At 45.6% G+C, this 72,089-nt stretch overlaps 2 protein-coding genes across 3 annotated transcripts in view; one reads left to right on the forward strand and one right to left on the reverse strand.

The window, feature by feature from the left end:
- SPATA18 (spermatogenesis associated 18) overlaps positions 1-4,238 on the reverse strand; it is a 22,910-nt gene extending 18,672 nt beyond the window's left edge. Inside the window, exon 1 of the mRNA XM_040420546.1 lies at positions 4,080-4,238. Within this exon, the coding sequence (XP_040276480.1) occupies positions 4,080-4,166 (87 nt within the window). The 5' untranslated portion in view covers positions 4,167-4,238. The remainder of the gene's footprint in view (positions 1-4,079) is intronic.
- Positions 4,239-38,253: 34,015 nt separating this feature from the next.
- On the forward strand, positions 38,254-58,882 carry SGCB (sarcoglycan beta). 2 transcript variants are annotated; one of them, XM_040418877.1, is made up of 6 exons: positions 38,254-38,294; positions 46,214-46,420; positions 51,326-51,511; positions 52,645-52,836; positions 56,872-57,003; positions 57,138-58,882. In XM_040418877.1, exons 1-6 carry the CDS (start codon positions 38,277-38,279, stop codon positions 57,336-57,338), a joined length of 936 nt encoding a protein of 311 aa, XP_040274811.1. In that variant the 5' UTR covers positions 38,254-38,276; the 3' UTR covers positions 57,339-58,882. The 2 variants fall into 2 exon arrangements, with proteins under 2 accessions (XP_040274811.1, XP_040274810.1); XM_040418876.1 differs by having other exon boundaries at positions 38,274-38,306.
- The last annotated feature ends 13,207 nt before the right edge of the window (positions 58,883-72,089 follow it).

Below are 72,089 nucleotides of genomic sequence, written 5' to 3' on the forward strand. Positions count from 1 at the left end.
TGCTGAAGTGAGACAGCCCCTTTAAGTTCTTTCATTTTTCCTGCACAGATGCAATCAAACTAATCAAAAACTACATATGTGTGAAAAAAACACAAATAGTGAGCGCAATCGCAGACAAAACTGATTCAACTTGAATGAAAAACCATCAGTACTCCTCGTGTGAACTAAACCCCAGAGGACTAACATAATTCCAATAGTAATAATTATATTGAACCTTAAAACTGCAGGTTCTTTAGGCCTCCTGCACACGAAAGTATCCATTTTGCAGTCCACAAATCACGGATCTGCAAAACACAGATACCGACGACTGCATGACACCATTTTTTTTTTACTCACAGAAATGTCCTATCCTTGTCCGCAAAATAGACAAGAACAAGACATGTTCTAATTTTTTGAGGGGGCACAGAACGGCCCTAGGGATGCGGACCGCACAGGGAGTTCTGTCCGCATCTTTTGCAGCCCCATTTAGATGAATAGGTCTGCATCCGATCTTCAAAAAACCCAGATCAGATGTGGCCCAAAACTACAGCCCTTGTACTGTTTTCAAAATTTTCATTATGTTTAAAATGGACACATTGGTCGCAAAAATGCAGTAGGCAAAAAAGACACCTCAAAACTGCAAAGTACTTTTATTTATTGTATCTGCTGAAGTAAATAGCATAATGATGTATAAAACTAGGAGAAGGAAATACTACCATGTGCACTGGGTCTCAACAAGATGTAGATGTATGTGATGCCTGAACCGTGCAGCAGTGGCCCTTCATCTGGTGTATACACTAGTGTAGTCCAGTCTAAATGGACATAGTCATACACTGGTATAGTCTAGTATAGTGGGTACAGTCATATACTGGTATAGTGCAGTGTGGTGGGTACAGTCATATACTGGTATAGTGCAGTGTAGTGGGTACAGTCATACACTGGTATAGTGCAGTGTGGTGGGTACAGTCATATACTGGTATAGTGCAGTGTGGTGGGTACAGTCATATACTGGTAAAGTCCAGTGTAGTGGGTACAGTCATACACATGTATAGTCCAGTCTAATGGACAGTCATACACTGGTATAGTGCAGTCTAATGGACATGGTCATACACTGGTATAGTGCAGTGTGGTGGGTACAGTCATATACTGGTATAGTGCAGTGTGGTGGGTACAGTCATACACTGGTATAGTGCAGTGTGGTGGGTACAGTCATACACTGGTATAGTGCAGTGTGGTGGGTACAGTCATATACTGGTATAGTGTAGTGGGTACAGTCATACACTGGTATAGTGCAGTGTGGTGGGTACAGTCATATACTGGTATAGTGTAGTGTGGTGGGTACAGTCATACACTGGTATAGTGCAGTGTGGTGGGTACAGTCATACACTGGTATAGTGCAGTGTGGTGGGTACAGTCATATACTGGTATAGTGCAGTGTGGTGGGTACAGTCATACACTGGTATAGTGCAGTGTGGTGGGTACAGTCATATACTGGTATAGTGTAGTGGGTACAGTCATACACTGGTATAGTGCAGTGTGGTGGGTACAGTCATACACTGGTATAGTGCAGTGTGGTGGGTACAGTCATATACTGGTATAGTGCAGTGTGGTGGGTACAGTCATACACTGGTATAGTGCAGTGTGGTGGGTACAGTCATACACTGGTATAGTGCAGTGTGGTGGGTACAGTCATACACTGGTATAGTGCAGTGTGGTGGGTACAGTCATACACTGGTATAGTGCAGTGTGGTGGGTACAGTCATATACTGGTATAGTGCAGTGTGGTGGGTACAGTCATACACTGGTATAGTGCAGTGTGGTGGGTACAGTCATATACTGGTATAGTGCAGTGTAGTGGGTACAGTCATACACTGGTATAGTGCAGTGTGGTGGGTACAGTCATATACTGGTATAGTGCAGTGTAGTGGGTACAGTCATATAGTGGTATAGTGCAGTGTGGTGGGTACAGTCATATACTGGTAAAGTCCAGTGTAGTGGGTACAGTCATACACATGTATAGTCCAGTCTAATGGACAGTCATACACTGGTATAGTGCAGTCTAATGGACATTGTCATACACTGGTATAGTGCAGTGTGGTGGGTACAGTCATACACTGGTATAGTCCAGTGTGGTGGGTACAGTCATATACTGGTATAGTGCAGTGTGGTGGGTACAGTCATACACTGGTATAGTGCAGTGTGGTGGGTACAGTCATACACTGGTATAGTGCAGTGTGGTGGGTACAGTCATATACTGGTATAGTGTAGTGTGGTGGGTACAGTCATACACTGGTATAGTGCAGTGTGGTGGGTACAGTCATACACTGGTATAGTGCAGTGTGGTGGGTACAGTCATACACTGGTATAGTGCAGTGTGGTGGGTACAGTCATACACTGGTATAGTGCAGTGTGGTGGGTACAGTCATACACTGGTATAGTGCAGTATGGTGGGTACAGTCATACACTGGTATAGTGCAGTGTGGTGGGTACAGTCATACACTGGTATAGTGCAGTGTGGTGGGTACAGTCATACACTGGTATAGTGCAGTGTGGTGGGTACAGTCATACACTGGTATAGTGCAGTGTGGTGGGTACAGTCATACACTGGTATAGTGCAGTGTGGTGGGTACAGTCATACACTGGTATAGTGCAGTGTGGTGGGTACAGTCATACACTGGTATAGTGCAGTGTGGTGGGTACAGTCATACACTGGTATAGTGCAGTGTGGTGGGTACAGTCATATACTGGTATAGTGCAGTGTGGTGGGTACAGTCATACACTGGTATAGTCCAGTGTGGTGGGTACAGTCATACACTGGTATAGTGCAGTGTGGTGGGTACAGTCATATACTGGTAAAGTCCAGTGTGGTGGGTACAGTCATACACTGGTATAGTGCAGTGTGGTGGGTACTACAGTCATACACTGGTATAGTGCAGTGTGGTGGGTACAGTCATATACTGGTATAGTGCAGTGTAGTGGGTACAGTCATACACTGGTATAGTGCAGTGTGGTGGGTACAGTCATATACTGGTATAGTGCAGTGTGGTGGGTACAGTCATACACTGGTATAGTGCAGTGTGGTGGGTACAGTCATACACTGGTATAGTGCAGTGTGGTGGGTACAGTCATACACTGGTATAGTGCAGTGTGGTGGGTACAGTCATACACTGGTATAGTGCAGTGTGGTGGGTACAGTCATACACTGGTATAGTGCAGTGTGGTGGGTACAGTCATACACTGGTATAGTGCAGTGTGGTGGGTGCAGTCATATACTGGTATAGTGCAGTGTGGTGGGTACAGTCATACACTGGTATAGTGCAGTGTGGTGGGTACAGTCATACACTGGTATAGTCCAGTGTGGTGGGTACAGTCATATACTGGTAAAGTCCAGTGTGGTGGGTACAGTCATACACTGGTATAGTGCAGTGTGGTGGGTACTACAGTCATACACTGGTATAGTGCAGTGTGGTGGGTACAGTCATACACTGGTAAAGTCCAGTGTGGTGGGTACAGTCATATACTGGTATAGTGTAGTGTGGTGGGTACAGTCATACACTGGTATAGTGCAGTGTGGTGGGTACAGTCATACACTGGTATAGTGCAGTGTGGTGGGTACAGTCATATACTGGTATAGTGCAGTGTGGTGGGTACAGTCATATACTGGTATAGTGCAGTGTGGTGGGTACAGTCATACACTGGTATAGTGCAGTGTGGTGGGTACAGTCATACACTGGTATAGTGCAGTGTGGTGGGTACAGTCATATACTGGTATAGTGCAGTGTGGTGGGTACAGTCCTCTCCTGCATTGAGTAGTCACTTCTGCTTATAACATAAGAGCTGGCACTGGTTTCTGCCTTGAACGAGCTTCCTGTCTCCATGACAACGAGCGTCCTTGGTTACCGCTCTCTCTCCGGCCGGGCTTGTGTACACACAGATACAGTAATCATGTAATCCCATTACACAGGCTGTACCTGCTGAGAAGTGCCCAGCGGGACCCGTATAACACAGGGCACATAGAGGGCACGTACTTGCACACTGACAGGCACTCATGCCCCACTATCACAGCCCATGTCACATACAGGACCGTGCATGGTACTCACATGATAGTCCTTGTACCAGTCCTCCAGCTTGTCCTGCAGCAGCTTGCACGTCTCGCTGTTGCTGAGCCTCCTCAGAGTGTCTGCCATGGCTGCGCGCAGTGGACGGGTCCCCGGGATAAAATGTCGCTGGGCTGTGGCTTGCGCCTTTTATGCAGAGGGGCGCGTCCTGCAATCTGTGTGGCACTGTTGCTCTGCTCGGGTGTTAGGGACGCCGCTGTATCAACCCTGAGACTTTTTAGTTGTAGCAACGGCTTCTCCGCCACCTCCCCCTGCCCACCGCTGCCCCCTCCTCTGCAGCTGCTGCCCCCTCCTCCTCCTCTTATGAGGCAGCAGTAGTGGGGTCTCTGTGTAGATGTCATAGGTTAGTCAGTGGTAAGTGGCTGTGCACTGACCTCCTCCAGCCTGATACAAGAATCACATGCAGGGTTAATAGGTACAGGAACTGCATGAACCCCAGGGATCAGCAACCTCCAGCTGCTGTCAAACTACAACCCCTATCATGCACACTAAGGCCTCCTGCACACAAACATGTGCTGTCCGTTGCCGTAATGCGGACAGCATCTGCGGATCCGCAATACATGGGCACTGTTCCATGGCCATTCCGCATCACGGATACGGACCCATTCATTTCAATGGGTCCGGAGATACGGAACTGAACACTACAGAAGCACTATGGAGTGTTTCCTGGGGTTCCATTCTGTGCCTCCGCACCGCAAAAAGATAGAACATGCTCTATCTTTTTGCGGAACGGACGGATCGCCGACCCATTCAAGTGAATGGGTCCGCGATCCCTATGTGGCTGGGCCACGGTTGGTGCCCGTGCATTGCGGACCGCAATTTGCGGTCCACAGCACGGGCACGGGCTTCACACGGTCGTGTGAACAAGCCTTAACGCAGATGTTCTTGTAACTCCTATAGACGTGAAAAGAGGATTCTGGGAGTTGTAGTTTCTGAATAGCTGGAGTGCCAGAAACTCCCCCCCCCAATATGCCGGGCTCCTCACACGGAATATACTTACCGCACTCCCTGCGCCGCTCCAGGTCCTTGCAGCACCGCTTCTCCCCGTGCACGGATTAAAACATCCAATGACGGGAAGGAGCAGCCAATGGCAGGCGGGGACGAGACTCCCTAGCGTCACCTGCAATGCTAGGGGGCTCATCCCTGTCCCCGCCTGCCATTGGCTGCTCTCCCCCGACACCACAGGGAGGAGCAGCAGCGGCAATGCGGGGACCAGGAGCGGCGCAGGGAGAGGGGTAAGTATATTCCGTGTGAGGAGCTCGGCATATGGGGAGGCAGTTTATGCGCATTTTCATGCAGCAAATCCAAAGCATAAGGGTCCATTCACACGTCCGCATAAATGGATCTGCATAAAAGGTGCGGACCCATTCATTTCAATGGGGCCGCAAAAGATGTCCGCATCTGCACTTCCATTCTGTGTCCCCGCAAAAAAGACAGAGCATGTCCTATTCTTGTCCGCTGCCACGGACAAGAATAGGCATTTCTATCATAGTGCCGGCCATGTGCGGTACACAAAATGCAGAACGCACATGGCCGGTGTCCGTGTTTTGCGGATCCGCAATTTGCGGACTGCAAAACTCTTCCGGATGTGTGAATGGAACCTAAGGGTATGTTCACAAGGTGGATTTTGAAGAGGTTTTTCTCTTTGAATGCCACAGATCTGCTTGCAGTTTGGCCGCATTGAGTGGAACTAAACCCGCCGTGGCTTCCATTCGCATCTGTCTGGACATCACAAAGGTACATGCTCCTTCTTGGTGTGGTTGCGGTTTTAAACCATGCAAATGGCAGCACAGCCTCCCATTGAAAAGAATGGGAGATGGACACCAAAAGGCCCTGAATAGCGCCAAAATTCCGAAGGAAAATGACGCCATGTGAGTGGGCCCTACTACAGAACCTGCAAAGTTAATGAGACTTTCAAAATCTCATGTACACGGTGCAGAAATTTTCCACGCGGGAAGTGACCTGCGGTTTGGAAAAGGGTGAGATCTGGGGCAAATTTGCGCCAGAATCCGTGGCTAAATCTGCAAGTAATTTTGTTGTGAAAAAGCAGCGAAAACCAGACAAAAATCCTGCGGAAAATCACCATAACCTGCACTGTTGTGCGCATATAATCTAGGACATGTTCACACGGCGGATTTGCCACGAGGATTTGGGCACTCCATGTTGAAATCCACAAGAAAACCACGGGTATACCGCCTCACTGTTCCCGAGAGGATGCTCATATGGCCACAGATTTTTTTCTGAGCAGATTTCAAGAAGGGAATGTTCCTTTTTGGCTCAGTCTCTGTGTGGAAACCGCGGCAGGTGTCCGCACATGGATTAGCCTCATGAAATTCGTCAGATCCGCAACATTCAAGCTACAAATCTGGGGCAGAAATCTGAGGGTCATCCTCACATTCCTGTTGCAGATTCCAAAGAAAATACACTTCCGTTTTTTCCAATGTGAACCAGAAGAAGTAGTTTGTTTTTAAAAGGTTATTCCATCCAGTGCGATCATTTTAATCACCTTGACTACTTTGACTCGACATGCCATGTCAATCCCTGGCTGAGATGGGTCGCTGCTGCGGACAGTAAATGGCGGGGTGGGCATGCCACGCTGTTTCTGGCATGTCTAGCCTGGGAAGAGGGAGTGGAGAGGAGACCGGAGCAGCAGCGGCAGGGGATCAGTAAGGGGAGCAGTTTTACGGTACTCCTACCCCATATTTATTTAATATTACCAGAATACCCTTTTAATGCTCTGAAATCTTGCATTTATAATCCTTTAATTTTTACATGAACTGGATGTACGGGTGTAGAGGGTGGAGGAGACCCCCGGATATTGATTAGACTATTCTAGGCCATTGCAGGTCTGGATCAAAGGATCCGTTGCTGCTAAATGTCTTGCATTATGCCCTTTTAAGAGCACTTGGCCCATCTCATACATTGGGGGCATATTGCTAGGATATGTCACCAATTTCTGATAGTTGCAAGTCTCGCCTCTATCTACAGGGTGGGCCATTTATACACCTTAATAAAATGGGAATGGTTGGTGATATTAACTTCCTGTTTGTGGCACATTAGTATATGTGAGGGGGGAAACTTTTCAAGATGGGTGGTGACCATGGCGGCCATTTTGAAGTCGGCCATTTTGAATCCAACTTTTGTTTTTTCAATAGGAAGAGGGTCATTTGACACATCAAACTTATTGGGAATTTCACAAGAAAAACAATGGTGTGGTTGGTTTTAACATAATTTTATTATTTCATGAGTTATTTACAAGTTTCTGACCACTTACAAAATGTGTTCAATGTGCTGCCCATTGTGTTGGATTGTCAATGCAACCCTCTTCTCCCCCTCTTCACACACTGATAGCAACACCGCAGGAGAAATGCTAGCACAGGCTTCCAGTATCCGGAGTTTCAGTAATAATAATAATTCTCTGCCAAAGCGCACTTAGTAGTAATAGTGCCCCTACAGCGCCCCCAACAGCACTAATGCCCCGGAAGTAGTAATGCTTCCATAGCACCCATACAAGTAATCATGTTCCCCATAGTCCCCCAATAGTAATAAAGCTCACCATAGCGCTGCACCCAGTAGTAATAATTCTCCTTATGATGTGTGACAGTAGAAAATGCCCCTTAAAATTGTGTGCTAGTACAGCCAATGTCACTATAGTTTCCCCATAATGTGTGCCAGTGCCTCCTACTGTGTGCCAGTACAAAAAATACCCCCTTTTGGTGTCCCCAGTAGAGCCAATGTCTCTACAGGGAGTGCAGAATTATTAGGCAAGTTGTATTTTTGAGGATTAATTTTATTATTGAACAACAACCATGTTCTCAATGAACCCAAAAAACTCATTAATATCAAAGCTGAATATTTTTGGAAGTAGTTTTTAGTTTGTTTTTAGTTTTACCTATTTTAGGGGGATATCTGTGTGTGCAGGTGACTATTACTGTGCATAATTATTAGGCAACTTAACAAAAAACAAATATATACCCATTTCAATTATTTATTTTTACCAGTGAAACCAATATAACATCTCAACATTCACAAATATACATTTCTGACATTCAAAAACAAAACAAAAACAAATCAGTGACCAATATAGCCACCTTTCTTTGCAAGGACACTCAAAAGCCTGCCATCCATGGATTCTGTCAGTGTTTTGATCTGTTCACCATCAACATTGCGTGCAGCAGCAACCACAGCCTCCCAGACACTGTTCAGAGAGGTGTACTGTTTTCCCTCCTTGTAAATCTCACATTTGATGATGGACCACAGGTTCTCAATGGGGTTCAGATCAGGTGAACAAGGAGGCCATGTCATTAGATTTTCTTCTTTTATACCCTTTCTTGCCAGCCACGCTGTGGAGTACTTGGACGCGTGTGATGGAGCATTGTCCTGCATGAAAATCATGTTTTTCTTGAAGGATGCAGACTTCTTCCTGTACCACTGCTTGAAGAAGGTGTCTTCCAGAAACTGGCAGTAGGACTGGGAGTTGAGTTTGACTCCATCCTCAACCCGAAAAGGCCCCACAAGCTCATCTTTGATGATACCAGCCCAAACCAGTACTCCACCTCCACCTTGCTGGCGTCTGAGTCGGACTGGAGCTCTCTGCCCTTTACCAATCCAGCCACGGGCCCATCCATCTGGCCCATCAAGACTCACTCTCATTTCATCAGTCCATAAAACCTTAGAAAAATCAGTCTTGAGATATTTCTTGGCCCAGTCTTGACATTTCAGCTTGTGTGTCTTGTTCAGTGGTGGTCGTCTTTCAGCCTTTCTTACCTTGGCCATGTCTCTGAGTATTGCACACCTTGTGCTTTTGGGCACTCCAGTGATGTTGCAGCTCTGAAATATGGCCAAACTGGTGGCAAGTGGCATCTTGGCAGCTGCACGCTTGACTTTTCTCAGTTCATGGGCAGTTATTTTGCGCCTTGGTTTTTCCACACGCTTCTTGCGACCCTGTTGACTATTTTGAATGAAACGCTTGATTGTTCGATGATCACGCTTCAGAAGCTTTGCAATTTTAAGAGTGCTGCATCCCTCTGCAAGATATCTCACTATTTTTGACTTTTCTGAGCCTATCAAGTCCTTCTTATGACCCATTTTGCCAAAGGAAAGGAAGTTGCCTAATAATTATGCACACCTAATATAGGGTGTTGATGTCATTAGACCACACCCCTTCTCATTACAGAGATGCACATCACCTAATATGCTTAATTGGTAGTAGGCTTTCGAGCCTATACAGCTTGGAGTAAGACAACATGCATAAAGAGGATGATGTGGTCAAAATACTCATTTGCCTAATAATTCTGCACGCAGTGTATAGTGCTCCTTTACCCCCTTCCCCATAGTGCCCCCATAATGGGTGCCTGTATAAAATGCCCCTATATAGTGCCCCCAGAAGAAGCCTCCATAGAGCTCCTCTTTCCCCTTCCCCATAGTGCCCCCCATAATGCCAGTATATAATGCCCCTATGTAGTGCCCCCAGTAGATGCCCCCATAGTGACCCTCTCCCCCCTTCCCCATATTGGCCAACACCATGGTGTCAAATGAAAAATAATAAACTCACATTCTTACCTTCATGTGGCTGTCAGGATGCGCTCCAGGCCTCTTCTGGCCTGTGACCCGCGCAGTATGCAGCCCGGCTCAGGTGGCACGATGATGATGACGTCATCACACCACCTGCGCCGGCCACTGATAGGCTACAGGCATTAGGCCTGAAGCCGGTCAGAGGGAACAGCGGGAAAGGAAGACGTCACTCCTGTGCCCTGCCGCAGCAATCAACTGTATCGCTGTCTTGAGGATGCCGATACAGTTGAATATAGACAAATGAGTGCTTCCACAATAGAAGTGCTCATTTTTCTCGGCCATGCCACCACCCCTCCTTATCTCTAGGGCCGTGCCACCTGAGGCGATCTCCTCACCTCGACTAATTGGCTGTGTGGCCCTGCATGTGACTTAGGACAGTGGAATACTGACTTTTCCAGTTGTTCTTGCACCGCTTTTGAGACTCCATATGTCACGAGCCCAAGAAGAGCAGAGTAGAGGATGGGAGTGGTGGTGGCTCTGGCTGAAACAGTCAATATCAGTGGCAATCCTCACACCGATGCTCTCTAGGGAGAGGGCAATATAAGGAGGGAGCACCCTGTCTTCCCTTGGGGCACAACCTAATGTTGGGGCTCTTGCCTGATGGCAGTTGGGCGTCCTTTATGTTAGAGGTTTAGTGTGGGTGCAAGGCAGAAAGTGTTGGGTGCAATGGCCAGCATATGGTGCAGAAGTCAACCAGGCCAGATGTAGGAAATAAACGTCTCTACTTAAGTGCAGAATGTGAGCTGTAGTACATCCAATGGTATCAAAACAAAGTTCCAACAATTCACAGTGCAAATCCTCCAAAATAAATTTGAGCAAGGATGAGAAATGTAGTACTCTTTCCTCGCACCGTCTTCCCAAAGTCTCTCTCTCTCCCTCTGCAGAATCTATGGCTGGCAATATTACTCTTGCAATAGTGGGTGTAATTTCCAGCTGAGGAATACAGAGTTAAGACACGACTGACCAGGTCATGTCCATATGTGAAGGGTATCTAAGCAATGTCCATCTCACTGCAGTAAAGTCAGTAGCCTTGATCACACCTTACTGACTCCAGTGCTCGGCCATGCAGATTCTGGACCTTCTGGGTTCTTTCATTTATCTCTCTTTTTTGAGTACTGTAGAAATGGTGCGGCCTTTCTCTCAGTAGATAATCCTTAGAGAAGGCGATTCTCTGTAAGACCTTATTCACACATCTGTGACAACATCAGTGACAATATGGTCAGTGGTTCGTCAGTGAAGATGTCTGTGAAGGATCCGTGTTTGGTCCATGTTTTCGTTTTTTGCCCTTGTTGTGTCATCCGTATTCCACGTACACTCCTCAGCTGAAAATTTACTTCCAGAGCATTTCCCAGCAATGGTCCACGAAACACGGCCGAAAACGAAACACAGACGGCATCTGTGTTGTGTCCATGTTTTTTCACAGACCCATAGACTATAATGGGTGTGAGGGATCCGTGAACATGGAGAAAAATAGGGCATGCTCAGGGAATTAACCATGGCCCTACGGACTGTGGAAATGTACTGATGTGTGAATTAATGGATACATGTACTGTCCCTGAAGAACATGGACAGCACACATCCGTGATTCACTGAAGTGTGAATGAGGACTAACTTTGGTCCAGTCCCGTGAGGAGTAGCGCACGTCACAGCTTCCTCCTCTGAACTCTAGACCAGGGGTCTCCAAACCCCGGCCCACGGGCCACATCCGGCCCGCTTGTGCGTTCGATCCGGCCCGCCCGCAGCTGGCAGGTTGCAGGAACCAAATCCGCACAACCGCCCATGCTGTCACGCTTGTGTTGTGTGTTCGATTCCGCGCCCGCCCGCAGCTGACAGGTTGCAGGAACGAAAGCCGCACAACCGCCCATGCTGTCACGCTGTGCTTTTTGATTGGCTGCTGGGACCGCCGATGTCCCGGCAACCAGTGACGTCACAGGTGCGGCACCTCCCCTCTTCCCGCCCGCTGTTTGAAATAACAAATCCACGTGTGTAGCAGCGGGCGGGAGTCGGGACTCAGGAGTCCAAGAAGAAAAAAAAAAGAAGAGGAGCAGAAGCCGGCTACAGCGGAGGCAAGTGTTGCACAACGCTGATGGGGACACAATGGGGAACGCTGACATTGCTGTGCTGCGCTGATGGGGACACAAGCTGCTGAGGACACATACTGATGGGGATATTGCTGTGCTGCTGGGGACACTGCTGATGGGGACTTTGCTGTGCTGATGGTGACATTGCTGTTCTGATGGGGACACCGTTGATGAGGACACGGGTGTCCCCATCAATGGTGTCCCCATCAGCACAGCAATGTCCCCATCAGAGGTGTCCCCATCAGCGATGATGGGCACACTGCTGATGGGGACAATTCTGTTCTGATGGGGACATTGCTGGGGACACCGCTGTTTGGCACACTGCTGATGGGGACATGGGTGTCCACATCAATGGTGTCCCCATCAGGATAGCAATGTCCCCATCAGCGGTAACCCCATAATCGATGTCCCCATCAGCACAGCAATGTCCCCATCAGAGGTGTCCCCATCAGCGGTGATGGGGACACATGCTGCTGGGGACACCGCTGACAGGGACATTGCTGTGCTGATGGGGATGTTGCGGTGGACACTGCTGATGGGGACATTGCTGTTCTGATGGGACATTGCTGGGGACACCGCTGATGGGGACATGGGTATCCCCATCAGCGGTGACCCATCATCGGTTTCCACATCAGCACAGCGGCGTCCCCATCAGCAATGATGGGGACGCTGCTAATGTGGAAACTGCTGATGTGAACATTGCTGTGCTGATGGGGACATTGCTGAGGACACCGCTGATTGGCACACTGCTGATGGGGACAAAGGTGTCCCCATCAATGGTGTCCCCATCAGTACAGCAATGTCCCCATCAGCGTCCCCATTCTGATGGGGACATTGCTGTTCTGATGGGGACACCACTGATAGGGACACGGGTGTCCCCATCAACCGCGTCCCCAAAGGCAGTGTCCCCATCAGTGGTGTCCCCATCAGCTGCTAATGGGGACTCCGCTGATGGGGACATTGCTGTTCTGATGGGGACATCATTAATGGGGACATTGCTGTGCTTAAGGGTGACACGGCTGATGGGGACATTGCTGTGCTGATGCTGACATTGCTGTGCTGATGCTGACATTGCTGTGCTGATGGGGACATTGCTGTGCTGATGGGGACATTGCTGTGCTGATGGGGACATTGCTGTGCTGATGGGACATTGCTGGGGACACCGCTGATGGGGACATGGGTATCCCCATCAGCGGTGACCCATCATCGGTTTCCACATCAGCACAGCGGCGTCCCCATCAGCAATGATGGGGACGCTGCTAATGTGGAAACTGCTGATGTGAACATTGCTGTGCTGATGGGGACATTGCTGAGGACACCGCTGATTGGCACACTGCTGATGGGGACAAAGGTGTCCCCATCAATGGTGTCCCCATCAGTACAGCAATGTCCCCATCAGCGTCCCCATTCTGATGGGGACATTGCTGTTCTGATGGGGACACCACTGATAGGGACAAGGGTGTCCCCATCAACCGCGTCCCCAAAGGCAGTGTCCCCATCAGTGGTGTCCCCATCAGCTGCTAATGGGGACTCCGCTGATGGGGACATTGCTGTTCTGATGGGGACATCATTAATGGGGACATTGCTGTGCTTAAGGGTGACACGGCTGATGGGGACATTGCTGTGCTGATGCTGACATTGCTGTGCTGATGGGGACATTGCTGTGCTGATGGGGACATTGCTGTGCTGATGGGGACATTGCTGTGCTGATGGGGACATTGCTGTGCTGATGGGGACATTGCTGTGCTGATGCTGACATTGCTGTGCTGATGGGGACATTGCTGTGCTGATGGGGACATTGTTGTGCTGATGCTGACATTGCTGTGCTGATGGGGACATTGCTGTGCTGATGGGGACATTGCTGTGCTGATGGGGACATTGCTGTGCTGATGGGGACATTGCTGTGCTGATGGGGACATTGCTGTGCTGATGGGGACATTGCTGTGCTGATGGGGACATTGCTGTGCTGATGGGGACATTGCTGTGCTGATGGGGACATTGCTGTGCTGATGGGGACATTGCTGTGCTGATGCTGACATTGCTGTGCTGATGGGGACATTGCTGTGCTGATGCTGACATTGCTGTGCTGATGCTGACATTGCTGTGCTGATGGGGACATTGCTGTGCTGATGGGGACATTGCTGTGCTGATGGGGACATTGCTGTGCTGATGGGGACATTGCTGTGCTGATGCTGACATTGCTGTGCTGATGCTGACATTGCTGTGCTGATGGGGACATTGCTGTGCTGATGGGGACATTGTTGTGCTGATGCTGACATTGCTGTGCTGATGCTGACATTGCTGTGCTGATGGGGACATTGCTGTGCTGATGGGGACATTGCTGTGCTGATGGGGACATTGCTGTGCTGATGGGGACATTGCTGTGCTGATGGGGACATTGTTGTGCTGATGCTGACATTGCTGTGCTGATGCTGACATTGCTGTGCTGATGCTGACATTGCTGTGCTGATGGGGACATTGCTGTGCTGATGGGGACATTGCTGTGCTGATGGGGACATTGCTGTGCTGATGGGGACATTGCTGTGCTGATGGGGACATTGTTGTGCTGATGCTGACATTGCTGTGCTGATGGGGACATTGCTGTGCTGATGGGGACATTGCTGTGCTGATGGGGACATTGCTGTGCTGATGGGGACATTGCTGTGCTGATGGGGACATTGCTGTGCTGATGGGGACATTGCTGTGCTGATGGGGACATTGCTGTGCTGATGGGGACATTTTTGTGCTGATGGGGACACCGCTGATAGGGACACGGGTGTCTTTGCGTTGTTTTGCTAAAGTTTTTTCTCTTTTGTTCTCAGTCATATCATGCTGATTACAAAAACGATCCATGTAAAATATATACATTTAATTTAATACATAATTGATTTTTTTTTTCCGGCCCCCGAATACTTGTAAAATCTTCAATGTGGCCCTCCTGTTGAAAAGTTTGGAGACCCCTGCTCTAGACTAAGCTAGGGGTGGATCCAGGATCCCCACCTAACTTCCTGCAAGGCCTGAGTCAGGATCATTAACCCCGTACAAAGATATGCTGATATAAAATAACATTATGTGACATCAGATAGAATTAAATAACATTATGTAACATATACAGTTTCTTAAGACTCCATTTTGCTTTACAATGTATTATGATCTATGTATTTATGGTTATTTTGATATATATGTCTATTATTATCATTTATTGTAAATTCAGACCGTGCATCTCTGGGTCGCGATTTTTGCATTCAGGTATCCTGGGATAATCTTATGCCTCTGCATGCAATGCAGGTTATGACATGGATATTGTATACATCCGTGATAAATTTGATTGGCCTTGCTAGTAAATATTCTAGCTGCCTGTTTTAGAACACGCACTTGTGAATATCGATATATGTTAGCGAGGTCTGGGATATTGTTATCTGTTCTTGTGCATGTGAATACTGATTAGTGCCGCATGCATTGTGGGGTCAGAATATGAACACATGCCAGTCACGCTGAGTCTTATACTTTATGTTGTGATTTATGGATGCGTTACTTCTAATGTGGCATGTGTGGGTGCCATATAATGTGACACTTCCATCATTTGTGATGTATATAGGTGACAGGAAGATTCTAATAATTTATTGTATTGTGCATATGTGTGTTATACTTCGCTGTAGCGCAGCAACATTTTGTGGTAGTCATGTTGGTTATCAACTCCTGTAATGGAATAGGCAGGATGCTGTCATCCTATTGGCTGTTACCCTCTTGTGGGAGGGGGAAGGCTGATCTTGTACAGGTGAAACTCGAAAAATTAGAATATCGTGCAAAAGCAATGCAACTTAAAATTAGAATTTTGTGAAAAGATTTAATATTCTAGGCTCAAAGTGTCACACTCTAGTCAGCTAATTAATCCATATCCATAGGCCTCATGCACACGATCGTATGTATTTTGCGGTCCGCAAAAAAACTGATGACATCCGTGTGCATTCGGAACGGAACAGCTGGCCCCTAATAGAACAGTACTATCCTTGTCCGTAATGCGGACAATAATAGGACGTGTACTTTTTTTTTGCGGAATGGAAATACATACGGAAACGGAATGCACACGGAGTAACTTCCGTTTTTTTTGCAGACCCATTGAAATGAATGGTTCCATATACGGTTTGCAAAAAAACGGTACGGACACGGAAAGAAAATATGTTCGTGTGCATGAGCCCATACTGTAAAAGAAGCACTGCTGCTATATTGTAAGAGAAGCACCACTGCTATATTGTAAAAGAAGCAGCACTGCTATATTGTGAGAGAAGCACCATTGCTATATAGTGAGAAAAGCAGCACTGCTATATAGTGAGAGAAGCAGCACTGCTATACTGTAAGAGAAGCACCGCTGCTATATTGTAAGAGAACCACTGCTGCTATACTGTGAGAGAAGCACCGCTGCTATATAGGGAGAGAAGCACCACTGCTATAGGCCTCATGCACATGATCGTATGTATTTTGCGGTCCGCAAAAAAAACTGATCCGCAGAAAATACAGATGACATCCGTGTGCATTCCGTATTTTGCGGAACAGCTGGCCTCTAATAGAACAGTACTATCCTTGTCCGTAATGCGGACAATAATAGGACATGTCCTATTTTTTTGCGGAATGGAAATACATATGGAAACAGAATGCACACAAAGTAACTTCTGTTTATTTTGCGGACCCATTGAAATGAATGGTTCCATATACGGTCTGCAAAAAAACGGTACGGACACGGAAAGAAAATACGTTCGTGTGCATGAGCCCATACTGTAAAAGAAGCACCGCTGCTATATTGTAAGAGAAGCACCACTGCTATATTGTAAGAGAAGCACCACTGCTATATTGTAAGAGAAGCACCGCTGCTATATTGTAAGAGAAGCACTGCTGCTATACTGTGAGAGAAGCAACACTGCTATACTGTGAGAGAAGCACTTCTGCTATATTGTGAGAGAAGCACCATTGCTATACTGTGAGAGAAGCCAAAATAATAAGACACAATCCCTGTTAAGATATTATTCCCTCTAGTGCTGCAAATCCCAGGACAAAGTGAGTGAAAATGGTCCGCACAATATAATATTTTTACTATTATAGTAAGAGAAGCAGCACTGCTATATTGTGAGAGAAGCACCACTGCTATATTGTAAGAGAAGCAGCACTGCTATATTGTAAGAGAAGCACCGCTGCTATACTGTGAGAGAAGCAGCACTGCTATATTGTGATAGAAGCACCTCTGCTATATTGTAAGAGAAGCACCACTGCTATATTGTGAGAGAAGCACCACTGCTATACTGTGAGAGAAGCACCACTGCTATATGGTGAGAGAAGCACCACTGCTATATTGTGAGAGAAGCAGCACTGCTATATTGTAAGAGAAACACCACTGCTATATTGTGAGAGAAGCAGCACTGCTATATTGTGAGAGAAGCACCATTGCTATATTGTGAGAGAAGCACCACTGCTATATTGTGAGAGAAGCACCACTGCTATATTGTGAGAGAAGCAGCACTGCTATACTGTGAGAGAAGCACCTCTGCTATATTGTAAGAGAAGCACCACTGCTATATTGTGAGAGAAGCAGCACTGCTATACTGTGAGAGAAGCAGCACTGCTATATTGTGAGAGAAGCACCACTGCTATATTGTGAGAGAAGCACCACTGCTATATTGTGAGAGAAACACCTTTGCTATATTGTGAGAGAAGCAGCACTGCTATATTGTAAGAGAAACACCTTTGCTATATTGTGAGAGAAGCAGCACTGCTATATTGTGAGAGAAGCAGCACTGCTATACTGTGAGAGAAGCACCACTGCTATATAGTGAGAGAAGCAGCACTGCTATATTGTGAGAGAAGCACCGCTGCTATATTGTGAGAGAAGCACCACTGCTATATTGTGAGAGAAACACCTTTGCTATATTGTGAGAGAAGCAGCACTGCTATATTGTAAGAGAAACACCTTTGCTATATTGTGAGAGAAGCAGCACTGCTATATTGTGAGAGAAGCAGCACTGCTATACTGTGAGAGAAGCACCACTGCTATATAGTGAGAGAAGCAGCACTGCTATATTGTGAGAGAAGCACCGCTGCTATATTGTGAGAGAAGCACCACTGCTATACTGTGAGAGAAGCAGCACTGCTATATTGTGAGAGAAGCAGCACTGCTATATTGTGAGAGAAGCACCGCTGCTATATTGTGAGAGAAGCAGCACTGCTATATTGTGAGAGAAACACCTTTGCTATATTGTGAGAGAAGCAGCACTGCTATATTGTGAGAGAAGCAGCACTGCTATATTGTAAGAGAAACACCTTTGCTATATTGTGAGAGAAGCAGCACTGCTATATTGTGAGAGAAGCAGCACTGCTATACTGTGAGAGAAGCACCACTGCTATATAGTGAGAGAAGCAGCACTGCTATATTGTGAGAGAAGCACCGCTGCTATATTGTGAGAGAAGCACCACTGCTATACTGTGAGAGAAGCAGCACTGCTATATTGTGAGAGAAGCAGCACTGCTATATTGTGAGAGAAGCACCGCTGCTATATTGTGAGAGAAGCAGCACTGCTATATTGTGAGAGAAACACCTTTGCTATATTGTGAGAGAAGCAGCACTGCTATATTGTGAGAGAAGCAGCACTGCTATATTGTGAGAGAAGCACCATTGCTATATTGTGAGAGAAGCACCATTGCTATATTGTGAGAGAAGCACCGCTGCTATATTGTGAGAGAAGCAGCACTGCTATATTGTGAGAGAAACACCTTTGCTATATTGTGAGAGAAGCAGCACTGCTATATTGTGAGAGAAGCAGCACTGCTATATTGTGAGAGAAGCAGCACTGCTATATTGTGAGAGAAGCACCACTGCTATATTGTGAGAGAAGCACCATTGCTATATTGTGAGAGAAGCACCGCTGCTATATTGTGAGAGAAGCAGCACTGCTATATTGTGAGAGAAACACCTTTGCTATATTGTGAGAGAAGCAGCACTGCTATATTGTGAGAGAAGCAGCACTGCTATATTGTGAGAGAAGCAGCACTGCTATACTGTGAGAGAAGCACCACTGCTATATTGTAAGAGAAGCAGCACTGCTATATTGTGATAGAAGCACCTCTGCTATATTGTAAGAGAAGCACCACTGCTATATTGTGAGAGAAGCACCACTGCTATACTGTGAGAGAAGCACCACTGCTATACTGTGAGAGAAGCACCACTGCTATATGGTGAGAGAAGCACCACTGCTATATTGTGAGAGAAGCAGCACTGCTATATTGTAAGAGAAACACCACTGCTATATTGTGAGAGAAGCAGCACTGCTATATTGTGAGAGAAGCACCATTGCTATATTGTGAGAGAAGCACCACTGCTATATTGTGAGAAAAGCACCTCTGCTATATTGTAAGAGAAGCACCACTGCTATATTGTGAGAGAAGCAGCACTGCTATACTGTGAGAGAAGCAGCACTGCTATATTGTGAGAGAAGCACCACTGCTATATTGTGAGAGAAGCACCACTGCTATATTGTGAGAGAAACACCTTTGCTATATTGTGAGAGAAGCAGCACTGCTATATTGTGAGAGAAACACCTTTGCTATATTGTGAGAGAAGCAGCACTGCTATATTGTAAGAGAAACACCTTTGCTATATTGTGAGAGAAGCAGCACTGCTATATTGTGAGAGAAGCAGCACTGCTATACTGTGAGAGAAGCACCACTGCTATATAGTGAGAGAAGCAGCACTGCTATACAGTGAGAGAAGCACCACTGCTATATTGTGAGAGAAGCACCACTGCTATATTGTGAGAGAAGCACCGCTGCTATATTGTGAGAGAAGCACCACTGCTATACTGTGAGAGAAGCAGCACTGCTATATTGTGAGAGAAGCAGCACTGCTATATTGTGAGAGAAGCACCGCTGCTATATTGTGAGAGAAGCAGCACTGCTATATTGTGAGAGAAACACCTTTGCTATATTGTGAGAGAAGCAGCACTGCTATATTGTGAGAGAAGCAGCACTGCTATACTGTGAGAGAAGCACCACTGCTATATTGTGAGAGAAGCACCACTGCTATATTGTGAGAGAAGCAGCACTGCTATATTGTGAGAGAAGCAGCACTGCTATGTTGTGAGAGAAGCAGCACTGCTATTTTGTGAGAGAAGCAGCACTGCTATATAGTGAGAGAAGCAGCACTGCTATATTGTGAGAGAAACACCTTTGCTATACTGTGAGAGAAGCACCACTGCTATATAGTGAGAGAAGCACCTCTGCTATACTGTGAGAGAAGCAGCACTGCTATATTGTTAGAGAAACACCACTGCTATATTGTGAGAGAAGCAGCACTGCTATATTGTGAGAGAAGCACCGCTGCTATATAGTGAGAGAAGCACCACTGCTATATAGTGAGAGAAGCACCTCTGCTATACTGTGAGAGAAGCAGCACTGCTATATTGTTAGAGAAGCACCACTGCTATATTGTGAGAGAAGCACCACTGCTATATTGTGAGAGAAGCACCATTGCTATATTGTGAGAGAAGCACCATTGCTATATTGTGAGAGAAGCACCGCTGCTATATTGTGAGAGAAGCAGCACTGCTATATTGTGAGAGAAGCAGCACTGCTATATTGTGAGAGAAACACCTTTGCTATATTGTGAGAGAAGCAGCACTGCTATATTGTGAGAGAAGCAGCACTGCTATATTGTGAGAGAAGCAGCACTGCTATACTGTGAGAGAAGCACCACTGCTATATTGTGAGAGAAGCACCACTGCTATATTGTGAGAGAAGCAGCACTGCTATATTGTGAGAGAAGCAGCACTGCTATATAGTGAGAGAAGCAGCACTGCTATATTGTGAGAGAAACACCTTTGCTATACTGTGAGAGAAGCACCACTGCTATATTGTGAGAGAAGCACCACTGCTATATTGTGAGAGAAGCAGCACTGCTATATTGTAAGAGAAACACCACTGCTATATTGTGAGAGAAGCAGCACTGCTATATTGTGAGAGAAGCACCATTGCTATATTGTGAGAGAAGCACCACTGCTATACTGTGAGAGAAGCAGCACTGCTATATTGTGAGAGAAGCACCTCTGCTATATTGTAAGAGAAGCACCACTGCTATATTGTGAGAGAAGCAGCACTGCTATACTGTGAGAGAAGCAGCACTGCTATATTGTGAGAGAAACACCTTTGCTATATTGTGAGAGAAGCAGCACTGCTATATTGTAAGAGAAACACCTTTGCTATATTGTGAGAGAAGCAGCACTGCTATATTGTGAGAGAAGCAGCACTGCTATACAGTGAGAGAAGCACCACTGCTATATTGTGAGAGAAGCACCACTGCTATATTGTGAGAGAAGCACCACTGCTATATTGTGAGAGAAGCACCGCTGCTATATTGTGAGAGAAGCAGCACTGCTATATTGTGAGAGAAGCAGCACTGCTATATTGTGAGAGAAGCAGCACTGCTATATTGTGAGAGAAACACCTTTGCTATATTGTGAGAGAAGCAGCACTGCTATATTGTGAGAGAAGCAGCACTGCTATATTGTGAGAGAAGCAGCACTGCTATACTGTGAGAGAAGCACCACTGCTATATTGTGAGAGAAGCACCACTGCTATATTGTGAGAGAAGCAGCACTGCTATATTGTGAGAGAAGCAGCACTGCTATTTTGTGAGAGAAGCAGCACTGCTATTTTGTGAGAGAAGCAGCACTGCTATATTGTGAGAGAAACACCTTTGCTATACTGTGAGAGAAGCAGCACTGCTATATTGTTAGAGAAGCACCGCTGCTATATTGTGAGAGAAGCACCGCTGCTATATTGTGAGAGAAGCAGCACTGCTATATAGTGAGAGAAGCAGCACTGTTATATTGTGAGAGAAACACCTTTGCTATATTGTGAGAGAAACACCTTTGCTATATTGTGAGAGAAGCAGCACTGCTATATAGTGAGAGAAGCAGCACTGCTATATTGTGAGAGAAGCACCTCTGCTATATTGTAAGAGAAGCACCACTGCTATATTGTGAGAGAAGCACCGCTGCTATATTGTGAGAGAAGCACCTTTGCTATACTGTGAGAGAAGCAGCACTGCTATACTGTGAGAGAAGCAGCACTGCTATACTGTGAGAGAAGCAGCACTGCTATATTGTGAGAGAAGCAGCACTGCTATATTGTGAGAGAAGCACCGCTGCTATATTGTGAGAGAAGCACCTTTGCTATACTGTGAGAAGCACCACTGCTATATTGTGGGAGAAGCACCACTGCTATATTGTGAGAGAAGCACCGCTGCTATATTGTGAGAGAAGCACCGCTGCTATATTGTGAGAGAAGCACCGCTGCTATATTGTGAGAGAAGCATCGCTGCTATATTGTGAGAGAAGCACCGCTGCTATATTGTGAGAGAAGCAGCACTGCTATACTGTGAGAGAAGCAGCACTGCTATATTATAAGAGAAGCAGCACTGCTATATTGTGAGAGAAGCACCTTTGCTATATTGTGAGAGAAAAACCTTTGCTATATTGTGAGAGAAGCACCACTGCTATATAGTGAGAGAAGCAGCACTGCTATATTGTGAGAGAAACACCTTTGCTATATTGTGAGAGAAGCAGCACTGCTATATTGTGAGAGAAGCAGCACTGCTATACTGTGAGAGAAGCACCACTGCTATATTGTGAGAGAAGCACCACTGCTATATTGTGAGAGAAGCACCGCTGCTATATTGTGAGAGAAGCACCGCTGCTATATTGTGAGAGAAGCAGCACTGCTATATTGTGAGAAAAGCACCTCTGCTATACTGTGAGAGAAGCAGCACTGCTATATAGTGAGAGAAGCAGCACTGCTATATTGTGAGAGAAACACCTTTGCTATATTGTGAGAGAAGCAGCACTGCTATATTGTGAGAGAAGCAGCACTGCTATACTGTGAGAGAAGCACCACTGCTATATAGTGAGAGAAGCACCTCTGCTATACTGTGAGAGAAGCAGCACTGCTATATTGTGAGAGCAGCAGCACTGCTATATTGTGAGAGAAGCAGCACTGCTATACTGTGAGAGAAGCACCGCTGCTATATTGTGAGAGAAGCAGCACTGCTATACTGTGAGAGAAGCAGCACTGCTATATTGTGAGAGAAGCAGCACTGCTATATTGTGAGAGAAACACCTTTGCTATATTGTGAGAGAAACACCTTTGCTATATTGTGAGAGAAGCAGCACTGCTATATTGTGAGAGAAGCAGCACTGCTATATTGTGAGAGAAGCAGCACTGCTATATTGTAAGAGAAACACCTTTGCTATATTGTGAGAGAAGCAGCACTGCTATATAGTGAGAGAAGCAGCACTGCTATATAGTGAGAGAAGCACCTCTGCTATATAGTGAGAGAAGCAGCACTGCTATACTGTGAGAGAAGCACCGCTGCTATATTGTGAGAGAAGCACCACTGCTATATTGTGAGAGAAGCACCACTGCTATATGGTGAGAGAAGCACCACTGCTATATGGTGAGAGAAGCACCACTGCTATATGGTGAGAGAAGCACCACTGCTATACTGTGAGAGAATCAGCACTGCTATATTGTGAGAAAAGCACCTCTGCTATACTGTGAGAGAAGCAGCACTGCTATATAGTGAGAGAAGCAGCACTGCTATATTGTGAGAGAAACACCTTTGCTATATTGTGAGAGAAGCAGCACTGCTATACTGTGAGAGAAGCACCACTGCTATATAGTGAGAGAAGCACCTCTGCTATACTGTGAGAGAAGCAGCACTGCTATATTGTGAGAGAAGCACCGCTGCTATATTGTGAGAGAAGCAGCACTGCTATACTGTGAGAGAAGCAGCACTGCTATACTGTGAGAGAAACACCTTTGCTATATTGTGAGAGAAACACCACTGCTATATTGTGAGAGAAGCAGCACTGCTATATTGTGAGAGAAGCAGCACTGCTATATTGTGAGAGAAGCAGCACTGCTATATTGTGAGAGAAGCAGCACTGCTATATTGTGAGAGAAACACCTTTGCTATATTGTGAGAGAAACACCTTTGCTATATTGTGAGAGAAGCAGCACTGCTATATTGTGAGAGAAACACCTTTGCTATATTGTGAGAGAAGCAGCACTGCTATATTGTGAGAGAAGCAGCACTGCTATACTGTGAGAGAAGCACCACTGCTATATTGTGAGAGAAGCACCACTGCTATATTGTGAGAGAAGCAGCACTGCTATATTGTGAGAGAAGCAGCACTGCTATTTTGTGAGAGAAGCAGCACTGCTATATAGTGAGAGAAGCAGCACTGCTATATTGTGAGAGAAACACCTTTGCTATACTGTGAGAGAAGCACCGCTGCTATATTGTGAGAGAAGCACCTCTGCTATACTGTGAGAGAAGCAGCACTGCTATATTGTTAGAGAAGCACCGCTGCTATATTGTGAGAGAAGCACCGCTGCTATATTGTGAGAGAAGCAGCACTGCTATATAGTGAGAGAAGCAGCACTGCTATATTGTGAGAGAAACACCTTTGCTATATTGTGAGAGAAGCACCACTGCTATATTGTGAGAGAAGCAGCACTGCTATATTGTAAGAGAAACACCTTTGCTATATTGTGAGAGAAGCACCACTGCTATATTGTGAGAGAAGCACCACTGCTATATTGTGAGAGAAGCACCACTGCTATATTGTGAGAGAAGCACCACTGCTATATTGTGAGAGAAGCAGCACTGCTATATTGTAAGAGAAACACCTTTGCTATACAGTAGGTGTTTGTGAGATTGTGCTTTCAGCACGACAGCGTCGCGCTGATACTCGGCGACGTGGTGCCGAGATCTCGCACTTACTGGGATAGCGACAGCACATCCCAGCAAGCGCGTCATAGAAGAGGCGGGAGATCCGACTTGGATTCCCGCCAATTCTACACGTGTGCGGCGTTTGTTATGAATCCTGAGGGGGAAGTCCCCGCCGGATTTTAAATAAAAATCCGGCCTGGGTCCCGCCCTCAGGAGCATACCGGGCCCTTAGGTCTGTTATGGGTTGTAAGGAGAGCCCCCCCTACGCCGAAAAAAACGGCGTAGGGGGTCCCCCTACAATCCATACCAGACCCGTATCCAAAGCACGCTACCCGGCCAGCCAGGAAGGGAGTGGGGACGAGCGAGCGAGCGCCCCCCCCCCCCCTCCTGAGCCGTACCAGGCTGCATGCCCTCAACATGGGGGGTTGGGTGCTCTGGGGCAGGGGGCGCACTGCGGCCCCCCCACCTCAGAGCACCCTGTCCCCATGTTGATGAGGACAGGGCCCCTTCCCGACAACCCTGGCCGTTGGTTGTCGGGGTATGCGGGCGGGAGGCTTAACGGAATCTGGGAGCCCCCTTTAATAAGGGGGGCCCCCAGATACCGGCCCCCCACCCTAAGTGAATGAGTATGGGGTACATCGTACCCCTACCCATTCACCTGCAAGAAAAGTGGTAAAAACACAAATAAACCACACAGTGTATTAAAATATTTTATTTTTCTGCTCCGGAGGCCGCCCCCTGTCTTCTTTATTAGCTCTTTTACCAGGGGGGGCTCTTCTTCTTCCGATATCCCGACGGGTCTTCTCCGCTATCCGGGGGGGTCTTCTCAACTCTTCGGGGTTCTCCTTCTGTCTTCTCCTTCTGTTCTTCTTCTGTCTTCTCCTTCCTTCTTGTTGTCTCGGCGCACCCCGGTTCTTCGTCTCGCGAGACTCGGCGCACCCCGATTCTTCTCTCTGTTGTTGACTCGGCGCACCCCGGTTCTTCGTCTCGCGAGACTCGGCGCACCCCGATTCTTCTCTTCTCGCGAGATGAAGAACCGGGGTGCGCCGAGTCAACAACAGAGAGAAGAATCGGGGTGCGCCGAGACAACAAGAAGGAAGGAGAAGACAGAAGAAGAACAGAAGGAGAAGACAGAAGGAGAACCCCGAAGAGTTGAGAAGACCCCCCCGGATAGCGGAGAAGACCCGTCGGGATATCGGAAGAAGAAGAGCCCCCCCCGGAGACAGAAGACAGAAGGAGACAACAAGACAGAAGGAGAAGACAGAAGGAGAACAGAAGGAGAGTTGAGAAGACCCCCCCGGATAGCGGAGAAGACCCGTCGGGATATCGGAAGAAGAAGAGCCCCCCCTGGTAAAAGAGCTAATAAAGAAGACAGGGGGCGGCCTCCGGAGCAGAAAAATAAAATATTTTAATACACTGTGTGGTTTATTTGTGTTTTTACCACTTTTCTTGCAGGTGAATGGGTAGGGGTACGATGTACCCCATACTCATTCACTTAGGGTGGGGGGCCGGTATCTGGGGGCCCCCCTTATTAAAGGGGGCTCCCAGATTCCGTTAAGCCTCCCGCCCGCATACCCCGACAACCAACGGCCAGGGTTGTCGGGAAGGGGCCCTGTCCTCATCAACATGGGGACAGGGTGCTCTGAGGTGGGGGGGCCGCAGTGCGCCCCCTGCCCCAGAGCACCCAACCCCCCATGTTGAGGGCATGCAGCCTGGTACGGCTCAGGAGGGGGGGGGGGGCGCTCGCTCGTCCCCACTCCCTTCCTGGCTGGCCGGGTAGCGTGCTTTGGATACGGGTCTGGTATGGATTGTAGGGGGACCCCCTACGCCGTTTTTTTCGGCGTAGGGGGGGCTCTCCTTACAACCCATAACAGACCTAAGGGCCCGGTATGCTCCTGAGGGCGGGACCCAGGCCGGATTTTTATTTAAAATCCGGCGGGGACTTCCCCCTCAGGATTCATAACAAACGCCGCACACGTGTAGAATTGGCGGGAATCCAAGTCGGATCTCCCGCCTCTTCTATGACGCGCTTGCTCTCCATCGCGGCAAGCCAGCTCGGCGCTGGCTCCCGCGATGGGGCTCGTATGTGCTCAATCTCGCCGAGAAATACGGCGAGATTGACACAAAATCGGGTTCACCTACTGTATTGTGAGAGAAGCACCACTGCTATATTGTGAGAGAAGCACCACTGCTATATTGTGAGAGAAGCACCTTTGCTATATTGTAAGAGAAACACCTTTGCTATATTGTGAGAGAAGCAGCACTGCTATATTGTGAGAGAAACACCTTTGCTATATTGTGAGAGAAGCACCACTGCTATACTGTGAGAGAAGCAGCACTGCTATATTGTGAGAGAAGCACCGCTGCTATATTGTGAGAGAAGCACCTCTGCTATATTGTAAGAGAAGCACCACTGCTATATTGTGAGAGAAGCACCGCTGCTATATTGTGAGAGAAGCACCTTTGCTATACTGTGAGAGAAGCAGCACTGCTATACTGTGAGAGAAGCAGCACTGCTATACTGTGAGAGAAGCAGCACTGCTATATTGTGAGAGAAGCAGCACTGCTATATTGTAAGAGAAACACCTTTGCTATATTGTGAGAGAAGCAGCACTGCTATATTGTGAGAGAAGCAGCACTGCTATATTGTGAGAGAAGCAGCACTGCTATATTATAAGAGAAGCAGCACTGCTATATTGTGAGAGAAGCACCTTTGCTATATTGTGAGAGAAACACCTTTGCTATATTGTGAGAGAAGCAGCACTGCTATATTGTGAGAGAAGCAGCACTGCTATATTGTAAGAGAAACACCACTGCTATATTGTGAGAGAAGCAGCACTGCTATATTGTGAGAGAAGCACCATTGCTATATTGTGAGAGAAGCACCACTGCTATACTGTGAGAGAAGCAGCACTGCTATATTGTGAGAGAAGCACCTCTGCTATATTGTAAGAGAAGCACCACTGCTATATTGTGAGAGAAGCAGCACTGCTATACTGTGAGAGAAGCAGCACTGCTATATTGTGAGAGAAGCAGCACTGCTATATTGTGAGAGAAACACCTTTGCTATATTGTGAGAGAAGCAGCACTGCTATATTGTAAGAGAAACACCTTTGCTATATTGTGAGAGAAGCAGCACTGCTATATTGTGAGAGAAGCAGCACTGCTATACTGTGAGAGAAGCACCACTGCTATATAGTGAGAGAAGCAGCACTGCTATACAGTGAGAGAAGCACCACTGCTATATTGTGAGAGAAGCACCACTGCTATATTGTGAGAGAAGCACCACTGCTATATTGTGAGAGAAGCACCGCTGCTATATTGTGAGAGAAGCAGCACTGCTATATTGTGAGAGAAGCAGCACTGCTATATTGTGAGAGAAACACCTTTGCTATATTGTGAGAGAAGCAGCACTGCTATATTGTGAGAGAAGCAGCACTGCTATATTGTGAGAGAAGCAGCACTGCTATACTGTGAGAGAAGCACCACTGCTATATTGTGAGAGAAGCACCACTGCTATATTGTGAGAGAAGCAGCACTGCTATATTGTGAGAGAAGCAGCACTGCTATTTTGTGAGAGAAGCAGCACTGCTATATAGTGAGAGAAGCAGCACTGCTATATTGTGAGAGAAACACCTTTGCTATACTGTGAGAGAAGCAGCACTGCTATATTGTTAGAGAAGCACCGCTGCTATATTGTGAGAGAAGCACCGCTGCTATATTGTGAGAGAAGCAGCACTGCTATATAGTGAGAGAAGCAGCACTGCTATATTGTGAGAGAAACACCTTTGCTATATTGTGAGAGAAACACCTTTGCTATATTGTGAGAGAAGCAGCACTGCTATATAGTGAGAGAAGCAGCACTGCTATATTGTGAGAGAAGCAGCACTGCTATATTGTGAGAGAAGCAGCACTGCTATATTGTGAGAGAAGCACCGCTGCTATATTGTGAGAGAAGCACCTTTGCTATACTGTGAGAGAAGCAGCACTGCTATACTGTGAGAGAAGCAGCACTGCTATACTGTGAGAGAAGCAGCACTGCTATATTGTGAGAGAAGCACCGCTGCTATATTGTGAGAGAAGCACCTTTGCTATACTGTGAGAAGCACCACTGCTATATTGTGGGAGAAGCACCACTGCTATATTGTGAGAGAAGCACCGCTGCTATATTGTGAGAGAAGCACCGCTGCTATATTGTGAGAGAAGCACCGCTGCTATATTGTGAGAGAAGCACCGCTGCTATATTGTGAGAGAAGCACCGCTGCTATATTGTGAGAGAAGCAGCACTGCTATACTGTGAGAGAAGCAGCACTGCTATATTATAAGAGAAGCAGCACTGCTATATTGTGAGAGAAGCACCTTTGCTATATTGTGAGAGAAACACCTTTGCTATATTGTGAGAGAAGCACCACTGCTATATAGTGAGAGAAGCAGCACTGCTATATTGTGAGAGAAACACCTTTGCTATATTGTGAGAGAAGCAGCACTGCTATATTGTGAGAGAAGCAGCACTGCTATACTGTGAGAGAAGCACCACTGCTATATTGTGAGAGAAGCACCACTGCTATATTGTGAGAGAAGCACCGCTGCTATATTGTGAGAGAAGCAGCACTGCTATATTGTGAGAAAAGCACCTCTGCTATACTGTGAGAGAAGCAGCACTGCTATATAGTGAGAGAAGCAGCACTGCTATATTGTGAGAGAAACACCTTTGCTATATTGTGAGAGAAGCAGCACTGCTATATTGTGAGAGAAGCAGCACTGCTATACTGTGAGAGAAGCACCACTGCTATACTGTGAGAGAAGCACCACTGCTATATAGTGAGAGAAGCACCTCTGCTATACTGTGAGAGAAGCAGCACTGCTATATTGTGAGAGAAGCAGCACTGCTATATTGTGAGAGAAGCAGCACTGCTATACTGTGAGAGAAGCACCGCTGCTATATTGTGAGAGAAGCAGCACTGCTATACTGTGAGAGAAGCAGCACTGCTATATTGTGAGAGAAGCAGCACTGCTATATTGTGAGAGAAACACCTTTGCTATATTGTGAGAGAAACACCTTTGCTATATTGTGAGAGAAGCAGCACTGCTATATTGTGAGAGAAGCAGCACTGCTATATTGTGAGAGAAACACCTTTGCTATATTGTAAGAGAAACACCTTTGCTATATTGTGAGAGAAGCAGCACTGCTATATAGTGAGAGAAGCACCTCTGCTATATAGTGAGAGAAGCAGCACTGCTATACTGTGAGAGAAGCACCGCTGCTATATTGTGAGAGAAGCACCACTGCTATATTGTGAGAGAAGCACCACTGCTATATGGTGAGAGAAGCACCACTGCTATATGGTGAGAGAAGCACCACTGCTATATGGTGAGAGAAGCACCACTGCTATACTGTGAGAGAATCAGCACTGCTATATTGTGAGAAAAGCACCTCTGCTATACTGTGAGAGAAGCAGCACTGCTATATAGTGAGAGAAGCAGCACTGCTATATTGTGAGAGAAACACCTTTGCTATATTGTGAGAGAAGCAGCACTGCTATACTGTGAGAGAAGCACCACTGCTATATAGTGAGAGAAGCACCTCTGCTATACTGTGAGAGAAGCAGCACTGCTATATTGTGAGAGAAGCACCGCTGCTATATTGTGAGAGAAGCACCGCTGCTATATTGTGAGAGAAGCAGCACTGCTATACTGTGAGAGAAGCAGCACTGCTATACTGTGAGAGAAACACCTTTGCTATATTGTGAGAGAAACACCACTGCTATATTGTGAGAGAAGCAGCACTGCTATATTGTGAGAGAAGCAGCACTGCTATATTGTGAGAGAAGCAGCACTGCTATATTGTGAGAGAAACACCTTTGCTATATTGTGAGAGAAACACCTTTGCTATATTGTGAGAGAAGCAGCACTGCTATATTGTGAGAGAAGCAGCACTGCTATACTGTGAGAGAAGCACCACTGCTATATTGTGAGAGAAGCACCACTGCTATATTGTGAGAGAAGCACCACTGCTATATAGTGAGAGAAGCAGCACTGCTATATTGTGAGAGAAACACCTTTGCTATACTGTGAGAGAAGCACCACTGCTATATTGTGAGAGAAGCAGCACTGCTATATTGTAAGAGAAACACCTTTGCTATATTGTGAGAGAAGCACCACTGCTATATTGTGAGAGAAGCACCACTGCTATATTGTGAGAGAAGCACCACTGCTATATTGTGAGAGAAGCACCACTGCTATATTGTGAGAGAAGCACCACTGCTATATTGTGAGAGAAGCAGCACTGCTATATAGTGAGAGAAGCAGCACTGCTATATTGTAAGAGAAACACCTTTGCTATATTGTGAGAGAAGCAGCACTGCTATATTGTGAGAGAAGCACCGCTGCTATATTGTGAGAGAAACACCGCTGCTATATTGTGAGAGAAGCAGCACTGCTATATTGTGAGAGAAGCAGCACTGCTATATTGTGAGAGAAGCAGCACTGCTATATTGTGAGAGAAGCAGCACTGCTATATTGTGAGAGAAGCACCACTGCTATATTGTGAGAGAAGCAGCACTGCTATATAGTGAGAGAAGCACCATTGCTACAGTCAGGTCCATAAATATTGGGACATCAACACAATTCTAACATTTTTGGCTCTATACACCAACACAATGGATTTGAAATGAAACAAACAAGATGTGCTTTAACTGCAGACTGTCAGCATTAATTTGAGGGTATTTACATCCAAATCAGGTGAACGATGTAGGAATTACAACAGTTTGCATATGTGCCTCCCACTTGTTAAGGGACAAAAGTACATGATGTAAACTGTGGTGAAGGTAATTCTCTTACCAGTGACTGTCTTTGTGAGTTATAACCTCCCTTCTGATCCTCAGCTGTGTCATGTGACCAGCACTCAGACTATCCAAAAAACATGTTATGTGTGGACAGGAAGCCATGTATTCCTATGGGAGCCTCAATGTCAGTCTTGTAGTAATGAATAGAGAAGTAACTGACTTCCTGTCCTGTGTCAGATGGAGATCAGGATGTTGGTCACATGACACAGCTGAGGATCAGAAGGGAGGTTATAACTCACAAATACGGTCACTAGTAAGGAGATTACCTTCACTATACAGGGTGGGCCATTTATATGGATACACCTTAATAAAATGGGAATGGTTGGTGATATTAACTTCCTGTTTGTGGCACATTAGTATATGTGAGGGGGGAAACTTTTCAAGATGGGTGGTGACCATGGCGGCCATTTTGAAGTCGGCCATTTTTAATCCAACTTTTGTTTTTTCAATAGGAAGAGGGTCATTTGACACATCAAACTTATTGGGAATTTCACAAGAAAAACAATGGTGTGCTTGGTTTTAACGTAACTTTATTCTTTCATGAGTTTTTTACAAGTTTCTGACCACTTACAAAATGTGTTCAATGTGCTGCCCATTGTGTTGGATTGTCAATGCAACCCTTTTCTCCCACTCTTCACACACTGATAGCAACACCGCATGAGAAATGCTAGCACAGGCTTCCAGTATCCGTAGTTTCAGCTGCTGCACATCTCGTATCATCTGAAGGCAATCGTCTATGCTGTGAAGATACGAGATGTGCAGCACCTGAAACTACGGATATTGGAAGCCTGTGCTAGCATTTCTCCTGCGGTGTTGCTATCAGTGTGTGAAGAGTGGGAGAAGAGGGTTGCATTGACAATCCAACACAATGGGCAGCACATTGAACACATTTTATAAGTGGTCAGAAACTTGTAAATAACTAATGAAAGAATAACGTTACGTTAAAACCAAGCACACCATTGTTTTTCTTGTGAAGTTCCCAATAAGTTTGATGTGTCACATGACCCTCTTCCTATTGAAAAAACAAAAGTTGGATTCAAAATGGCCAACTTCAAAATGGCCGTCATGGTCACCACCCATCTTGAAAAGTTTCCCCCCTCACATATACTAATGTGCCACAAACAGGAAGTTAATATCACCAACCATTCCCATTTTATTAAGGTGTATCCATATAAATGGCCCACCCTGTAGATTACATCATGTACCTAACAGGTCAGAGAATTACATTTTTTGTGGGAGTGCTACTTTAAGTGACCTGAGGAACGCTCATGGTTTTGGCTGCCTGGTGACCTGCCATTCCACAGTAAAGCTGACTGTTGTTGGCACACCTAGGTACTACCTACCTCTATGCCTATTATTTGCTGCTCAGTGGCACCCACCACTGATCCAGGAAGCTTCTGGCCCAGCATACTCCTGACCACAACTACAAAGCAGCTGTCCCAGGGTTTTACATGATACAATGGTATGTGCTTGCTGCGGAATCCATACCATTCAGGTGAAAGGAACTTCAGTTGCCAAAATCTGCCATGTGTAAATCAGTTATTTTAAAGGGGTTGTCCCAGAATGACAGCTGATCACCTATCCAGAGGGATTTTTTCTTCCATATTCTGCTATAACTGTATTTTTATGTTTACATTGAAGTAGTTGAATGAGACGTTGCATTTTCTGGATTTGCATATAATTAGCACCTGGGGTTCACATTACAGATAGGCACCTCATTCCTCTGGAAGACCCCCAGGCTGTGCTGTGACACTTCTTAGGACATACTGTAGGTGTGACAGTTAGATGTCTAGACATTATTAATTTCTAAATGGTAATCACATGAGACAGGTAATCCGGAGCAATTAACCGACGGTTAGCGGTATAAAGAATGCAGCACATAATGATAACCTTTCTTTTTACAGCGCTATACAAATCAGTGCAGATCCGTGCAGACAACATCACAGTAAGGAGGCTACATTCACACGACCATAGTGTTTTGCGGATCCGCAAAACACAGATACTGGCGCGTATGCGGTCCGCAATGGCCAGCAAAAATAGGACATGCTCTATATTAACTGTCCGCATCTTTTGCGACCCCCATTGAAATGAATGGGTCCGCACCCATTCCGCAAAATTACGGAAGGGATGCGGAACCATTCATATGGTTGTGTGAATGAGCCCTAACAAACTGTTTTGCACCAGAATTTGCAACCTTTTCCCCTTTTTCAAACAATTCGCCCCACAAGAAAATATATTCGCCACACACAGAAATATTAAAAAGTTATAGATGTTAGTATATGGCAATGCAAGCAATATTTTTATTAGTAAAAAATACGATAAATGTTATATTTTTGGTATTGCTGTAATCGCACTGACCCGCAGAAAAAGGCAGTTATATCATTTGTAGCACAAAGTGAATGCCGTAAAAACAAGACCTAAAAAACAGTGGCGGAATTGCATTTTTTTTTTCAATTTCACCCCACAGAATTTTTCCCGTTTTTCAAAAAGATGAAATGGTGCCGTTAAAAAACAATTACAGCACGTAAAAAAAAAAAAAAGCTCTCGTACAGCTATGAAAGCGGAAAAGTAAAAAAATAAAAATGCAAAAACTATAAATGTCCTGGGACCCTGCTACTTTAACACTGCAGACCTAAATGCAGGGCTGGCGTTAGGGAAGAGGGGCAAAATGGGCAGCAGACGGAGGAGGAGGAAGACCAAGCACAGGCGGTGAGGAGCGTCGCGTCCGGAGCAGGAAAGGTAAGTGTTTTTTTCATTTTATAAAACTTGAGGCGCGGGGGGCAATATGGAGATGATGGGGGAAATATGGACATGCTGGAGGCTGATATGGGGGCAATATGGACATTCTGGAGGCTGATATGGGGGCAATATGGACATGCTGGGGGCAATATGGACATGCTGGAGGCTGATATGGGGGCAATATAGAGATGCTGGGGGCAATATGGAGATGCTGGAGGCTGATATGGGGGTAATATGGAGATGCTGGGGGCTGATCTAGGGCAATATGGAGATGCTGACACAATATGGGGCTGCTGGGGGCTGATATGAGGCAATGGGGGCTGACATGAGGCAATGGGGACTGCTGGGGGCTGATATGAGACTGCTGGGGACTGATGAGAGGCATGAGGCTCTTATCTGAGGTCTGATTGGGGTCTGATCTGAGGTCTTGTTGGGGTCTGATTAAGATTGGGGATCTGATTAGCAGTGATGGTCAGTTCGCAGTGTTCGCCATCGCCGGACGGGTGAGTCTACCTTACTAAAGATGGCAGCCCGCATGTGTTCGCTGGCGAACACTGCGAACTGACCATCACTGCTGATTAGTGGTCTGACCTGAGTTCTAATGGGCCGGTGCTTCATATAGGGCGAAAAATACAGTACCTCCTCTTGTAATGTACTCTGATATTACATAACGGCTTGGACATGCTGGAAGTTGTAGTCCCATCCTCTTATACGTCCACCTGTAATGTGCTCTGATATTAAATAATAGACATGATGGGAGTTATAGTCCTCTCCTGTTATACCTCCTGCAGTAATGTGCTCTGAATTAGGGCCGGGACCATGGATAGGGGAGGGTAGTCATCCGCCTAGGGTGGCACTTCGCTACCCATAAAGTGGGGCGCACTCATGGCGGTCCAACTTCACAAGCCTCAGGCCGCTAGACCTCAAGCCTGTGAGGCGTTAGAACAGAACAAGAAGCCAAAATGACATCACTGCAACCTCGCATGATGACGTCATCACGTGAGACCCGGAGCAGGAGTGGTGATGTCATTGGGACCACATGAATCAGGACGCAGCAACACAAGCCACAGATAAAACTGTGGTCTACATCGCAGACAGCGGCGGGGGGAGGCATTTTTTTTTTTTTATACAAAATGTCCACACTGTTGGGGCACCAGGGATGGGGGAAGGAGATCATTATATATACTTGGCACTACTGGGGAGGAATGGAGGAGCATTATATACACACTGGCACTACGGTGGAACATTATATATATATTGGCACTATGGGGGGAAGCATTATATATTGGAACTAGTGGGGGGCACTACAGGGAGACATGAGAGCCACTGGGAGCATTATGGTTATATTATTACTACTAGAGTACTACGGGACATCGGGGCGTTATTATTATTTGACGCAATATGGAGGGGCTATCTTGGGGAGTATTATCCTTATTGGGGGCACCATTACTAATGAGGGCAGTCTGAGTGTATAGTATAGTATAGTGCAGAGGTGGGCAAACTTTTTACTCATGGGCCACAATGGGTTCATATATTGGACCCGGGGGTCGGACCAAGAGTAGATGGATGGGGCGTTTGTGTGAATTAATATAAATGAAATATAAATTTCGTAAAATTAAAGGTTTAGTTTAATTCAAGGTAGAAAAGCATAAAAAGAGTTATTGTACAAAACTTTTATGCAATGTATTTCTTTCATAACAGTATGTATAACTCACCTTCAATTTTAGTGGGAACAGTGTTGTTGGTCTCCCTTTTTTGCTAAGGCATCAAAGTCTGGAGTTAGCTTTGTTGTTGCAATTCGCAGAATAGATATTGTGCCAGTATATAGGGCCCCCATAGTGCTTCCTCCTTCTCCATAGTGCCCCCCATATTGTGCCAGTATATAGGGCCCCCATAGTGCTTCCCCTCTTCTCCATAGTGCCCCCCCATATTTTGGCAGTATATAGGACCCCCATAGTGCTTCCCCTCTTCTCCATAGTGCCCCCCCCCCCATATTTTGGCAGTATATAGGGCCCCCATAGTGCTTCCCCTCTTCTCCATAGTACCAATCCATATTGTGCCAGTATATAGGGCCCCCACTCCCCTTCTTGCCACAGTATACTATAAATAATAAACACATATACTTACCTTATGCTGCTGTCAGTGATGCGATGCAGGCCTCTTCCAGCCTGTGTCCCGCTCTGTACAGCTCAGGCGGCGCGATGACGTCATTGTGCCGCCTGCACCGGCCTCTGATAGGCTACAGGCACTAGGCCTATAGCCTATCAAAGGAACGGGCAAGAGAGACGCCTCTCCCCTGCTCAATTCATCTGTATCGCTGTCCTGAGGACGGCGATACAGATGAATATGGAGATGAGCGCTTCCACAATTGAAGCGCTCATCGCCACTCCTGCTGCCTCCAGACAGCTCTGCGGGCCGGATAAAAAGGTCCGCCGGGCCGTAGTTTGCCCATCACTGGTATAATGTTTGTGGACATGGGGGGGGGAGTAGAACAGGCACAGTATTGGGGGTAGTTTCAAGAGGTTCTCCGGGTTTTTTCATATTGATTACCTATCCTTAGGATAGGTCATCAATATTAGATCGGCGGGGGTCCGACACCCGGCACTCCCGACGATCAGCTGTTTGAGGAGACTGCGTGCGCTGTGCACCTGTGCCTTCTCTCTTCCTGCTCTGCTGCTGTATGTCTATGGGACAGCAGCAGTGAACAGCACGCGCCGTCTCCTCAAACAGCTGATCGGCGGGGGTGTCGGACTGTGATTTTAGCAAATTATTACAAGATGTGGGCCCCTTCTTTTGATTTTGCCCAGGGCCACATTTTGTCTAAAACCACCCTGCCTAAATGCTGTGCATTCACACCATGATGGCTGCAGCCAATCTCTGGCCTCAGCAGTGATGCAGCAGCCATGTACAGCACAAGACTGCTGAGGCCAGCACTCTGGTCCCTTCAGCGCTGATGTCACGCCCATCGTTCATCATGTGACTGTTGCTGCCAATCATTGGCCTCAGTGGTGACATGGGCAAGTGGATGGCGGCGCCAGTGACGGGAAGTAGCAGTAATGTTGGCAATCATTGCTGTGGTACCAGTAGGTCCTGGTTTTATTTTATACAGCCCCCTGCTCTGGGACAAGTTGTTAAAAACCCACAGAAACCCCCTTTAACTGGTATTATTAAACCGGATTCTCTGCTTTCTGCTTTTAGGCATTTAAAAAAATAAATCTTGGACAACCCCTTTACAGACATCCCAACCTGCAAAAACTCATTTCAGGGAGGTTTTCTTTTTTTTTTTTTTCACGAACTTTTTATTACATTTTCCAAACATATGCAGTATCTGCACACTTTGCTTTATGGTGTGGAGGACTGGGCTCATTACCCTGCCCCAAATGATCATATTTATGTATGTGATTAAAGCATCCAGGGGGGGTGAATTTAACACTGGGGTAAATAATATAATTAAAATAGAGGGTTAAATGTGTAAATGTATTTAAAAAAAATACATCTCCCACAATAGTTCTATAGCTACTGAATGAGACAGAAGAAGGGATGCCTTTAACATATAGATCTCCTTGAGAAGCCAATTTGACCCTAAAGGGTTAATTCAACCTGTAATCTAAACTCTGTCCTGTCACTTCTCTTATCTCTCTGCTCTGCTATCAGTAAACCTTTCCGGGAGATATTGTCTCACATGCGGGTGTCAGGGAGCCGCTATCTAATAGAGGGAGACTCCCTGAACTTCAGGGAGACTTGAGATCCCTGCCTTTAACATAAGGGGATATTTTTTCCTACTCCTGTATGGCCGCCCTTCTTGTGAGAGCCGCCGTCCTGCTCCCAGACCCCTGACTATTTATATGACATCCCCTCCAAAGACGAGAATAGCACCCGCCGCTTCTCCCACCACTACATTCCAATAGACCACAGGAAGACACCATGTCCTAATGGGAGGGGAGGTCGTCGAAAAAAAAAAAGAGAGAATTTTAATTTACACTTCAGTGTCAACCCGAATTCATGAAGCGGTGAAGTACTAATTTTTATTTCTTTCTACAAAGCGTTAAATACTCTCTATGTATTACACGAATGTCAATGTCCCCCCCCCCTCCCATCTGTATGCAGGTGGTAGAGTCCGGCGCCGCCTCAGTGTTCCTGCTGTCAGGCTCAGGACTGAGGGAAGATGGCGGCCGCCGAGCAGGTCGGTCCTGAGGTGACTGCATGCCGGTGTGATTGTCCCGGGGTTAGGCGGCTCTGGGGGACAGAAGAGCTGCAATAGACAACCACGAAGCATAGTGTCCTGTGTGTATGGCCGGGCGGGGGGCTAGACGAGCTGACAGACGGTATAAAGGGCTCTAGGGATACAGAACGTCACTTTTAGCTGTTAGCAGTGCAGCTAATACCAGGTTCACCTACCTGCAGTTGTCCATGTGATGAGTGTGGCCACCACATAGCGTTTTCTCCTCCTCCCTATGTAAATCCTGTCATATGATGCCTATAAAGCCTCATCCCCCCCCCAGAAACATCAGGAAAAAACACACCTGTGATTTATTTTCCTCCATAAGGACAGAATAAGTGGCTGCCAGGCATAAATGGCGCCGCTTATCCTGAGAACCCCATAGAATGTGCCTGTTATAACTTTTCCAGGAAAAGAGAAAAAGCACAGTGGTATATTCATGTGTATATTCCCTGCCATGGTGAGCAAAGCACAACTATGGAAATATATCGGCAGCGCAGTCCAAAAGTGCCGCCATGTGGATGAGCCCCAGTCACCATGGTCACATTCTACCATTGCCCTGTAGGGTAATATAGGACGGATCTGCACCGAGAGCACCTCCTGGCACAAGACGACCCGCCTGCTCAGCGCACTCCTCCCAGCGGTGCGCTATGCATGCCACGGCAAATGTTTTTTTTTTGCCCACCAATCCTGCCCAGTCTGTGCCCACACACAGTTTCTGCTGAACCACCGGTGATAGGGGAATGGTGGCGCATGGGGCTGATGACTCCCTGGTTCACTATTTCATTTAGCTGTATCTATGTCCCAAGGAAACAGTTGAAATTGGGACATGCAGCATTGGCGCAGGCGCTCTGAGAGGAGGACGCTCGCTTCCTCAGCACTCCCTTAGTGCGCCTGCGCCGATGACGTCCCCTCTAAACCCGAAAGAGAAGACGTAATCGGCGCAGGCGCACTGAGGAAGTGCTGAGGAAGCGAGCGTCCTCCTCTCAGAGCGCCTGCGCCAAATGAAGACACGTAAGGCGCAGGGGCGGGATTTGAAATGCTGACAGGGCCAGTCGGAGGAGGAGAGCGCTCGCTGGCCCTGTCGATCAACTGTAGGAGGGGGTGTTTTTTTAAAAGGAGGATGCGGCGGCTACCAGCAAGTAGACGCCCCACTTGCTGGTAGTAAAGTCATTTGCATATTTTAAAAGCTCGATTTTTAATGAAACAAAGCCACAGAACAAGGTAAGAGCCCTATATAGGGAATAGCTGTACAATAAGGATTTTAATATGCTCAAAAATGAAAAATGAGTTTTGGGGGTGACAGAAGCCCTTTAACATCTCTGAATATGAAAGGGGTTTTCCAAGACTTTATAATGGATGACCTATCCTGAGGATAGGTCATCAGTATCTGATTGGTGGGGGTCTGACACCCGGGACCCCTGCTGATCAGCTATTTGAGAAGGCAGTAGTGCCGAGGCTTTTCCTAGACCAGTGATGTCACATTCATCGGTCACGTGACCTAGGAGCAGCTCAGCCCCATAGAGAATGGAGTTGAATGCAGAGCCAAGCACAGCCGCTATACAATGTCTGACGCTGGGCTTGGTGAGTAATCAGAAGGGCGCGTTGCTACAGCAGGCACCAGTGCCTTCTCAAACAGCTGATCAGTGGCAGTCCCGGGTGTCGGACCCCCACCGATCTGATACTGATGACCTATTCTGATGATAGGTCATCCGTTATAAAATCTCAAAAAAACCTTTTAAGGGCCTAGCCCAACCCATGAGGAGCAGCCCTCATTCACTGTGGTCTCATAGGTTTAATGAGAATGGAAATAATGGCACAACACCCCATTATCCTCCCCGGCTACATTAGGCACTCAGGATTCCAGAAGTTAGTGTTCTTACTGTATCCGATCGCCAGATAGTGACACGTGACTAATTGCTCCAGAGAACACGTTTCGCTACTCAGGTGGCGGCATGCTGTACACCACTCCATCTGACCATTCAACATGACGATCTTAGGCTTGTGTGCAGCATCTCCACCATGGACACTCCTCATGTCCAGTTCTTGTGCTGATGTCAGGCCTGCCTAGTGAGCGAGTCAACAGAGAGTACTGCTATCCACCGTGCCATTGTGGCCCTGCTCTCAGATTTTGTGGCTTGTTAGTCCGCGATTATTCACCTTCACAAAGAGAGCACTTACAACTTGTGCTGGGCAGATGTAGCAAGTCAGAAATGATCCAAATTGATATTCCGTATATCGTATACGAAACGCAAAAAAACAGAACGTAAAAGGGAAAAAAAAACGTTTGTGTGCAAGAGGCCTTAAAGGGGCTTTTTATCCTGAGGCTAGTTCATCAATGTCAGATGGGTGGGGATCCGACACCCCGCACCCCCAACGAACACTGGTGCCTGAAGCAACGCAGTACACAGAGCTGGAAGGAGAAAGCTCCATCCACTGGGTGGCGGGCATGCCGGCAAACTGCTGCTTAGCTCCAGAGAGGAAGAAGGTCATCAGTATCTAATAACTGGAAAATCCCTATTTTCCCGAGCTCTTCAGGACAACCCATACTGCTAGTAAGAGATTGTATGGGGGGGGTCCAGGTTTATGCCTCTGATTACAATGGAAGTGGCTGAAATTCCTGAACTCTGTAAGGCTGCGTTCATATCTGCGCTAAACTAGTGGTAGAGAAACAGACTACCAGAGTTACTGTATCTGGCCTAGATGGATACTATAATGGGATCTAACAGATTTTGGCTGGACGAATACCGCTGCATGCAGTTGTGTTTGTCCGTCCAAAAGCGGTCATTTTAGAACCAGCCCTGTACTGCACATGGGTCCAGAGATCTCCACATTCACCGCTCTAATTGCTCTGCTAGATCATCCTCAGACTGGCATCCCAGGCGGCGTGTCCTTTGTGCTGCAGCTCTCTCTCTGTAACCGCCACAGCTTCTAACAGAACATATGGCTGGTGGTAGTTGAAGATTTAAACTGAGCGTGTGTGACCACCTCAGTGAGACAGACAAAAAAATTAGGAAAAGAACAAACAGGTGGTGCGATACAGATACATTTTATTGCATAACTCAGTAACTGTAATACATTTTTAATTACATGCAATTACAAAAGTATTAAGATCCAGGCGCTGGTTTGAAAAATTTAGAATATGTTTTGTTACCCACTTGGTGTTTAAAAAGTTTCAGCCCCTACCCCATGGGTGATGTGTACCTGCTTTATATTGTCTTCAGTAATGGCTGCCTGGTTGCTTTGTTAGCTCTGCTCCATTAGATGCGTGCTCAGTAAAGCAAATGACCAATATTTTTTTCACATTTTTCTATTTTGTTTTACAAACTTTGTGACCACATTTGACCACTTTATCTTGCAGTATCATGAGTGCAGGACAGTCGCCCCGCAGGCGGTCTGATGCGCACACCGTCACAGTAACCTATGATGCTGTGCGCTCCCATGCACACGATCAATGCCGCTCCGGGACATATGGCCCGCTCACGGACTGTCGGTGGGTAATAATTCAATTAAGAATTATTAATGATGGTCATAAAAATAATTAACCATAAAAAACTTAAATTTATAAAATTTGTCATAAATTCTTAAAATCATGACCTGGTGAATTGTAGACAACCTAATTGATACAATTCCCACCTGAGTCCGACTATTTCCTCAGATAAATAAGTTCTTTTTGACGTGAGATGACGTTAATGATAAAATGTAGTTCTGCATTATACAATAATACACAGGTATTGTAAAAATATGCAGATTTATTGGTTACAAGATTATAAACATATATAAGTAAATAAACACAAAGATACATGCAAATGAATATATATAGCGTTAATATAAAGCATTACAAGCTTAACAATACATGTGAGTGGAAATAACTTGTCACATTATAACCAAGCTATTATTAGGTTAGGATATCAAAATATGAACATAAGTTATATACATTACTTCTGTTCAGAGAAAACCTCATGATATCAGGATGGGCATGTCTAATCCTAGACATCATTATAGAATGCTACATACATTCTGCCCCCCCTAACCAACTACACATCACATGACTTCAAGGTGGGCAAATCCATTCAAGGATATAACTTAGAAGAGATAACCATATCCTTCCGCCCCATCCTGGACTATTTTCACATACATGACTTTGGTAAGACTATTAAGACAAATAACAGGGATCTAGGATTTTGCTAGACCATATCTTAAAGCGAACCTTTCACCTCATTTTCACCTTATAAACCAGCAACAGTACCTTATAGATTATCCTGAGTGTGTTCTTATCCATGTTAGTGCCGCTTTCCTGGGCTCTTTATACTTCCAAAAATCGTCTTATAAACTTCACATTCTGTGCTCCAACAGTCATGCAAACAGTCAAGGGGGTAGCCCTTCCATCTCCTCTGGCCGTACCGCCCCTGCCCTAACCCCTCCTCTATGCACCTAAACCGACAGCCGGCTCAGTCGCCGGGACGGCGCTTCTGAAACCTGCGCATGCGCCGTCCTCCTGATTCGCCGCGCGATCCCGTCTTTCTTGCTGACAATAGTGGAGCGCGCGCACGGGAGGGAGAGCAGACAGGCCGGCATTGCGTAAGGCGCATGTGCGATTCTCGTACATGATCGCGCTTTTGTCATCAAGAAAGACGGGATCGCGCGGCGAAGCAGGAGGACGGCGCATGCGCAGGTTTCAGAAGCGCAGTCCCGGCGACTGAGCCGGCTGTCAGTTAAGGTGCATAGAGGAGGGGTTAGGGCAGGGGCGGTACGGCCAGAGGAGATGGAAGGGCTACCCCCTTGACTGTTTGCATGACTGTTGGAGCACAGAATGTGAAGTTTATAAGACGATTTTTGGAAGTATAAAGAGCCCAGGAAAGCGGCACTAACATGGATAAGAACACACTCAGGATAATCTATAAGGTACTGTTGCTGGTTTATAAGGTGAAAATGAGGTGAAAGGTTCGCTTTAAATAGGAAGGACTTGAAATAAGTCCTTCCTGTGGGAATCCATCACTTAGCTTGGCGAAGAATGTTCTATTAATATATATATATATATATATATGTATAAAAGCAATTATTTAATGCTTTGCTAGATTATGAGTCTAGATTCTTCTGCAGGTAGAATGAAGCCTCACAATATCCTAAGACTACATCTCAATATGGAGATGATCAATTAATTAAATCATTTATTTATTCGCCAATCTAGATGGTATAATTTCACCCACACTATCAAATTAGTCTTAATAAAATGAAATATCATTTCCTGTGTCTCTTACCAAGTCCTAGTAGGACTCTCACTTCTGCTCCTAGGAAAGCTGGGTGGTCCATCATAGCACATCTCACCATGGCTTTCATCTTGATAGACCCTTCTAGAGACTCAACTCCTCTCTCCTTTCTTCTCACTTTCCTTCTCTCTTTCTCCTTTTTCCACCTCCTGTGTATGGTTTATGATCACAAACCTATCAGTTAGACACACCTTCCTAATTTGGAACTTTCCAATCATTGTCGGATGGGCGTGACCATTGATAAAAATGTGACATCATAACCTTACCCAGAATGCATTTTTGCTACTGTTGTAATGTCACCTACTGATACCTAGGTGGCACTGCTGTATAAGCTATCTGCATCATAGTATAAAGGGTTAACTTATGTAGGTCTGAATATACATTTTGACCTTAGAAGCTTTAATTCAAAGCCATAGGGATTAATTCTGACACTTGTAGCAATTAGAGACAGACCTCTAGGCGTCTCTTTTGAATGTTTCTCACACTTAATTTATGGGTCGTAAATGCCCTTGTTTTCTCACAGAGATATCAGTACCTCCTCTGTCATACCAAAGATGTGATTAATTGTTACAAAACACACATCTTCACAGACACTCTTTTTTTAGAGACAGATATTCCTAATGAGAAATATATACAATATACTGGATACATGTTGTCTTCGTAACATATAACAATATAATATAAACAAATATATATATGTCCTACTGATTGTATTATGCTAAGGACTAACTAAGGCTCAATAAATGAATACATACATATTATATATTTTGCTTCATTAATAAATGCCTAATTGTATAGGTAATTATCACCAGCTGCACAGAGCTTATCTTTATTGCCCGTCATAAATTTAAGTAAGTAAACAAGGATGCCTCTTCTCAGACTGGTATATTCATGAGAAGAATAACATTAAGCTTTGTGTGACCTTAATTTGGCCTTCTCAAGACATACAAAATTGCAACTATAGTCGAGCATGGCTCTTAAAGGCAATAAACATCCATTTTGACAATAATGAATTGGATATCAATGCATTTACCAATGAAAAGGCACAACAGGACCGTACTTCTCGGAGGGCATACGGTTGTGTGCATGGGCCCTAAAAGTCAGTCCACTGATGGCTCTACTGTTCATAGGAGAGAACAAAGGGGATCTTTGGGACGATGCACTACTGTAGGACAGTATAGGAATAATAGATAACCCCTACAAAGCTTGTTAGCAAAGCTCAAAAAGTTGGGTCATTCAGCAGGATTAACCCTATGCAACCAAGCATACTGCTTGGTAGTGTTGATTCTGCTGATCAGAACTAAAATTCGTAGTTCCGTTCCAGAGGTAGTGCAGTTTTAATCAATATGCAAATTAGAGCTTCCATGCACTGAAGGGCAGGCGCAGTAAACATCTCAGCAGTGGGAAACCCAAATGAGATGATTGTGGAGGGAACGGTGCATGCGCAGGATTACAGGGCCAGGCAAGAGCACAATGATGATGACTGGCCCTGTCAGGGAAGGGGATGTTGGAAAGTGAGAAAAGCAAATGAGCTGAGGGGCAAAGGCCCATCCCTCCGTGCACTAAATCCTTCATTTGCATATCAAGTAAAACTACCATATCTGGAACAGGACAACTAATTGTAACAATTAAAGGGCATCTGTCAGCAGATTTGTGCCTATGACACTGGCTGACCTGTTACATGGGCACTTGACAGATGAAGGCATCTGTGTTGGTCCCGTGTTCTTATGTGCCTCCATTGCTGAGAAATATAATTATGCAAATGAGTCCCTAGGAGCAACGGTGGCATTGCCGTTACACTTAGAGGCTCTGCTCTCTGCTACTGCCACGCCCTCTGTACAGTGATTGACAGGACCAGGGAGGAGTGATGATGTTTTCACTGCCTGGCCCTGTCAATCAAAGTGGAGAGAGTGCAGCAGTTGTAGCTCTCTACGTGTAACGGCCACACCCTCGTTGCTCCTAGAGGCTCATTTGCATATATTAAAACTTAATTTTTCTCAGCCATGCGGACACATGTGAACATGGGACCAACACAGATGTCTTCAGCTGCCAAGTGCACATGTAACAGGTCAGCCATCGTCATAGGTACAAATCTGCTGACAGATACCCTCTAAGGTATTGTTTTAATCAGCAGGATCAATCCAACCAAGCAATATATACGGTAACTCATTTAATAGGGTTGATTTTCCTAAAAGGTCCTCTTTAAAGAAGACCTGTCACCATGAAATGTAGTGCAATCTGCAGGAAATGTTATAGAGCAGAAGGAGCGGAGCAGATTGATATATAGTTTTATTTATACATTTATATCTCTGCTCATTCTGACTTCATTTGTACACAGGGGAGGTGTTATCAGTGATTTATGGTATTCTTTGTATAGGTGTGTACACAGAGATAACTGATAAGATCCTGTACGACTGAACTTAGAAAGAACGGCACTTGTATAAATTACACGTTTTACTGAATTTTTTCCCTTAAAACTATATATCAATCTGCTCAGCTCCTCCTGCTCTATAACATGCTGCTTTATGTAGTCATTAAAGTATAGCTGTTAAGTAAGCAAATGTGCTTTAATATAATAGGCTAAATTACATTTCTTGTGCTATTTTACCCTAGAGCTCTAATGGGCCATTCAAGAAGTCAATGCGGGAGAAGGCGGTAGAACGCAGAAATGTGAATAAAGAGCACAACAGTAACTTCAAAGCCGGATACATTCCCATTGATGAAGATCGTTTGCATAAAACTGGCCTGAGAGGCAGGAAAGGCAACTTAGCCATTTGTGTGATTGTCCTCCTGTTTATCTTGGCTGTCATCAACTTAATTGTAAGTACAGGCCACTGGAGATGTGTGCAGTAACACATACGGTAGGTAGCCTCTGCTGCTATGGTCTTCAGTACCCAGTGATGACCATGATAGCGAACCTGGAGTAACCTAAAGGCCCCCATGCTCATTAACTTCTTAGTGATATCTGATGTATCAGTTCCTCATAATGCTGGAAGGGGTGTATGGAGATAAGCCCTCTCCATACGCAGTGCATGCCAGTTGTCAATAGTGACCATGGCATCTAAATGATTACAAAGAGGGAGGAGTAGTTGTCAGGGAAGCCGAGGAGCTCATAGAGGACCCAGGCCTGCCATGCTACTGTTCCTAATTGGATTGAAAACTAGCCAGATTTGTGGTCAATGATTCCTATTCTGAATCGGTTATACCGGTTGTGGGTCCCCCATTATTTAACCTCTATATTAATTATATAGACGGTGGGATTAATAGCACAGTTTCTATTTTTGCAGATAATACCAAGCTACGTATGTAGTACTGTGATTGACACTCTGATTGTTTGAGCATTCACTAGACCAGGGATCAGCAACCTTCGGCACTCCAGCTGTTCAGAAACTACAACTCCCAGAATGCTTCATTCACTTCTATTGGAGAAGTGTAGCCGAGCATGTTTGCATGCTGGGAGTTGTAGTTTCACATCAGCTGGAGTGCCGAAGGTTGCTAATACCTGCTCCAGGCAATTGAGGTTCAATGTGGATAAATGTAAAGTAATGCATCTGGGTATAAATAATTTACATGTATCATATGACCTAGGGCGAATAACACTGGAAGTGTGATTTGTAGATAATGATTTGAGTGTGCTTGTAAATCATAGAATAAAGACTGTATTACACAGCCCGATTCTGCCAGCGATTGTCGGGAAGAAATCGTTTCTTCCCGGCAATCGCCTGCTCGCTAGCGGAGGAAATGGCTATTATTACATGCAGCAGATTGTGATTAGACACCACGATCAGCCGCCCGCAAATGATAATTAATCACTATGAACGCGCGTTAGCGATCATGTGACAGAAATTGTGCTAGTCCATACAGTTTTTTGGCCAGACACACACAAGCGATTTGAATGCGATAAACTCGCAGTGTGTGTCAGTGAGAGCTCCCATACTGGCCTCACTTCACTGACAGGCATAGACTCAACAGGAAAAGTTATGCCCAGATATGTGCCCCCTCACAGTAATTATACCAGATATGTGTCCCTTCATAGTAGCGATGCCCAGATATGTGCCCCCTCACAGTAGTTGTAGCCAGATATGTGCCCCCTCACTGAAGATATTCCCAGATATGTGCCCCCTCACAGTAGTTGTAGCCAGATATATGCCCCCTCACAGTAGTTATGCCCAGATATGTGCCCCCTCACAGTAGTTATGCCCAGATATGTGCCCCCTCACAGTAGTTATGCACAGATATGTGCCCCCTCACAGTAGTTATGCCCAGATATGTGCCCCTCACAGTAGTTATATCCAGATATGTGTCCCTTCATAGTTGCAATGCCCAGATATGTGCCCCCTCACAGTAGTTGTAGCCAGATATGTGCCCCCTCACTGAAGATATTCCCAGATATTTGCCCCCTCACAGTAGTTATGCCCAGATATGTGCCCCTCACAGTAGTTATATCCAGATATGTGTCCCTTCATAGTTGCAATGCCCAGATATGTGCCCCCTCACAGTAGTTGTAGCCAGATATGTGCCCCCTCACTGAAGATATTCCCAGATATGTGCCCCCTCACAGTAGTTATGCCCAGATATGTGCCCCCTCACAGTAGTTGTAGCCAGATATGTGCCCCCTCACTGAAGATATTCCCAGATATGTGCCCCCTCACAGTAGTTGTAGCCAGATATATGCCCCCTCACAGTAGTTATGCCCAGATATGTGCCCCTCACAGTAGTTATGCCCATATATGTGCCCCTCACAGTAGTTATACCAGATATGTGTCCCTTCATAGTAGCGATGCCCAGATATGTGCCCCCTCACAGTAGTTATGCCAGATTAGAGATGCCCACCCATCATCATCAGTGCCAGGAAGGGAGTCACACACTGCACGGGGGGCACCATCATCATCATCAGTACCAGGGAGGGAACCACACACTGCACAGGGGGCATCATCATCAGTGCCTTCCTTCCCCCCTCCCCCAGTCTGCAGCTTTAGGGGGGGAAAAAAACTAAAAACACATGCTTACCTGAGTCCTTGATGACGTGCTCCCACACTCATTCCCGGTCTTTCAGCGCTCCTCCCACAGCCAGCAGCACGATGTGCGGCCAGCAGGGGGAGCGCTGGAGCCCTGCTTCACTCTGGATACAGCCCGGCCGGCAGTGACAAGAACTGCCGGGTGTCTGTGTGAGTGCGCGCGTGCCCCCCTTTGCCTCTGTGCCAACCTCCCCCCCGCTCATATTATACAGTACATGTTTGAAGAGTGCTCAGACGGGGCCCGGCATTGTCACTGTACTTCATGCCGGGCCCCGTCAGAGCACTCCATGAGTCAAGGCTTCACTCCATCTCTCCTGGGGGGCCCCGTGGGCCCACCTGACTTAGGGGCCCGGTTGCAAGTGCGACCGCTGCGACCCCTATAGCTACGCCACTGCCTTTAATGCTGTGAGAATCAGGTACTCATGTACCCTGCTAGCGACCGCACATGTCCTCCTGAATTCAACTGCTGTGGCCCTCACCTAACCTCCTAAGCCGTCTGCTCCATAGACAACTGGAGGAGGAGGACAGAAGATGGTAGCTATTGATGGCCACCACAGAGGGTCAGCTTTTGGGGCAGTATATTGTGCTACACTGTGGTATATGGTTCTGCTCGGATGGTATTTTGCACTATGGTATTGTTGACCCCGCCTACTTGTGTTGCCCCACCTCCTGTTAATTTGGAACTACCTAGAAAATGGGGCCACTTATGCTCGTTCATCGTGTAAAAGAATCATTGATGTAGTCACCTAAATCATCATTTGTGAGCAGCAGATTGTGCCATCTAAACAGCTGCCCACTAGCAATGATTCTCTATGGGGATGACTAATGGCATTATCAATCGCTCCTCCTCATACTGTGGAGGGGATCACCTCCACTGATGAGTAAGAGATTGTTGGGAAGCAATACTTCCTTCCTGACAATCATCAGCCTCATCCGTTAGTTTAAAGGGGCTTTACTAATGGCATACAATGTCAATCAGCTGCTTCTAAAGTGAGCAGGATATTGTCATGTGCTAAACGAGGCATGGGCTCGCGGGACAGCGATGTAATATTACCACTTAAAAATGTTTGATGCGGCCTCATCTGGAATATGCACCCTAAGCGTGAAAATGTACAAAGAAAAGTGACTAAACTGATAAAGGACATAGAGGATGTTAGTTATGAGAACCGACTAAAAGAATTACATTTATTTAGTCTTGAGCAGAGGTGTCTAAGGGGGATATGATTAACTTACACAAATATCTAAAAAAAAAAACGTACATAAAATATGGTGAAAAGCTGTTCCATGTAAAAATCTCGTCAAAAGACTAGGGGTCAGGGTCTCTGCCTAGAGAAGAAAAGGTTCAGTCTTCAAAGGCATCCAGGCTCCTTTTCCATAAATACTATATAGCTTGTTTCACATATGCGTGAAACAGATCCGGCAGGCTGTCCTTGCCGGGCGCAACCGCGCGCTGCCGCAATTCTGTCCGGCCCCATTAACTATAATGTAGACTAGCAGAGATCTGGCAGCAACCCGCAAATATACCAAGAATATTTTCCCCGGGTTACTGGGGTTGGACGGCGACACTTTAGCTTCTGGCAATGCTGTTCCCTGCCGGATATTAAGCACTAGTGTAAAACTGGCCTACGCCTGCCTCTGGCAGGAAGTAATAGAGTGCCAGGAGGAGGCGCATAATGTCAGCGGATCCTCCGCCACTTCTACATGTAGCTTTCTAGCTGTCTTACATTTAGACCATTTTCTACTCCTAAAACCGTCCTCTTCCCCTCCCATGGCACACCCCGCTTTTAAGACCTTGTGTGAGCAGGAAGAAGTCACAAACTGCAGCGCAAAGGACCTTTGTGCTGCAATCTGCGCCAGAAAAACGCCTAAGGCTACTTTCACACTGGCGTTTTGAATTCCTTTTGTGAGATCCGTTTCAGGGATCTCACAAACGGTTCAAAACGGATCAGTTCAGCCCCAATGCATTCTGAATGGATAAGGATCCGTTCAGAATGCATCAGTTTGGCTCCGTTCAGTCTCCATTCCGCTCTGGATGTGGACACCAAAATGCTGCTTGCAGCGTTTTGGTGTCCACCTGGCGATGCGGAGCCAAACGGATCCGTCCTGACTTACAATGTAAGTCAATGGGGACGGATCTGTTTTCACTGACACAATATGGTGCAATTGAAAACTGATCCGTCCTGACTTACATTGAAAGTCAATAGGGGACGGATCAGTTTTCAATTAGTTTTGACTTAGACTTTTTTTTTAAAAAGAATAATGCAAACGGATCCGTTCTGAACGGATACAAGCGTTTGCATTATAGTTGCGGATCCGTCTGTGCAGATACAAGACGGATCCGCACCTAACGCAGGTGTGAAAGTAGCCTAATTTAGACGTATTTCTGTTTGATAAATGACCCCTTAAGTGTTTTGTGTTCTGGGTCTATTTCTGCCTGGACAATCTTAGAGCTCATGCCCAGGGTTACTGCGTGTGCACGTCTGTAATATGGAATATAAACTGTGTACAAAGTACTAAGTGTTGCTAAGAAAAAGGGGGTCAGTCAGCACATCCCAATGCGCAGGTGCAGCACTCTGCAAACCAAATAAAAAGTACATTGCATTGTATTTTTTTTACTAAGTGTTACTCCCTGATTCTCTGTATTCTCTCCTAGAAGCAATGCTGTTACTTTAGGAACGGTGTAATGAACCATTCATGTGTTTTCTAGATCACATTGGTCATATGGATTGTCATTCGTATTGGTCCTAATGGCTGTGAAAGCATGGAATTTCATGACAGCGGCCTTCTCCGGTTTAAACAAGTCTCTGACATGGGCGTAATACATCCATTATACAAGAGCACCGTGGGTGGACGACGCAGTGAAGATCTGGTGATCACAGGCAACAATCAGCCGGTAGGTTACATGTATTTCTGCTGTATAAGGAGTCTTCTGTGAACAGTACTGAATGGACTGTGCATAAAATTCCCTCTGGTCATCCAGTCATGACTGAAACACTACTGAGGACGCCTGATTACAGAAAGGGGTTGTCATTCAGATTCAAAGAAAGAAAATATTTTACTTGTTTAGGGGTTCCTTATTATTACATTCTGATCATGGACTTGCCAACTGAAGTTCCTGCATAGACATCTTATCTGGCTCTGCTAATCAAGGAGATGGAGGGACTAGCAGAGAAAGGAGGAGCGAGGGTGCACAGAGTAGCTCAGGACCACCCCCAGTGCACTTAACTGCTCACTTACATGTGGATTAAAATTACTGCTTCTCCAGAACAAAGCTATGGATCTTTAAGTGAAAAGTTTCACTACGTTCAGCTGAGCTAGTCCGATAACAGTGAATTTTGTGAGGACAGAATCCCTTTAACTTTATTGAATTCTCTGTGGGACTGCAGGAGACCTCCGATACTGTTCTAAGCTGTTTCAGGCAGTCTCTCAGAAGATCAGTCAAGCTGAAGCATGCATGCTTGACCTGCCTCTCCATTCATATGGGGGAACAGGACCCCCATACTTGGGATTGTTGGGGGGTCCCAGCATTCAGTCGCCCATCAATCAAGTAGTTATCCCCGATCCTATCATGACTTTGGGTTTTTCCAAGATGTTTTTAAAAATCGTCAAAGAGCAAGGGCTGCATAAAATAATGAAATATCCTTATGCACCTTTTGAAATGTGAGGCCACTCCAGCGCCACAGCTCCGGTCCTGGCGGGGCCTGCAGCAGTCAAGTGCTGTTCATCGTTCACATGATCACTGTAAGCCTAGTGGGGACTAGAGCGGCAGGACATTTCGATAAACATTATGCAGCCCCCTGTCCTTTGACAATTTTAATGTCAGATAGCCCCTCTGATCAGTTTATATTTTGTGCTTTTACACTAATGGACTTTACTTTGTCTACCATGCTTTATTGTAATGTCTTTGCTTCTCTTATGTACAGATATTAATAGCATTCTGCACACATTAGATTTTCTTAGTCACGCACAGATGCTCTCCGAGAGAAGTGATGAATAGGTCATTAATCTTGTGTCCTGTGTTTCAAGGTGATTCTTCAACAAGGTTCGACTGTATTGAAAGTGGACAAGAATAAGACCTCCATTACTAGTGACATCGGCATGGAGTTTGTGGACCCTCGAACGCAAAACACTTTGTTCAGCACAGATTATGAGAAACATGAATTCCATTTGCCAAAAGGAGTAAAAACGCTGAATGTACAAAGAGCATCTACAGAAAGGGTAATACAGTTTTCCTTTTTTCACTTTCTACTTCATGCTACTGCCTGTTATGCCTCTTACAGGCACATCCTGATGCATCCGGAACGGATTTCTCTCCATTCAGAATGCATTAGGATAAAACTGATCAGGATTCTTCCGGCATAGAGCCCCGACGACGGAACTCTATGCCGGAAGAAAAGAACGCAAGTGTGAAAGAGCCCTAAGTCATCAATGTCTGATCGTGGGGGACCCCCAAACTTTGGTGCTTGGGTGAGCACTGTGGCTTCTTCATTGACTTGTAATGTCAAATCTATTTAAGTGAAGGGGATTGAGCTGCAATACCAAGCACAGCTGCTTTACAGTGTATGGTGATCTGCTTGGTATACTGTGAAGAGGCCGATGTGATCATCCAAGCGCTGCAGCCATAGGTCATCAATACACTGCATTATACACTGCTTGTATACAGGGGTTATGACCCCTGGACATGAACAGTGTATAATGTGATGGAAAAATGAGTCCAGCCAGCAAAGGAGGCAATATGGATAATAACAATACATTAGTAAGTGCCTTATATGAACTTTGTCTACATGATAAATGCTATTTACTGAAGTGAGACAACCCCTTTTAGGCTTCACAGTGAACACATACCAGGATAATTTCATGTGCACCATGCTTCCACTTTAATACCTAGGTTTAAAGAACCCTAAAAATGTTTTTCATATGAACTCCCTTGAATGGGTGCAGAGCTGCAGTAACCTGGCACGGCCCTTATGCATTGGAAAACCGTGCTTCCGGTTTCTCACTCCGTGTTATTTTCGGTATCTGCTTTGAACAGCTGATTGGTGTGGATGCCAGGTATCAGACGCCCACCGAGCTGATATTTATGAGCTATTTTAAGGATCAGCCACCAATATCCGGAAAACCCCTTTAAAGGGCTAAAGTCGACTCAAAACCATAAACTTCAATAACCTTTGGCAGTTTGCAATAAAATAATAAATTAAGAAAAATTCTGAAAGATAGTCATTTTGATTTAATTTGCATATTAAGTTTGAATTTGTGCTTGGAAATTACAACCTGTGCTCAAAATTTCCTAAAAAAGAAAACCTGTTCCCAGGATGAATGTCTTAAGAGTCAGACCCCACTGGTCACATTTGTTTGATATCTTGTTGATGTTCCGGGGAAATATTTGTGAAATGCTCCCTTTAACTTTCCACATTCCACAGTGACAGGGAGTGACAGGTAACCGCACCTATGCGACAATAGGGGCATATCCTAGCAATATGTGCCCCCATTGTCTGAGATGGGAATTCCCCTTTAATACAAGGCACTTACTAATGGATATGTGACGAATACCACGCCTCGCGCCTGCTTGACGTCGCCTACGCCATGACGCAGTATGGTCACTTGTTACCAAAGAGTGACGTCACGCCCTCCAGAGGAGCAGGTAAGGTCAGCTTGGTACAGTTTACACAGACACCTCCTGTCCACGCGGGCACAGAGAGGCAACCAGCTGAGAGCCTTTTCACTGCCGCAGTGAAAATAGCGCTGTCTCAGCCCGGGTATCTGCCACCAGCTTCTCGTTTGATATAAGCCCGATCCGCTAATGGGATTATATAGGGTGAGAAACCAACCCGCAGTAGCTTATAACTAGGCCGAAACACAAACGTGGGGATTCGTGATCGAGATACAAGACAGCACAAGATTAAATTATATATTTAATCGCCTTAAGGGCACACTAGATGACACAATATACACTAAGAATATATACAGTGGTCTGAGGATTCAGACACAGGTGATATAGGTACAACAGGGTTAAGCAGAACAATAAGTCAGTTTACCAGATATATGAGTCCTTTGGCTAGTGATGAGTGTGGCACACTGAGCATGAGTGCTTGGCCTGTGTTCTGGGGACTCGGAGCTCCCCTTTATCCAAACAAATAACTGTCCCTTCTCTGACTCGGAGCTCCCCCTTATTCAAACAAATAACTGTCCCTTCTCTCCCTCTCCATCTTCCCCCACATCAAAAACCAGACCACCGCCATAAACTTCTTAGTCCCTGACCCAGAGGTGACAACGATCACTGGCCTCCACGACACTTTATATAAACATGCCTGTAAGGTGGACAGCTTCAGAGGGGTTTATTACTTTATGATAGGGGCACGCTTCCGGAGGGAGGGGGCAAGCTGCTCTCCATGCCTCGCTGTCAGTGGGAAAATCCAAAAATCTTACTCTGGTCATAACTCGAAAATACAACTCAATAGAGATTATTGAGGTACGCCATTTTAACGGTCAGGAGGTGACGGTGCCAAACATACCAAAATCCAACCACCTATGTTAAATCCTGGCTCAGGAAATCTGTTCTGATTGGGGTCACGTGGACACCCCGTGTTTGGTACCCCTGTGACCCCAATACTAAGAGCTAAAAAATGAGCCCACAATTATCGGGCGGGCATTCTCCTGTGTAGAGTTATCGGCAGAAATCCATTTTAGACCAGATTTCAGCGTGACTGACCGGTCACAGCCAACCCATATGTCACGCCCTAAAGGTGGGTTTACAGACTGCCTGGACCAATTCTTATAAATTGGACAGAGCAGATTGTACAGTGTTCCCCATTTTGAGGCCAATCTGATTGAATGAGGATCCGGGTCTTTCTGTCTTGCCTCAGGACCTGATAGCTGCAAGTCTCTGTGTGAGTAAAGTAGGCGTCAGTTTTCTTTCATCCTTTTATTTTAATAACTGTTCTGTGTATATTTGTATGCTTCTGTTTTTACATCTTTCAATTTTTATTAAAACCAATTATTTAACCTAGCACGGGCAATATTTTTTAAGGCAATTAGAGTTCCTAATTTTCAGCTACCTGTTTGCTTTAAAATGCGAATCTCTGAAGTTTAGTAGTTGTTAGAAGGAACCGGCAACAATTCGATCTCCCGTGCAATCTGGTAGATTGTTGGCAGCAGAGTAATCAAATTCGATAGTGTGTGTAGTGTCAGTACTTGTCCCGATTGACCGCTGATACCGGATCCCGGTCTGATCAGGTACTGCGACCTGAGGAATCGGGCAAGATCTTGACAATGAGTTCTTAGCTGTGTTCACGTCAGAGGCAGTGATGTCAGCCGGTTTCAGGTCCCACTAAACACATTGCACGATGTGACCCCCTTCCAGAGAAAAGACACGCCCGCTTGCTGGCACAAGCCTTTTAACCTGTAGCTGGTCCCTCCCCTCCCGGCCTTTGGGAGGGGTCCACCCCCCCTCTTGCTGGGCTGGCAGCAAATGACCCACAAAACTCTTTAGGGTTCATAGCTCCAGGCCAGAAGGTCACAGGGAGATGGTTCTGGGACCAACGGATCCGCCTGGGTTCCGGCTACAAGTAGAGTCCAAACATGGTACCGTTAGTTGGTTTCCGTGGGGAGATATGTATATCTCCCCTCCCGGGCATCCTAGTCTCAAGCCAGGACTACGTGGACATTTGGCTTTGTCCCAGGATCGCAAAAAGATTACTGAGTTTATGCCGGTGATGGACGGACGATTCATAATTCCTTATGAAATGTAGGTGCCAACATGTCTGGGAGGTATCATTGATCCTGGCAAGGGCTGATACCTTCTGCTGGGGGTTTTCCTGCAGGATCCGTGCTGTCTGACTGGAGGTGAGAAATGTAACCAGATGTGACCTGCTAGGAGTTTTCTGCTATCTGGCTGCAGCTTTGAAGCAGGGCCCCCTGTGGAGCTTGATTTCCTCTGCCATCTTTCAGCAACTGGTGGGTGTGAGGACATGGCTGACAGTAAATATTAATCCATATTCCTTACAATTGTGATGGTCCATTTTTCTTCCTATGCTGGCTTAATTCATTTTTCCATCACATTATACACTTTGCTTTTTCATGGTTACGACCAGTCCTGCAATATGGACAACCACAATGCCTTGTATTAACGTTCTATACATGATAAATGCCATTTGCTGAAGTGAGACAACCCCTTTAATGTTATGACTGATCAAGATATATTTTAGTGCAATATATTACAAATCTATTGCTGTTATTCATCTCTTTATTTTTCAGATTACCAGCAGCGCAAGCAGCGATCTTAAAATAAATGTTGATGGACAAATCACTGTCCGTGGAAATGAAGGAGTCTTTATAATGGGAAAGACCATAGATTTCCGGACTGGTGGAAACATTGTACTAAAAGCAGTAAGTAGATACCTCTTTAGCGGTTGTATTGTTTGCTGTATACTTGTGCATTTTACGCTACATTTGGTATATTTTTGTGGAACTTCCAGTACTAATGCTGGTACCTAAGACCTGTTATGTTTTTCTCTCACTAGGAAAACAGCATAATTCTGAATGGCAGCGTGGTGGTCACTCCTTCCCGGTTACCTACTTCCACAGGGGAGCTGATGTACGATGACGGGACGGAGCGTTACAAGCTCTGCATGTGTGCAGATGGGACTCTGTTCAGAGTACTGGTGGAGAGTCGTAACATGGGTTGCCAAACCTCAGTTAACCCTTGTGGAGCCACATTTTAAAGAGTGAAACCAAGACATCAATTCATGCAAACACTTTCAGTATTTGTTCTGTGTGTGAACTGTTGGGGTACTGTATTATATTTTGCAGCCTGTTTTACAATGCTATCTGTCTGCTTCAGTAATTCAGAATTATACCTCACATCCAGGTATTTGCAGTCTTTCTGTCAGGGAATGTATCTAGGACATGTCTTTATTGTACCTACATAAAAAATTGTAGGGGAAGTATTTCCTGACATAACCTTTCAATACCACTTGGCTTGTTTAAAGCTTTTCCGGAAGGCTGATCATACATATAAGATAACTCTGGGCTGAACGCCATCCTTCCTGATCACCCCATACACATGTGTGGTCTGCTGGGCCAAGAATTCATCTTTTGTGAATAGGTGAGGGGAGAAAGCTCAACAAAATCATTGGGCTATTGACATCCAATTCCCCAATCCTTATCCTACCCAACATCTGCCACCGAGGGAGGGTTGGGAGACCCCCACATACATTAGCAGGTGTATCTGACACACATCTAATGCGTATGGCCATCTTATGGAGAGTTTCAGACTTTTTTTTATTGTAGAGATCATTTTTCCACCTCCTTTTGAAAGTGTCCTTTCTATCTTATCTTACAAATCTTAGAAATGTATACAATCTTATACAAAACTTTCAGCAGCCCCTGTCAAATGACGTAAGGTTAAAGTATTCTCCTGTCTTAGCACTGCTCTTTCTGTCACCAGGGTTGGGTGAATATGACATGGAAGCCGTATGCTGTATATGAGCCTGGTGAAATGTGCTCATGTGTGCAGCAGTAGTTGATTATTTACCAAGAGCCGCTATCTAAAGACTACAGTATACACAAATCTAGTTTGGGACTTTTCGATTTGTACATGTTTTCCATTTTTGATTGAGAAGCAGCATACGTTCAGTTGCTTCTGTTTACTTGTAGGCTTTGCAGTTATGTGAGCCTAAAGACCCCTTTACACAACCAAAGAACAGGAGGGAGCAGTCCTGATAATTGCCCTGTATAAAGGTGCTGCCGATCACGAGATGAACAAGCTTGTTCATTGGGTGAAAGCAAGAAATCATGCTGTCTAAACAGAGATCTGCTGCCCAGAAACAATGATTCTCTAATGGGTATACGCAATTGCAGCAGCAATCCCTCGTCCCCATTCAGTGGAGGAGATTGTTGAACTTAAATGCATGTATGCAGGCATTTATCAGGAACAAATGGATTGTTCCCAATAATTGCCTGCTGTGTCGGCCTGTGTAAAGGGGCCTTAAGGGTTGTCACACACATTAGATTTGATCCTGCAGCCAACTATGTAATATGTATGTGGGTCTTCCAACTCTCCCCAGGAGAAAGTTTAATTGAGAATGCAGGCTTTCAAGCTGCTCAGTTTTTTGTTCCCTAGGGAGATATGGCGCTCCTGATAAGGCAGTGACATATTCCCCTCTCCACATTAAATATGGAGAGTCCAGAAGAATAGCTGTCACTTGAACGATTTTTAAGTATATGGCCACCTTTCTGTTTTTACGGACACTACACCAGCCAGCAAAGTGCAGCTTGCACAGAAAGAGCACAGTCAAAATTTGATTAAGGCAATTGCAGCTCAAAGGCAATTGCAGCTTTACAACAAAATGATATCAAGCAGAAATGCATAATCATTGTAAACAGTATAGTTATGGAAAATGTCTGCATTGTAAATGGGCTTGAAGTGGTGATGCTCTCAGTCTAAAGCAGGCCATCTACATTTGTTGAACATCTAATATGTATGCTGATATCCAGAAACTCCCTAGGTGGTAGATGTTGGGGGAAAGAAGGATCATGCATGTTTGATTTCAAGGGCGATAAACCACTGGCAGAGGCGGCTTACTCCCCTCTACACATGGAGAACACATGCACACTTGACTAAGCTGAGCATTGACGTGTACGGTATGTGGGTGGGGATAGTTGTTGGCCAAACAAGCATTTTCCTGACAGTTAAAGTGTATGGCCTTCTTTACATTTCCATTGGATCTAATCATTTTTTCTTCTGCATTAGCCTAACATGGAGATATTACATGTATTTGTTATTTTTGTGGATATTCTGTATTTTACTCAGCATTTGGTAGATGGTGACCATTGTTTCCTTTGAACTTTCTATGTCTGCAAAACGGGTATTTTGCAGTTTATATGTTAGAACAAACTGCCCTCTTACTATATAAAATAAAAAAAGCATTTCTGCTAGGCATCAGGAGGGTCCCAGTGGGTGGATGTTAATGCAGTATCTAATTTATATATCTATATTCAGGAGGCAGTAATTAACGGTAAATTCATCATCCAAATATAGTTTTGCCCGTCCCCTAATACTCTTAACGTGGAGCATTGGAAGAGGCAAGGCCATAGGGAGTGATAGGTTTTGTGGTTAAATGGATTTTCTGAGACTTTTATACTGATGACGTATCCTCAGGATAGGCCATCAGTATGTGATCAGTGGAGGTCCGACACCCGGGAACCCTGCCGGTCAGCTGTTTGTGGCCTTCTCTCAGTTCACCAAGCACAGCACCATACCTGTGCTTGGTATCACAGCTCAACTCCCTTCACCTCAATGGGGCTGAGCTTCGCCTCAGCCATGTGACCGATGAACGTGACGTGTTGGTGCCTTCTCAAACAACTGATTGATAGTGGTCCCGGATGTTAGACCCCCACCGATCAGATAGTTAAAAATCTTGGAAAACTCCTTTAGAGCAAACCCCAGATTTTGAGTTTTGTCCATATTTGCCCTTTAAATATAAAATCCTGGTTCTCACATGAAGTGTTTTATATCGTTACACCGGTATACTGTATCTTTTCATCTTGTTTGGTTTGAAAACCCTAATATCTGTGACCTTAAGCAATGAGCACTAATAAGCCAATACAGTATTATCTATGAATGCGTGCTGCTGTGGCCCAAATATTTATTTGTGGTATGTCAGAACTGAGTGCTGTAAAAGAAAAAAGACGAGAAAAATAAAAACAGGACTTGTATACAAATGCGCTCCCTTGTGGTATTATGTGTTTTATCTCTTACAGGGATGTTCTATATTAAAGGGTTGACCCAACTGGACAGCCACTGTCCATAAATGAATATCATACAGTGGGGGTTCCCTGTGTGGATGTTTCATGTTGAGGTATAGGATCAGGTGTAGTACATGACTAACATGGTTTCTTGAAAATGCAGTAAGTCCAAGTGTTGTTATAGTTAATAAACAGCCAAGGGAACCTCCTGCTGCAATCTCTCTGATGCTTATCAATACTTGTAGCAGTAGATTTAGGGTTACTGTATACCATGCTTATCACTGAAGAATGCAAGGAATTCAACAATTACATAGTTAATATGGTTGAAAAAAGACATAAGTTAACCAAGGGATAGGTGGGGACTCGAATCAAGGTTGAGCACGAGCTTCACTATATTTTCTGTTTACTATGAGGTGAAGCCAAGAAATATGTACCTCAATGTATTCAGATAGTAAAAAGTAAGGCTATAGCTACTAGAGATGGGTCATTGATCCAGGGAGTTATTCTGATTGCCTGATTGGAGTCGGGAAGGAATTTTTTTCCCTTAAAGTGAGGAAAATTGGCTTCTACCTCACAGGGGGTTTTTATGCCGTCCTCTGGATCAACTTGCAGGATAACAGGCTGAGCTGAATGGACAGATGCCTACTTGGACTTCAGCAAAGCCTTTGATACAGTGTCACATAAAAAGCTAATAAATACTTTTTCTCGCTCGTTATCATTGGGGGACACAGGACCGTGGGTATAGCTTGCTGCTGCCACTAGGAGGCGATACTAGGCTAGAACTGTTAACTCGTCGCCTGCAGGCTATACCCCCTCCAGCCAGGAGAGAGCATATCAGTTTTAGCTTAGTGTCCATAGGAGGCAGACCTCCCTGCTTAGCAGGGTGGCTTCTTCGTTTGATTTTAGATTTTTCCCTTTTAGATTTGGGAAACAGTCGCCCAGCCTCTCTGTTATCCCAGGGAGCAAGGCCGGTGTCAGAGTCCCTCACCGTTCGACCTCCCCACAGAAGCAAAAGGTGGATCCAGGGCACCCCTGCTTCCCGACAGCCAAAGGGTCACCTAGGTACGCCAAATAAAAAGAGCCTCCCGCCATACCAGACTCCTGCCACTCCGGTGCCAGCTGCTGAGGAGATGACCCTGCTGGAAAAGGTGACCTTGCGTGTCTACTTAGGGAGGGTGAAGAGAAGTGGATGAAGATGAGGTGAGTACACGGGATTAGGTAAGTATGTTTAACCCCTTGGGGACCCATGATGTACTGGTACGGCATGGTTCCCGAGTCCTTAACCGCCTCTGGACCGCCTAACGCAGGATCGCGTTCCGGAGGCGGCAGCTCCAGGCAGAGTCACGCATCTATGCGTCATCTCGCGAGACGCGAGATTTCCTGTGAACGCGCGCACACAGGATCGGAAGGTAAGCGAGTGGATCTCCAGCCTGCCAGCGGCGATCGTTCGCTGGCAGGCTGAAGATGCGATTTTTTTTAACCCCTAACAGGTATATTAGACGCTGTTTTGATAACAGCGTCTAATATACCTGCTACCTGGTCCTCTGGTGGTTCCTTTTGCTTGGATCGACCACCAGAGGACACAGGCAGCTCAGTAATAAGTAGCACCAAACACCACTACACTACACCCCCCCCTGTCACTTATTAACCCCTGATCACCCCATATAGACTCCCTGATCACCCCCCTGTCATTGATCACCCCCTTGTAAGGCTCCATTCAGACGTCTGTATGTTTTTTACGGATCCACGGATACATGAATCGGACCTGCAAAACACATACGGACGTCTGAATGGAGCCTTACAGAGGGGTGATCAATGACAGGGGGGTGATCACCCTATATAGACTCCCTGATCACCCCCCTGTCATTGATCACCCCCCTGTAAGGCTCCATTAAGACGTCCGTATGTGTTTTGTGGATCCGCAAAACACGGACACCGCGGATCCGCAAAACACATACGGACGTCTGAATGGAGCCTTACAGGGGGGTGATCAATGACAGGGGAGTGATAACCTCATATACACTCCCTGATCACCCCCCTGTAAGGCTCCATTCAGACATTTTTTTGGCCCAAGTTAGCGGAAATTGTCCTATCCTATTTTTTGGGGTGACAAGGTGACTAAAAATGGCGAATGCTCACCGCATAGGAGAAATTTTAAAAAATTTTAATAGTTTGGACTTTTCGGACACAGCGCTATGTAATATGTTTATTTATTGTTTATATATTTTATATGTAAAATTGGGAAAGGGGGGATTTTAGGGTACTTTCACACTAGCATTTTTCATTTCCGGCATAGAGTTCCGTCACAGGGGCTCTATACCGGAAAAGATGTCTTCAGATCAGTCTTTTTGACTGATCAGGCAAAAGATAAAACCGCAGCATTCTACGGTTTTATCTCTGACGAAAAAAACTGAAGATTTGCCTGAATGCCGGATTCGGCATTTTTCCCCATAGGAATGTATTAGTGCCGTATCCGGCATTCAAAATACCGGAATGCCGGATCCATCCTTCCGGTTGAACCGTGCGATTTTCACGCATGGTTGCTAGGATGAAAGTCTATTCACTGTATTACTTTCCCTTATAACAACATGGTTACAAGGGAAAATTATAGCATTCTTTAATGCAGAATGCTTAGTACAAGGTCAATATAATAAACATTATATACACCCCAATATAATAAACATTGGTGGCGCAGTGCGCCCCCCCCAACACCCCAGTATAATAAACAATGGTGGCGCAGTGCGCCCCCCTCCCTCCCTAGTATAATAAACATTGGTGGGAAGTGCCAATGAGGGTTAAAAAAATTAATAAAAATTAACTCACCTCCTCCAATTGATCGCGTAGCAGCCGGTCTCCTGTTCTTTCTTCAGGACCTGTCAAAGGACCTGTGGTGACATCACTGTGCTCCTCACATGATCCATCACCATGGTAATGGACCATGTGATGGAGCTCAGTGACGTCACCACAGGTCCTGAAGAAAGAACAGGAGACCAGCAGCTGCGCGATCAATTGGAGGAGGTGAGTTAATTATTTATTTATTTTTAACCCTCATTGGCACTGCCCACTGCGCCACCAATGTTTATTATACTGGGGGGGGCGCACTCAATGTTTATTATACTGGGGGGGCGCACTCAATGTTTATTATACTGGGCGGGCGCACTCAATGTTTATTATACTGGGGGGGCGCACTCAATGTTTATTATACTGGGGGGGGGGGCGCACTGCGCCACCAATGAAGATAACTGACCTGTTAATACAAATACAGGAGGCGGGTGCCGGAATCAAATAGCGGCACCCGACCTCTATGACAGGGAGCTGCAATCAGCGGCAGTTAACCCCTCAGGTGCCGCTCCCTGTTATAGAGGTCGGGTGCCGCTATTTGATTCCGGCACCCGCCTCCTGTATTTGTATTAACAGGTCAGTTATCTTCATTGGTGGCGCAGTGGCCACAGCCCCTCCCCCTGTCCCTCTCCTTATTGGCCGCGGCGGCAGCAGCACAGGGGGGAGGGAGAGACTCTTCCACTGCGCTGCTGATAAGAACATGATAGTTCAGCTCCTGTGCCCGCCGCTGTATTCAGAGCTGCGGCGCGGCTCTAGTCGCAAATAGCGACAAGACTAAAAAGTCTTGTTGCCATTTGTAAATTCTAAGTCGCATTGGTGACCATTTTGGTCGCCATCTGGAGCCCTGCCATACCCCTCACGGAATCCAAATGCGTAAAAATTTTTAGACATTTATATTCCAGAATTCTTCTCACGCTTTAGGGCCCCTAAAATGCCAGGGCAGTATAAATACCCCACATGTGACCCCATTTCGGAAAGAAGACACCCCAAAGTATTCCGTGAGGGGCATATTGAGTCCATGAAAGATTGAAATTTTAGCGGAAAGTTAGCGGAAAGGGAGACTTTGTGAGAAAAAAATATAAAAAATCAATTTCCGCTAACTTGTGCCAAAAAAATAAAAATTATATGAACTCGCCATGCCCCTCATTGAATACCTTGGGGTGTCTTCTTTCCAAAATGGGGTCACATGTGGGGTATTTATACTGCCCTGGCATTTTAGGGGCCCTAAAGCTTGAGAGGAAGTCTGGGATCCAAATGTCTAAAAATGCCCTCATAAAAGGAATTTGGGCCCCTTTGCGCATCTAGGCTGCAAAAAAGTGTCACACATGTGGTATCGCCGAACTCAGGAGAAGTTGGGCAATGTGTTTTGGGGTGTCATTTTACATATACCCATGCTGGGTGAGATAAATATCTTGGTCAAATGCCAACTTTGTATAAAAAAAATGGGAAAAGTTGTCTTTTGCCGAGATATTTCTCTCACCCAGCATGGGTATATGTAAAAAGACACCCCAAAACACATTGCTCTACTTCTTCTGAGTACGGCGATACCAGATGTGTGACACTTTTTTGCAGCCTAGGTGGGCAAAGGGGCCCACATTCCAAAGAGCACCTTTCGGATTTCACAGGGCATTTTTTATAGATTTTGATTTCAAACTACTTCTCACGCATTAGGGCCCCTAAAATGCCAGGGCAGTATAACTACCCCACATGTGACCCCATTTCGGAAAGAAGACACCCCAAGGTATTCCGTGATGGGCATAGTGAGTTCATGGAAGTTTTTATTTTTTGTCACAAGTTAGTGGAATATGAGACTTTGTAAGAAAAAAAAAAAATCATCATTTTCCGCTAACTTGTGACAAAAAATAAAAAGTTCTATAAACTCACTATGCCCATCAGCGAATACCTTAGGGTGTCTACTTTCCGAAATGGGGTCATTTGTTGGGTGTTTGTACTCTCTGGCCATTGTAGAACCTCAGGAAACATGACAGGTGCTCAGAAAGTCAGAGCTGCTTCAAAAAGCGGAAATTCAAATTTTTGTACCATAGTTTGTAAACGCTATAACTTTTACCCAAACCATTTTTTTTTTACCCAAACATTTTTTTTTTTATCAAAGACATGTAGAACAATAAATTTAGAGAAATTTTTTTATATGGATGTAGTTTTTTTTGAAAAATTTTACAACTGAAAGTGAAAAATGAATTTTTTTTGCAAAAATTTGGTTAAATTTCGATTAATAACAAAAAAATGTCAGCAGCAATGAAATACCACCAAATGAAAGCTCTATTAGTGAGAAGAAAAGGAGGTAAAATTCATTTGGGTGGTAAGTTGCATGACCGAGCAATAAACGGTGAAAGTAGTGTAGGTCAGAAGTGTAAAAAGTTGCCTGGTCATTAAGGGTGTTTAAGCTAGGGGGGCTGAGGTGGTTAAAGGGCTTCTGTCACCCCACTAAACTTTTTTTTTTGTGTACTTATGATCCCTATCATGCGATATTGCTATACCTTATGTTATTAATAATTTTCGTTCAGTAGATTTTGCAATAAACTTACTTTTATAATATGCTAATTACCTTTCTACCAGCAAGTAGGGCGTCTACTTACTGGTAGCAGTCGCAGAAAACCACCCCCTCCTCTTGTTGATTGACAGGGCCAGCCGCGATCTCCTCCTCCGGCCAGCCCTGTCAGCATTTCAAAAATCGCGCGCCTGTGTTGGTTCGGCGCAGGTGCTCTGAGATAAGGAGGCTCGCCTCCTCAGCACTCCCTCAGTGCGCCTGCGCCGATGACGTCTTCTCTTTCGGTGACGTCATCGGCGCAGGCGCACTGAGGGAGTGCCGAGGAGGCGAGCCTCCTTATCTCAGAGCGCCTGCGCCGAATCAACACAGGCGAGCGATTTTTGAAATGCTGACAGGGCTGGCCGGAGGAGGAGATCGCTGCTAGCCCTGTCAATCAACAGAAGAAGGGGGCGGTTTTCTGCGGCTGCTAACAGCAAGTAGACGCCCTACTTGCTGGTAGAAAGGTAATTAGCATATCATAAAAGTAAGGAACGAAAATTATTAATAACATAAGGTATAGCAATATCGCATGATAGGGATTATAAGTACACAAAAAAAAAAAACAGTTTAGTGGGGTGACAGAAGCCCTTGTAAGGACCCATGACGTACCGGTACGTCATGTATAGTTCCGATCACCGCCGCCCGGCGGGCGGTGATCGGAACCCGGTGCCTGCTCAAATCATTGAGCAGGCATCTTGGCTAAATGCGCAGGGGGGTCCCATGACCCCCCCGTGTCGGCGATCGCCACAAACCGCAGGTCAATTCAGACCTGCGGTTTGCGGCTTTTACCTGGTTCTGTGGCGGTGGTGCCATCTGGTCCCCATGGGGCTGTAGGGGGGACCCGATGGCATGAAAGGCAGCGCGATGCCGGAAGCTGTGTGAGTAATACACACAGTATTACTCATAAAGCCAATGCATTCCAATACAGAAGTATTGTAATGCATTGTAAAGGATTAGACCCCCAAAAGTTCAAGTCCCAAAGTGGGACAAAAAATAAAGTGAAAAAAAAGTTGAAAAAATAAAGTTTTCCCCCCAAAAAATTAAAAGTTTCAAGTTTAAAAATAAACAAAAACGTAATTTTCCCCAAATAAAGTAAAAAAAAAATTGGTAAAAAATAGGGAAAAAAAAAAAAAGTATACATATTAGGTATCGCCGCGTCCGTATCGACCGGCTCTATAAACATATCACATGACCTAACCCCTCAGATGAACACCGTAAAAAAATAAAAACTGTGCTAAATAAACAATTTTTTTGTCACAAAAAGTACAACAGCAAGCGATCAAAAAGGCGTTTGCCCAATCTAACCGTCACCTCATTCCGCAAAAATTGAGCCCCTACCTGAGACAATCGCCCAAAAAATAAAAAAACTATGGCTCAGAATATGGAGACACTAAAACATCATTTTTTTTGTTTTAAAAAAGCTGTTATTGTGTAAAACTTACATAAATAAATAAAAAGTATACATATTTGGTATCACCACATTCGTATCGACCGGCTCTATAAAAATATCACATGACCTAAACCCTCAGATGGACACCGTAAAAAATAAAAACTGCTGAATAATCAATTTTTTGTCACCTTACATCACAAAAAGTGTAATAGCAAGCGATGAAAGTCATATGCACCCCAAAAAATGAGACCCTACCTAAGATAATCGCCCAAAAACTGAAAAAACTATGGCTCTCAGAATATGGAGACACTAAAACATGATTTTTTTTTTGTTTCAAAAATGATATTATTGTGTAAAACTTACATAAATAAAAAAAAAGTATACATATTAGGTATCACCGCGTCCGTATCGACCGGCTCTATAAAAATATCACAACCCTGACCCCTCAGATAAACACCGTAGAAAGTGACTTCAGACCTGAACTGGTCCCTAAAAATTGGTTTTTTGAAAATTTCGGAAAAATTTCAAGATTTGCTTCTAAACTTCTAAGCCTTGTAACATCCCCAAAAAATAAAATATCATTCCCAAAATGATCCAAACATGAAGTAGACATATGGGGAATGTAAAGTAATAACTATTTTTGGAGGTATTACTATGTATTATAGAAGTAGAGAATTTGAAACTTGGAAATTTGCAATTTTTTACAAATTTTTTGTAAATTTTGTATTTTTTTATAATTAAAAATGATTTTTTTTTACTTCATTTTACCAGTGTCATGAAGTACAATATGTGACGAAAAAACTTTCTCAGAATGGCCTGGATAAGTCAAAGCGTTTTAAAGTTATCAGCACTTAAAGTGACACTGGTCAGATTTGCAAAAAATGACCTTAAAGGGATTCTGTCACCTGCTTTTACCATTTTAAGCTGTCACCATCGCTATGTTGACTAAAGTAACTTATTTCCAGCAGTCTTCTTTTTACTTTATTTCGTTTTCTTGTTTTGATATAAAAGCGCTTTTTCTGTTATGCTAATTAGGATCCAAGGTGCCCAGAGGGGCGTTTTTTTCACTCTCCGGAGCCCAGTGACGCCCCCCTGCAGTGCCCAAGAACACCTCCTGATCATCAAATAACCTCCCACAGCCCCGGCAAACGGTTCCGCCCCCTCCCCACGTCATAGTCTACCTTATAGAAATGCCCCGTCCTTCCTGTCTGCGGCCAGAAAACTCGCGCAGGCGCAGTACTGCCAGCAGCCTGCGCGATCATCAACGTTCTGAGGGCAACAGCGCTCAGGTCACATCACTGGGCTCGGCGCATGCCCAGTGAGACTTTTGAGGCTGTTGCCCTCAGGAGGTTGATGATCTGCGTCTGGGCGAGTTTTCTGGCCGCAGACAGGAAGAAGGACGGGGCATTTCTATAAGGTAGACTATGACGTGGGGAGGGGGCGGAACCGTTTGCCGGGGCTGTGGGAGGTTATTTGATGATCAGGAGGCGTTCTTGGGCACTGCAGGGGGGCGTGACTGGGCTCCGGAGAGTGAAAAAAACACCCCTCTGGGCACCTTGGACCCTAATTAGCATAACATAAAAAGCGCTTTTTATATTAAAACTACAAAACGAAATAAAGTAAAAAGAAGACTGCTGGAAATAAGGTACTTTAGTCAACATAGCGATGGTGCCAGCTTAAAATGGTAAAAGCAGGTGACAGAATCCCTTTAAGGTGAAATAGGACCGAGTCCTTAAGGGGTTAAAGGGGTTCTGCACTTTCATTTAACTGATGATCTATCCTGTGGATAGATCATCAGCTTCTGATCGGCGGGGGTCCGACACCCGGGACCCCCGCCGATCAGCTCTTTGAGAAGGCAGCGCCGCAGCCTTCTCACTGTTTACCACCGGTCCACTGACGTCACGACTAGTATCAACTAGCGTGGGCGGGGCTAAGGTCTGTTCACTTGAATGGAGCTTAGCTCCGCCCACGCTAGTTGATACTAGTCGTGATGTCAGTGGGCCGGCGGTAAACAGTGAGAAGGCTGCGGCGCTGCTGGAGCGCCGCTGCCTTCTCAAACAGCTGATCGGTGGGGGTCCCGGGTGTCGGACCCCCGCCGATCAGAAGCTGATGATCTATCCAGAGGATAGATCATCAGTTAAAACAAAGTGCAGAACCCCTTTAACCCTCTTCCCCATCCCTCCATCTTTGGTGGCAATAGCTTTTAAAGGTTTACAGGCACAGGGATTCATTTATCATAGCCCCAGACCTCTAAAGGCAGTCCCTCTCACTCCCCCTCTAGGCCGGCGGCTACACGGGCACATAGGGGGTTAATAACCATGTCCTCTGGCAGGCGCCGTTCTAACACAGCGGGAGGCTGTGCGCACCACTGTAGACAGGGACCATGCACCGGTGCTGCACATCTCGTATCTTCACAGCATAGACAATTGCCTTCAGATGACTCCAAAGATAAAAGTCTAAGGGGGTCAGATCGGGAGACCTTGGGGGCCATTCAACTGGCCCACGACAACCAATCCACTTTCCAGGAAACTGTTCATCTAGGAATGCTCGGATCTGACACCCATAATGTGGTGGTGCACCATCTTGCTGGAAAAAGTCAGGGAACGTGCCAGCTTCAGTGCATAAAGAGGGAAACACATCATCATGTAGCAATTTCGCATATCCAGTGGCCTTGAGGTTTCTATTGATGAAGAATGGCCCCACTATCTTTGTACCCCATATACCCCACCATACCATCAATTTTTTTGTTCCAACAGTCTTGGAGGGATCTATCCAATGTGGGTTAGTGTCAGACCAATAGCGGTGGTTTTGTTTGTTAACTTCACCATTCACATAAAAGTTTGCCTCATCCCTGAACAAAATCTTCTGCGTAAACTGAGGGTCCTGTTCCAATTTTTGTTTTGCCCATTCTGCAAATTCAGTGCGCCGATCTGGGTCATCCTTGTTGAGATGCTGCAGTAGCTGGAGTTTGTAAGGGTGCCATTTGTGAGTAGCTAATATCCGCCGAAGGGATGCTCGACTAATGCCACTCTCCAGTGACATGCGGCGAGTGCTACGCTGTGGGCTCTTGCTGAATGAAGCTAGGACAGCCACTGATGTTTCTTCATTAGAGACAGATTTCATGCGTCCGCATTTTGGCAAATCCAACACTGAACCAGTTTCACGAAACTTAGCAAGCAGTTTGCTAACTGTAGCATGGGAGATGGGTGGTCTCGTGGGTGGTCTCGTAGGGTGTCTTGCATTGAAATCTGCTGCAATGACCCGGTTACTGCGTTCACCAGACATCAACACAATTTCTATCCGCTCCTCACGTGTTAACCTCGGCGACATGTCAATGGCTGTAAACAAAGAGAAACTTGTAAATAACTCATGAAAGAATAAAGTTACGTTAAAACCAAGCACACCATTGTTTTTCGTGTGAAATTCCCAATAAGTTTGATGTGTCACATGACCCTCTACCTATTGAAAAAACAAAAGTTGGATTCAAAAAGGCCGACTTCAAAATGGCCGCCATGGTCACCACCCATCTTGAAAAGTTTCCCCCTCACATATACTAATGTGCCACAAACAGGAAGTTAATATCACCAACCAATCCCATTTTATTAAGGTGTATCCATATAAATGGCCCACCCTGTAGATTAACTCAAAGCTGTGCTTTCACCTGGATTTTGGGTATAGAGCTGAGGACATGGGTTGCTAGATGGCCGCTAGCACATCCGCAATACCCAGTCCCCATAGCTCTGTGTGCTTTTATTGTGTAAAAAAACTGATTTGATACATATGCAAATTAACCTGAGATGTGTCAGAGCTTGAAAATATGACTCTTCTCTGGTCACACAAGTAAGATATGACTCTTTTATGTTCATTTGCATAAAATGCGGGAAGTACAAAAATGCATAATACTTATTGAATTCGTCTGCAAATGAAATTAAAAGTGTAATTTATATGTTTAGGGTAACACAATGAACATTTAGAAACGCTTAGTGAGGGTAGCATAGTAGAGGTGACAGGTTCCCTTTAACTGAAAATGAGTACTATGCAACAATAAAAATAAATTGCCACCAAAGTGTACATAGCCTTAAGTATACCAGGGTAGAAAGCCATTGGCTGAGGAAAAATAGGGTGCAAGCATGCTGGCTCTTTAAGAGATGGAGGGAGTGCTTGCACGCACCCTGTGGGAAGGAGGAGGCCTAACTGTCAAGAAGCAGGCTACAGCCTGAGTGGAGGGACAGAACTACTCCAGCTGAACTTGTCGGGAAGGGAGGCCAGCAGGTCTGACCTGCCAGAACCTAAGAGCTAAGCGCGGGGCAGGTGAGCAGAGCAGTGACCATGGGATGCCACTATAACACTGAAAAGCATGTTGTGTGAAGTGGTCAGCATTCCCTCCACAAATACCAAACTGGAATGGCCATGGTAGCTAATGGCGCCCCGCACCATGACATCAGGTGTTGGTCCTGTGTGACTCTGCAGTAGGTATAGTGGCAGTAGGCACTCTCAAACTCTGATGCGGCTACCAAGGCAGAAAAGTGTTTTCATTACTAAGCACTATCATTTGCCATTGTTTGCCATCAGAGTTGACAGGAGGACTGGAGAATGCTCACTGCCATCAAGCATAATGCGAAGACACACAGGACCAACACCAGGTGTCATGGTGTGTAACGCCATAAAAGCAGTTATCCAACCCCTATAATGTCCCCCAAAATACCAGGGCACCTCATACAGGTTATACTTACCACGCTCCCTGCCACCCACGTCGCTCCTGATGCCCACACAGCCGCTGCTACATCTCCCTGTCGCGCAGATCAAAACATCCAGCAACGGGGACGAGCCTTCTTATCGTCACACTTGCAGGGATCCGGAGCGACGCAGGTGCTGGGGAGTGAGGTAAGTATAGCCTGTATGCGGTGCCCGGACATTTTGGGGGGCATTATAGGAGTTGGATAACCC

This window comes from Bufo bufo, chromosome 2 (genome assembly GCF_905171765.1).
Source record: "Bufo bufo chromosome 2, aBufBuf1.1, whole genome shotgun sequence".
NCBI classification, from domain to species: Eukaryota; Metazoa; Chordata; class Amphibia; order Anura; family Bufonidae; genus Bufo; species Bufo bufo.

Coding starts and splice junctions, on each gene's coding strand:
- SGCB (XM_040418876.1), top strand. CDS start 38,277: ATGGCGGCCGCCGAGCAGGTCGGTCCTGAG. Junction 51,512..52,644: donor TCACAGGCAACAATCAGCCG/GTAGGTTACATG, acceptor CTGTGTTTCAAG/GTGATTCTTCAACAAGGTTC. Junction 52,837..56,871: donor AAAGAGCATCTACAGAAAGG/GTAATACAGTTT, acceptor TTTATTTTTCAG/ATTACCAGCAGCGCAAGCAG.